The 72,089-nt window shown below is 41.8% G+C and overlaps 1 protein-coding gene and 6 non-coding genes across 7 annotated transcripts in view; 1 reads left to right on the top strand and 6 right to left on the bottom strand.

Moving 5' to 3' along the window:
• Positions 1-577: 577 nt before the first annotated feature.
• On the bottom strand, positions 578-670 carry trnar-ucu (transfer RNA arginine (anticodon UCU)). The gene is made up of 2 exons: positions 634-670; positions 578-613 (listed from the first exon to the last, which is right to left on the bottom strand). It is a non-coding gene; the product is annotated as a tRNA-Arg (tRNA).
• A 14,516-nt stretch (positions 671-15,186) lies between these two features.
• Positions 15,187-15,297, top strand: trnal-caa (transfer RNA leucine (anticodon CAA)). The gene is made up of 2 exons: positions 15,187-15,224; positions 15,252-15,297. It is a non-coding gene; the product is annotated as a tRNA-Leu (tRNA).
• A 9,444-nt stretch (positions 15,298-24,741) lies between these two features.
• trnak-uuu (transfer RNA lysine (anticodon UUU)) lies at positions 24,742-24,814 on the bottom strand. Its single transcript has one exon. It is a non-coding gene; the product is annotated as a tRNA-Lys (tRNA).
• Positions 24,815-29,270: 4,456 nt separating this feature from the next.
• Positions 29,271-29,352, bottom strand: trnal-uag (transfer RNA leucine (anticodon UAG)). Its single transcript has one exon. It is a non-coding gene; the product is annotated as a tRNA-Leu (tRNA).
• Positions 29,353-32,992: 3,640 nt separating this feature from the next.
• trnay-gua (transfer RNA tyrosine (anticodon GUA)) lies at positions 32,993-33,080 on the bottom strand. Its single transcript is given in 2 exon segments — positions 32,993-33,028; positions 33,044-33,080. It is a non-coding gene; the product is annotated as a tRNA-Tyr (tRNA).
• Positions 33,081-34,424: 1,344 nt separating this feature from the next.
• Positions 34,425-34,480, bottom strand: LOC148665795 (U7 small nuclear RNA). Its single transcript, XR_015938952.1, has one exon. It is a non-coding gene; the product is annotated as a U7 small nuclear RNA (small nuclear RNA).
• Positions 34,481-64,852: 30,372 nt separating this feature from the next.
• LOC148665796 (scavenger receptor cysteine-rich type 1 protein M130-like) overlaps positions 64,853-72,089 on the bottom strand; it is a 9,654-nt gene continuing 2,417 nt past the window's right edge. Inside the window, exons 6-17 of the mRNA XM_088632897.1 lie at positions 71,690-72,004; positions 70,455-70,757; positions 70,161-70,229; positions 69,649-69,960; positions 69,296-69,334; positions 68,497-68,640; positions 68,300-68,398; positions 67,941-68,012; positions 67,533-67,619; positions 66,947-67,033; positions 66,698-66,769; positions 64,853-65,028 (exon numbers count right to left, since the gene is read on the bottom strand). Coding sequence (XP_088489023.1) covers positions 64,853-65,028; positions 66,698-66,769; positions 66,947-67,033; positions 67,533-67,619; positions 67,941-68,012; positions 68,300-68,398; positions 68,497-68,640; positions 69,296-69,334; positions 69,649-69,960; positions 70,161-70,229; positions 70,455-70,757; positions 71,690-72,004 — 1,775 coding nt within the window. The remainder of the gene's footprint in view (positions 65,029-66,697; positions 66,770-66,946; positions 67,034-67,532; positions 67,620-67,940; positions 68,013-68,299; positions 68,399-68,496; positions 68,641-69,295; positions 69,335-69,648; positions 69,961-70,160; positions 70,230-70,454; positions 70,758-71,689; positions 72,005-72,089) is intronic.

Here is a 72,089-nt window from a genome sequence, read left to right on the forward strand (position 1 = left end):
ACAGAATGACAACAATAAAGTTAAAAAAATACACAAGATAAGCAGGATGAGAATACACAGTTAGAGGAGACAATAGATGGTGGTATTAAATACAGTAGGAACAGAGGGGTAAAGAATAGTTCATTAAAGGCTCTTCTAAAGAAGAGGGTTTTGAGTCTGGATTTGAAGGAGTTTAGAGAAGGTGACTGATATCCTTGGGGATAAAGATCCAGAGCTTTGGGGCAAAACAGGAGAAGGCCCTGTCACCCATAGAGTGTAGTCCAGATGGACTGGGGGACAGATAGGAAAACACAATTAGAAGAGCGAAGGTTGTGAGATGGGGAGTAGGGCGATAACCCAGACAGGTACTGAGGTAACAAGCCATGGAGAGCCTTATAGCTGAGCTTGAGGATTTTGAAGTTGACAGGAAGCCAGTGCAAGGACTCTGGGACAGGAGTAATGTGATCACAGTCCAGTGCTAATTTCTTTCTTGTGGCTGCTGGTTCATTTTCAACTGTGGACTCTTAAGAAGTCCTGTATTTAACTTGATCAACACCAATCCCTAGAGGATTTCGAAAGGTTCAATAAAAATGATACATGACTCTGGTGGGACTCGAACCCACAACCTTTGAATGACTTCATTCTATCGAGGCCTAGAAGTCCAACGCGCTCTCCATTGCGCCACAGAGCCAGCTGTATGAAAAAGTGTTTGCCCCCTTCCTGATTTCTTATTTTTTTGCATGTTTGTCACACTGAAAGTTTTAGATCATCAAACAAATTGAAATATTAGACAAAGATAACACAAGTAAACACAAAATGCAGTTTTTAAATGAAGGTTTTTATTATTAAGGGAAAAAAAATCCAAACCTACATGGCCCTGTGTGAAAAAGTGATTGAGATTTATCAGTCTAGAAAAGTTTATAAAGCCATTTCTAAAGACCAAAATTACCCCAAGAGCACAGCGAAGACTCATCCAAGAGGTCACAAAAAACCCCACAACAACATCCAAAGAACTGCAGGCTTCACTTGCCTCAGTTAAGGTCAGTGTTCATGACTCCACCATAAGAAAGAGACTGGGCAAAAATGGCCTGCATGGCAGAATTCCAAGACGAAAACCACTGATGAGCCAGAAAACATCTTGATGACCCCCAGGACTTTTGGGAAAATACTCTGTGGACTGATGAGTCAAAAGTTGAACTTTTTGGAAGGTGTGTGTCCCATTACATCTGGCGTAAAAGTAACACAGCATTTCAGAAAAGGAACATCATACCAACAGTAAAATATGGTGGTGGTAGTGTGATGGTCTGGGGCTGTTTTGCTGCTTCAGGACCTGGAAGACTTGCTGTGGTAAATGGAACCATGAATTCTGTTGTCTACCAAAAAATCCTGAAGGAGAATGTCCGGCCATCTGTTCGTGACCTCAAGCTGAAGCGCACTTGGGTTATGCAGCAGGACAATGATCCAAAGCGGGCAAACTTCTATGCCCGCTTTGATGCTCTGAACACGGGCAATGCTGAGAAGACCCCAAGTGTGCAGGGCGTGTTTGTTCTGAAACTCTCAGAGCAGGACGTTCAGAAGACTCTGAGCAGGGTGAAAATCCGTAAGGCTGCAGGGCCTGATGGGATACCACCTCACGTCCTGAGGACATGTGCAGCCCAGCTGACCACAGTGTTTACAGACATCTTTAACTCCTCCCTGTCACAGTCCACAGTCCCTACCTGCTTTAAAAAAACCACTATTGTTCCAACCCCTAAAAAGACAAAAGTGACGTGCCTGAATGATTACTGCCAGTAGCATTAACATCTGTTGTGATGAAATGCCTGGAGAAGCTGGTGTTGTCACACATCAACTCCTCCATCACAGAGTCCCTGGACCCCTTGCAGTTCGCCTACCAGAACAACAGATCAGTGGATGATGCTGTATCCCTGGCTCTGCATACAACCTTGGAACACCTGGACACTAAGAACTCGTATGTGAGAATGCTGTTTGTGGACTACGGTTCAGCATTCAATTCCATCATACCCAGTCAACTGGTGACAAAGCTCAGGGGATTAGGTCTGTGCAACTCTGTCTGCAACTGGCTGCTGGACTTTCTTATCGAGAGACCACAGGTGGTGCGGATAGGCAATAAAACATCAACACCACTCACCCTGAGCACTGGAACCCCACAAGGCTGCTGTCTGAGTCCAAGGTTGTACTCCCTATTTACTCACGACTGCACAGCAAGACACAGCAACAACCGCATCATTAAGTTTGCCGATGACACCACTATAATAGGACTGATCAGTGATGATGACAAGTCCACTTACAGGGATGAAGTTGTACAGCTGCTTAGGTGGTGTCATAGCAATAATCTGGACTTGAACATAAAGAAAACGAAAGAACTAATAGTGGACTTTCGGAGACACAGGCCATACACTCACAGCCCACTCAGTATTGATGGAACGGACGTGGAAACAGTCACCAGCTTTAGGTTTTTGGGAATTCACATCTCTAAAGATCTAACCTGGACTGTGAACACTGACTCTATCATGAAGAAGGCTTAGCAGCGCCTTTATTTCTTGAGGTGCCTCAAGTGATGGGGGATGCCAATACATGTGTTGGTGAACTTCTACTGCTGCACCATCGAGACCATCCTCACCAACGGGATCACTGTGTGGTATGGTAACACCTCTTCGCGAGAAAGAAAGGCACTACAGAGAATGGTCAATATGGCCCAGAAGATCATCGGCTGCGGTCTCAACGAGATTAAACAGCTCTATGAGGACCGCTGCCGTGGTAGAATTCTGGCCATCACAGAGGACAGTCACCACCCCGGGCATGAGCTCTTCACCCCACTGCCCTCAGGCAAGAGATATAAGAGCATACGGACACTTAACACTAGATTCTTCAATAGCTTCTATCCACAAGCAGTGAGACTGGCGAACAAATTTAGCCATCCCCCTCGGACCACATCTACACCATCACCATCTACCTCTTTATGATTTCTTATCTATTGCACATCTCCAGTCATTGTTTACACGTCTGTATTGTTTACATTCAAACTGTCTACATGTTTACTTGCACATTGTCTATTGTTTGTTTGTACATTGTCTTGATGCACTATTTGCACTTTGTCTTGTTTTTTACACTTGTTTTACAATCGAGAGACTTTCTGTAAGTAAGAATTCCATTGTACCAGTACCGGTTACATATGGCAATAAAGTTCAAGTTCAAGTTCAAAACACACCAGCAAGTCCACCTCTGAATGGCTTAAGAAAAACAAAATGAAGACTTTGGAGTGGCCTAGTCAAAGTCCTGACCTGAATCCGATTGAGATGTTGTGGCATGACCTTAAAAAAGCGGTTAAGGCTCGAAAACCCTCCAATGTGGCTGAATTACAACAATTCTGCAAAGATGAGAGGGCCAAAATTCCTCCACAGCATTGTAAAAGACTCATTGCCAGTTATCGCAAACGCTTGATTGCAGCTTTTGCTTCTAAGGGTGGCCCAACCAGTTATTAGGTTTAACTAAATGTTATCCACAACTTCAACCACCTGTGAGAAACGGGCAACTGCAGTGTTTCTCCTGCTGGCTCCACAGATAATCCTTTTTTGAAGTTTAAGGAGAGGATTTCTTTGTCAATTCAATTAAATGTTTCAGAAATGCTGAACTATTGATGTGTTTCACACGCAGCACGGGCTCTCCTTTGCTTACAAATATTTTTTTTTACACCAATTTACTCAACTACGATTTTTGCTGAGCATTTTGTTTGCTTGCTTCCTATTGTATACTGAGCTGATACAATAGGCATGGAGAGAGATACTACTGCAGGTAACACCCCATGAGAAACATCATGAGTTTCTGGAAAAGCTCTCTACCTGCCCATTTTAACATTTTAAGCTTCAAAGTCTTTAACTAATGTGATACTGGAGTCAACAAGCATACTTTTAGAATTTGATTAAAAGGGAATATAATATGGAATCGCGTATCTAAAGAAATTAATAACGATATAATTATATTCATGTACCGCAACACAAGAATAGTACATGCTGTACATTGCCTGTTGATAATGTTTCTGTAGTGCTTTTTCAGCACTCAGCATGTGACCTTGCTGGTGGCACTGTGGGTTAGGCTCCTGACTCCTATCTCACATGCTGTGTGTTTGAATCCTGCTGGAGTCATGACTTTTTTTTCAACAAACATTTCTTTGAAAAAATTAAACATTTCCCTGGGTCAGAGATTAAATAAAACCTCACTCGCACCAAACAAATTTATATTTCTAAATATCACAACATGATCGAATATAAGTCATTTTAATAACAATGAATAGTCACCTATGTGTTACAATATAAACATTTATATTGATTTAAATCGCGTTTTGATTTAAATCGCAAACGCAGGTTTAAATATATGTGTTTTTTGATTCACAATCAGACAAATGCAACATAAATTGATATCTTTGTCTTCTAAGTATCTTAATAAACTTTCAGCATAGCATTCTCCCCGTTTAGATTTATTTTTCTTGGGATCCTGGGATCAAACATGGAAAGATTAGATTGTAATCGTTTTTATTTTTTAAATACATTTTAGAAAAGTGTAATCTATACTAAAAAGTTGTACACCACCTGCTATAAAGATACATATTGTAATACTTTCGGGTTCGGATAGGACAGACACGAGAACTCAGACTTGCGGAGTTAAAGCAAGTTAAAGCCTTGATTTTATATATCACCTTTAAAAGTGGCATCTCAAAGCAAAGTAAATACCCAACACTGATTGTACCAATCTGTCATGCTAATAAAGCACCTTGAATTGAGAGAGAGAGAGAAGGGGAGGGCGAGCAAGCGAGAGAGCACAGCCAGGACAGAGAGGCAAATAAGATACACTCCACAGACATTCACAATAGCGACATATCATAAAACGTTTGCACATATAGTTAAATTATTATTTGTTTTTCAGGAAGTTAAAAAAAAAAACACTTGAATTATATTTCAAGCAATGCAACTAATGTCGGGCAATGTGTTTTTTTTTAATCCAACATTGACAGCCACATCTTAAATCTTGTCAGTCAGCTCTTTTTTCTCTATTTGAATTGTGGCAATTCAAACAACCTGGGATAACAAGTGGTCTCAAAGTCACAGAGCTCACAGAGCTTTCACAACAGATGACAATTCCCTTAGTCCTTCCTTAGTCTTCCTGAAATTGTCAGATTATGAGTGAACAAAAGCATTGTATTAAAAATTTAATAAAAAACATTTTTTTAATTGCGTATCTAAGGAAATAGCAGTATAACCTTGTTCATGCAGTGGCATGTTACATTATTAATTTGGGTGTCTCCTCTTGCCAGAAAGCTGTAAATTGCATTTTGAGTGCGGTTTTTGACTTTTTTTTAATTGCAACCCATAAATAAAGCTGATACTGTTTAGACTTTTAATTATTTTAAACTGTATTACAGCAGCACAATGCAACGTAAATTGCAAAAATGCACTTGGAATCTGTCCAAGCCCTGCTTTGTCAGGCATTTTCTTTTACTGTAACGGACATAAAAACTCCCTTGCTTTTAACAGAGCGTTTCATAATTTCTAACTACGAAAATTATTTAAACTGCTACACTTATCATTCAACCAGAGCTCGAAATATCACAAAGATCCTCAAGAGCACAGCAAAGACTGTTTTAAAAGTATACTAGTGACAAACTAGTATACTTTAGATCTTTTTTTCTGATACGGGGAAAATCTAATCATGTTTCTCTATAACAATAAAAAAAAACATTATTTTACATATCACCTTTATGTGATATCACCTTAAGGACAGCACATACAAGTGTTAATTGCACAATGGACAGCGCAAATAAATTTAAAATAGTCTTCTTTAGGTGTGAGGGCAGGAGTGGATCGCAGAAGGCATAATCAGCAAATTAGGAAAACAAAGAACAGGACAGGTGAGACGTGTATCCAGAGAGCGGGTGATCAGAAAAAGGAACAGCTGTTATGCCCAGGTTTTACGCTCTCTCTGCTGAATGAATAAAAGCATTTTATTAAAAACGCCTTTGCGTTTGTCTGGGTATTTACTTTGTAATCTGTGGTTTCCATCTACTGTATTGCTTTGAGATGCCACTTTTAAAGGTGATATGTAAAATAAAGTTTTTTATTATTGTTATAGAGAAACATGATCAGATTTTCCCTGGTTCAGAAAAAAGACGATTAAAATCTGTAATCTTTCCACTTGTATGTCATCGGAAAATACAAGAAGTTTCTCCTTTGTGTAAGGATGGTATCAAAAAGTAATCTAACTGGTGAGAAAGCTGTGCTGCTCAAAGCGCTTTACAGGATAAAAACAATAACAACAATAGTGTTAGGCTGGGCAAACGATTTTTTTATAGAAATACAAAATGAGATATAATGATGTGTTCCGGCTAAGACATTAACAAGTACAACCCCCCTCTCTGCGGGAGTGCTGGCTGTGACGAATTAAACCGGTTTCACAGGTATTTTCAAAGTAGAAGGGGGCAAGATTTCCAGCAAAAGACACCTCCCCCCTCCAAAAGTACATTACTTACTAGTTAAGAAAGCTAGGCTCCTCAATGAAATCGCTTTAACATGCTAATGCGTTGGTGTAACAGTCCAGGCGTGGCAAGCTTCTAATGTCAACCCGACTACGGCAAAAGGAACCCTTCTTTCATTGGAAGTCAATGAACATATTCTAGCCCTAAATGAATTAATAGCAAACATGGTTTACATAAAAGACATTTTTCCAAGAAAGTTTAGCCTTTGTCACTAATGAAACCACTAAATAAAGACATAAATATAGAAATCTTAAGATTTTAAAAATACATGACTTTGCTAAAATTTATTTAAAAATAAAAACGATTACAAACGCCAGCGGAGAGAGAGAACAGGGGAGGAATGTTGGTTTTGCATAAGGGGCGGGGCTATGGAAATGAGGTCTATTTGGGAATGTGGAGTTACATGTTCTGGTTGTTTGTGAATTATCGTTGTTGAGTATAGAGTGTTGAGGTGTTGATTTTGTGTAATGCTTTATGTTGAAAATTGAGGTGGATTTTGTTTATGATAAAGAGGATAAACTGGGATGGGAGGAGAGTTTAGTTTTGCATAAGGGGTGGGATTATGATAATTGGAGGAATTTGAGTGAGTTTGCGGGCTATTTTTGGTTTGTATTACAAATAATTCATACTAGATATTGAGATTTGTTGTGGTTTTGTTGAGATTTAACTCCGCAAGTCTGAGTTCTTGTGTCCGTCCTATCTGAGCCCGAAAGTATTACAATATGTATCTTTATAGCAGGTGGTGTACAGCTTTTTAGTATAGATTACACTTTTCTAAAATGTATTTAAAAAATAAAAATGATTACAATCGAATCTTTCCACGTTTGATCCCAAGATCCCAAGAAAAATAAATCTAAACGGGGGAAAAGCTATGCTGAAAGTTTATTAAGATACTTAGAAGATAAATGTATCAATTTATGTTGCATTTGTCTGATTGTGAAGCAAAAAACACATTTAAATCAAAATGTGATTTAAATGTTTATATTGTAACGCATAGGTGACTGTTCATTGTTATTAAAATGACTTAAATTCGATCATGTTGTGATATTTAGAAATATAAAAGTCAATTAATTGTCCATAATATTGCTATTCTATTTTTTCAAAGAAATGTCATAGTACACGAATATAATCATATAGTTATTAATTTCTTTAGATACGCGATTCCATATTATATTAGCAGAAAAGCTCAAATCTACCACCTTTTAACATGCTATTTCACATGTTAGTTAAAGACTTCGATGCTTAAAATGTTAAGGGAGAAATGGAATACCGGTGTGTATTTTTTCTTTAAAGTACCGATTCCTGGAATCTGGCTGGCTGACACCCTTCTGAAGTGGTTCCATAATATCTAGTATACGGAAAAGAAAGCGTTGATAAAAAAGCCTGGATTCTCATGTATCTCATACAAGTATCTTTTAACACAGTCTTTGCTGTGCTCTTGAGGATCCTTGTGATATTTTGAGCTCTAGTTGAATGATAAGTGTCGCATTTTAAATAATTTTTGTAGTTAGAAATTATGAAACTCCCTGTTAAAAGCAAGGGAGTTTTTATGTCCGTTGAAGTAAAAGAAAATGCCTGACAAAGTAGGGCTTGGACAGATTCCAAGTGCTTGTACAAATGTGCTAAAGTCCTTTGAGTATACAGCTTGTCCAAAGTCATTCATTATTAGTAATATCTTCGGTAAATGCTTTGATGCATAAATATTTCTGATAAAGGTAGGTTGTGTACTTTTGTCCAACTGAGCAATCTTGCTTTCATAAAATATACCAACATTTTAATGACTGATGATTAACATGCTGTAATACACAGTTCAAAATTAAAGGCTCAAATGCTGTACATGAGAGGTTAAGCTTTATTGGCTCCTCCTGGCGGTTTTACAAGGTGATGCCGGATACTTTCCGGCATGACGTCAAATGACGCGATTAACCCCGTGATACTGCGACACGCCCACCGGGGTATACCGCAAAATACCCCACCCATTTTGAATGGCTGCATCTGTAGGTTCAACTCCTGCCTGAATGACATGTCTCTCTCCTTATTCAGTTCATCCTCCATACGAGTGAAGCAATTCCTCCTGCTTCTGGTACAACCATATCAGAACAGAAGCCCGTGTCACCCAGCTCTGATTCAAGAGCGACTCGCATCTTCAGCCCTTTGTTTTTGTTCGTGATCATTATTTTCTTTAGTTATTATCAATATTGAACTTTTTTAAAAAATAAAACGACAATAATCAAACGCAGGCAGATTTTCTAAAAGTATTAGGAGTTGACAGGGTGCCCCTTTGGAATAGTTGTCAGAAAATGTGAGAAAAGGAAAGTTACATAAGCTCTCACACAGCATTAGAGATTGGAATCTGATTGTTAAAAAAACTAGCCGTCTCCCCAGCATTTAACGGTGCTGTTGTTTTTATTTTACATATTGTTAGCATTTTAATGAATTGTTAAAAGATTGATACACAAATCGCTAAATACGAAACGTAAAAAACCCCAACTGTAAGCAATTGACCATTCATATTCCTGAATTCGTATTTATCTGTGTCCAAGTGCCTGGTGCAGCTATTTTGAAAGCAGAGTCTATGATTTACTGTATTGCAGAAGCGTATTGTTGCCACCAAGGAAAAAAAATCCCGAGTTTACAGGAGTAAAAGAGGAAGCAAATGCAAACACCGTTTAGAAAAAACACACACGTCTCAGGCCTTAACCATGACAAGGATGGGATCTGAACCTAGACGAGCAGAGCACAATGAATTAGCAATCCAAAAAGTGACTCCTGTTTAATTTTCTTTTCGCTTGCTTGATTTGTAGTACGCTCCTAAATTCTTACAACCGATAAACAAAACGGCTTCATGTGCCACAGCATTCTGCTGCAGGTACGGGTTGCACCGTGTATTAGGCGAACCCGAATTAAATATTTCAAATATGTGAAGAATTTCATGAAACCTGAAAAAAGATCACAGCCAATGTCAGCAATTCAGAGCCTGTAGCAGCTTCAACAGAACAAAACGATCTGAAGCCGCAATACTTTCATAGAGTGTATTGTGACACTCTAACCAAGTTGTTGCTATTACTGCTACTTCTGCTGCCGTTGCTTTAAACTCTACTCAGCGGGCAAGTAAAGTTGTACAAGGAATAGACTACTTTGAGCCGTCCAAATTCCATTATGTGAATTCAAGCTTTTTTTAAAATTAATAACAGCATTAGTAATACAATGTGTGCTCAGAAACGTTACTTATTAGCTTATGAAGCAATAGTGTTTCTTCATAACAACAACAGACAATTTGGGGTCTTCAAAATGTAAACACTGAAGTTTTTACACTTCCTTGTGAGCAGATCACCTTTGATTTAGAAAATGAAATCTTACTCCCCTGTTGCTTTCATCGCAATATCTGAATCGAGACCCAAGTGCTAAAAAAGCTGAATAACTCAAAAGTCATAAGCCCGATTTTAATTTAGATACACATTTTCTAATGCAGCCTTCAATACACGACAGTCTATTTCTCGAAAGCGTGTTATGTAAAAAAGAGAAAAACAAAAATATATGGATGACAATATTTAAAAGATGAAGATTTTACTTTTGAGAAATTGTCATTTTATGTATCTAGACGCTTTTCAATCGCTGGTTTTAGAACTTTGCTGGGCTTCCTGCATCATTTTCAGTGTTATAAACTGGGTGTGGAGGTAGCGATCACTTTGGAGAGCAGTTGATAGGCTGGAGCTGTTCAGACTACTTCTCAAATGCTTCCATCATTTTTCTTTCACGCTACGACGCGAGTGTGTACATGTGTTTGGTTTTCATTTCACTGATTCTCGTTGAAGATTTGGGAATTAACGAAGAAAGAATCAGTTGCCTCGGAAAGCAGAAGATTTGGTTCACAACGATCTTAAAGACACGCCCATGTAGAGCAGCGTGTCATATTTGTACTATAAAAGACCAAGTGCTCAAAGTGATGTCTGCGTTTGCCATTGAGACTTTTCATCTCGGGCGCACTTTTAGAAAGCAAAGATAGAGCAGTTGTGTTGAATGACAGCTGTTAGCAGAGTGGCGCAGCGGAAGCATAACCCAGAGGTCGATGGATTGAAACCATCATCTGCTATGAGCATTTTTTGCACAATTGATAAGCACACCATCAGTTTAACGAAGTGCATTAAAAACTGTTTTTTTCTTTCGTCTGTATGCAAGCTTCGCACTTACGGCACTCTTTAATCTTTACCAATTGCAGATGCCCAAATGTATCTTTGGTTGTTCTGCGATCCTTGATAGTTTCCTCAAATCCTTCAAATGAACATCCATATCAAAGCAATTATGTTTATATATATATATTACAATTAAGGTACATATTAAAAATAGCAACGCACATTTCTATAATGCTCATTTAATAATAATTGTCAAGGATTGTCATGTTCTCCAACAAATCTGTGTTCTAATTTTAAAATATTTTTGCTAAGGATACAACGGGTGTATAAATGAATTCTCCTGACAGCCAGTTGAAGATAAAATTCCACACGTGAAGATTGTTTTCTTGGACATTAACTTAGGTACTTAATTCTTTACTTGTTGTAGTTCCACACGAGTAAAACACACATTTCCTGCGAAGTTCAAGAGGGTTTGCAAAGAAATCCCATCAATTTTTAGCGAAGATTATGTTACATCGTAACAATCTGAAGCACATACCTGAGTGTGCTTGAACCACCAGCTCTTTGTTTAATAGCTGCACAGGGACACATTTTCACCATTCACACGTTTGTAGTTAAAGAAAATAAAATACTGGCATTTTCCTGCCATTCGGCAATATTTTTTCTGCACTGACGAAGAATAATCAAGAACTTTATTTCATCTTTCGCAGGCTGTAATTTCCAGAAAAGGAAGTGAATACTTGTATTAAGCTAAATCAAGCCGACGGAGATGCACTGCCGTTGTTTTCTTCCACTTTTAAGTGGAGAAAGTGGATAAGCAAGATTTGTATTTTATCTTTCAGAAGTTGTATGAATTTCTTGAAGTTCAGAAATAGCTTGTTCCAGAAAGGAAATGAACACTTGCTTCAAAGTAAATCAAGACGTATGTCTCTCTCGCTGTGTGTGCTCTTATCTGTCCATCTCTCTCCTCTTCTCTCTGGCAGTCTGTGTAGAGTATCTGAAGGGGATGTAACACCACTTGGAAAAGAATAAATATTCTCATAGGCAGAATAAAAAATCAATATTTTCCTGGTTCAGGGCTCACTGATCTGGCATCTGTGGGCTCTGTTCCAGGTCAGAAGCAAGAAGTTTCTATTAACCCTTTCTAGGACCTCCATCCCTTCAGTATTACTGTCTTTACTGTATGTCAGCCTCCAAACATGTTTTATAAATATTTTATAACACAAGTGAGTGTGGAAGTATCTTAGTATTTATGTAATAAACACCAGTATTGACACTCTGATCAGTATATTGATTATTAGTAGCCAATGGTCCGATGGTTGTGTCTCCAATAGTGACCAGTTGACCAGTCTGTAGCTCTGAGCAGTGGAACTTTGATCACGCAGAAGACCTGTCTGTGTGTGATTCCACACCAGCCCTGGGATTCAGCTGCTCTCAGAAGTGTCTCACAGACAGTCTTATAAATGTACAATTAGATTAAGGCTTGTAACAGTTATACAGTTAATTTAAATCATCAGACCACCTATAGAAGTGAGAGCTGGGTGGAAATAAAACCAGTATACCCATTTTAACCAGGAGTCTGATCTTCCTGGCTCTTATACTCTGAAGATTCGTGTAAAACCCTTAATAGCGCTCATTTCAGGGATTCGTGCTCGATCTCTGCTGCTCTACACGGGAATGCTTTGTAACGCATTAATCTGCGAAGTAAACTATTTTTTTCCCTGTTTAATGAATTTCATTCCTTGTTTTGTCGCTCTCCTCCTTCTCCAACTGTTATGATTCGCTTCTCTCCACAGCCTGGTGTGTTTTCATTTAGAGATGTTATGTCTGTAAGAAAAGCCACCCCCGGCTCCGGACAGGAGTCTCCTCCAGCGGAGACGCGCTCTGCTCTGTCAGAAAGAGCACTGTGACGTCACAGACACCAGCCAGAGCGCCGGGATCAGAGCGCGAGACCGCGGGAGGCGCGCTGAGCGCACAGAGGAGAGTTATTGATCACTTATCTATCGACAACCAATTAATTGAAGAACCGTAGAATAAACGATTAACTTCACCGATTGGTTAGTACTGATTCTTTTCCCGTTCTTGACCCTGTTTTAAATATCTAGAAAACAGTCAATACAGCTTGTATCGATCAATTACCATAGTGCGTTTAATGTTAATAATGTTCAATCTGAAATTAAACAATGATTATTCATATTATTATTTAGGTAACTGTATCCTAGAGCTTAGAAAATGATATTCCAAGTTGATAAATGTATGTAAATAACAGTTTAAATGCATTTTGTCCAGTGTTTATAAATCATAAGTATGGTAACCACGGCGACAGGCGCCACGTCACTGTGCGCGTCTAGGTGTCTCGCCTTCGTCACAAAGAGCGTTGTGACGTCATGGGTAGCAACTAATACTAATTCAAGTGTATTCATGTTAATATTAGAGAGTACAACTGGTAGTTTTCATGCTAGTGTTCATGTGAGTATTAATGATGATAGCGATACTGATAGTTTTAGTTTTCATGTTCATATTCATGTTAATATTAATTATAATTATAGTGTTACTGAGTATTAACAGTAGTAGTAGTGTTTGTTTTAATGATAGCTTAACTGTTATTATAAGTAGTTTGTGTCAATGTTATTGATATTGATAGTGTATGTCTTAGTGATATTGTTATTGTTGTAATATGAGGAGGTATTTGTGTTAATGTTAGTTATCATGTATCTGTAGATACCTGTGTATGTGGTGTCTGTGCATGTGTGTCTGTAAGTGTGTGGTGTTTGTTAGTGTGTAAGCATGTGCGGTCTCTGAGTGTGTGGTGTCTATTAGTGTGTCTGTGAGTATTTGTAGTGTCTCTTTGTTTCTGTGAATGCATGCCTGTGAAAGTGTTTGTATGGTGTTTGTCTGTGAGTGTGTGGTGTCTGTCAGTGTGTAGTTGTATATTTGTAAGTGTATGTGTGGGTATGTAATAATAAGAAATTATTAAGAAAGTAAGAAATTGTTTTATTTCATAAACTGTAAGACGTGAAGAGAGTTTACAGTTTGCATCCTTCGCTTTGTCTTTTAACTTAAGCGTTCAGGATCCAAGCCCGTGTGCGGACGGTTGTGTTTCTTGAATCTCTTGTAGTCATCAAAAGTTGTTGTTTAGTCCTTCAGTTTTTTCTCCAATTTTCCAATGGATATTTTATACAATCCATACTTTTCATGCTCTTTTGAATTTTCCTTCACTTATGAAAAAAGTTCAAGGTGTTCTTGTCGCTGTGCTCCACATCTAGACGAGAGCACTTGTAAGAGTACAGGACACACAGTGAGGAGTTCATGCAGCTTTCAGCTCAGTGCGGAGTCCAGAGGGAGGACTCGCTCGCTGAATGATCTCTCAAGAAATCCCGGGTGAGATTCGACAGGTGGCTTCTTCAACAGCCACGACAAGTCTGAAGACTTTCTCTGAATTTCCTGAATATAACGTTAAATTAGTTCAAATAATTTGGTAGTTAACACAACTAAATGCTTTGGAGGTATATTTAAAACAGCAGAGCAAGACTTCAGGCACTTCGAGTATGCATTAATTAATTGTGTTAACCTGGATCTATATAATCAAGAGTTCTCTTGTTCATAATATCTTTTTATATTTGTTAATTGAATATATCAAATGAGTATATCTGTTATATTTTTGAATGGGATGGGACTGTACACTGGTGGTTCCCAGGGGAAAACAGGGTTATTGAGCCATTGGACATTCAGAGAGTATATGTTGTGTGGGCGAATGTAACCGTGTGCGAAAGTAAAAAAATCCTCTTAGATGATCAAAGAATAAGTTGGGTGGGTGAATGTAACTGTGCTCTAACAATCCTCTTAGATGAAGCGCTACAGATGCAGCCCGTGAAAGTGTATAAGACTTACAATTATAGTACTGCTGACACAAATGGAGCCTCTACATCAGACAGAAAAGGCAATGTGTTCGCTTAATCGTGTGAAGGATCTCCTTTTGAATCTGTCTCATTCATCAATGGAAATAGTATCCATTAGAATATGATACATGTTCACCTTCAACCCCGCAGCTGCCAGACCTGCTTGTTTTGGGACTATTTGCAATGAGTATCACATTAGTAGGTATGTGTCCTTAAAAATTTAAGGGACATTCAGTTATATACAAACGGGACAGAGACAAAGTAATAATCCTATTTTAACGTGTCCTGCATTTTAACTTATTGAACAGATAAATTGAAATGTTCTGATTCAGAGCCCCTGCAGTTCGTGCACCACAACAATGCTCCTGAGCCCCGCACTGAGCACACGATCAGCACGACTCTTTGTTGCGGTTGAGCTCAGAGCTGGAGATGATCTCCATATTCTACCACACTAACTAGTCCTAAACATAGTACATAGTAAACATAGTAAAGCACACTCTGAATCGATCCGAATATTTGATTTCCAGGATCAATTTAGGCAACAACAGGCAACGTGGCGCTTCTCCAGCAAAGCATTTCTTAGTTTTGTGAACTACTGGTGCTTTAAACACACTGACCTATGAAACTAATCAGGATGGCCGAGTGGTCTAAGGTGGCAGACTCAAGGACTCCTGTCTTTCTGTTGCTTGGGTGTTCTGCTCTCTGAATAGAGGCATGGGTTCAAATCCCATTCCTGACAGCTCTGTCATTTTTCCCGTCTTGTTGTGCTCGCTGACAACGACAGGAAGAGGAAAACGGAGAGAACGGTTTGTGGGCACATGGTGGGCAGGGAAATGCTTCATGAGCACTTACACATTATTAGCAGAAAGTCAAATAAGCTTTGATTTCTGCCTTAAGAACTGTTTGGCGTGGCTGTAATCGAGTAAAGATTTACGGCCAAGGTATGCATTCAAAGGTGAAACACCGAAATATAAATCCAGAAGATTTATTAAAACATATGGTTTTCCTTGCGGTTTCTCCTGTATTTAATTAAATGTGGCATGTGAAATCAACCTGTAGCCCTACAGAATGCAGAGTGACAGCTCCCCGTGAGGAACACACGTGTCCTCCCTCTGTTATGACCTTCATACACTCCTCTTTACATTAAGCACTCCTCTTAACTCTTAGCACAACATTAAAGTTTCACAGACAGAAGCAGTACGCCAGCACAACCGATATTAAAACGCAGTACGATTTGCACTGACTGGAAAGTGATCAGCAGACGTTATGCTTGTTCCCTGCATAACGCTAAAGGTGGCAAAGCGCATTTGGGTTGAGAGGATGCAATACAGCTTTTGTTTCCTGCCTTGATGTCAAGCTGAAAGTATCTCTAAAAACTTTGCTTAGGTTCTCAAGAGACTGTCAAAACACAATTCCACTGATTGCTTTCCAATTCAGAAGAAAATGGGTCACAGAAGCATCTGGTAGCAGGAGGATTTAAACCCACGCCCCCAAAGACACTGGAGCTTTAATCCAGGCACCTTAGACTGCGTGGCCACATTACTTCCTAAACCTCTCTCTATGTCTCATTACTTGTTCGTAGAAAGCCAGGTGGCTTTCTGAAAACTCTACTGTCCAGGCAAATGTACATGCTGATCTACGGGGCTCTTTTCTACACTGAGCTGCTCATTTGAAATCCAGAAGGCAACACAGACGCGCTCCTATACCAAGAGTCAAGCCTAGACCGCCTGGGTGAAAAACCAGGAAACCTAAGCACTAAACCATACTAACAGAGTTTGAAAAGGAGCTCTGTAATATTCACAAATACTAAGACAAGGTATAAATACTCCATAGGTTTAAGATTCAGGAATATGAATTGGAGTTTACAATTGGAGTTTTTATGTTTCGTATGATTTAGCGACTTTTTTACAATGTGTAAAAAAAACAACACACCTAAATGACAAAGCCACAGAGAAAAACAAATTGTGTTTTAAGTAATTTTAAAGGCTCGAGATAACATTGCACTATAAACGCAAATGTTTGTCTTCTTTGTGGCGCTTACTTTTTGTTGCTTTAATGAATTTCATATAGTTTATTTCTGACATAAGACATAACAAGCTTGTGTATTTATGACAAAAAAGCAGGGCAACAATTTCCATCGACCTTTAACTTGAAATTGTTAAAAAGTAAGTTAAATGCACATTTAACTTAATAAATATATTTTCTCATATAATTGTGTGTTTTTTGTTTAAAACTCCTTCATGAATGGTTTAACAGACACTTTGCATAATTAAAAAAATATATATTTACGAATTTTAACGTTTTATACAATAAAGTTTTATTGTGAACATGAACCCTGTTTATCGATATCACCAGTACAGTTCTGGATTTTATTCTGCCTTCCTATGCACATATGAATTTTCTTTCACACAACAGCTCGCATGTGTGGTACTGTAGCTGATTAGCACCAGGGAGAAAAAGAATGTTGTTGGGTTTTAAATGATAAACCATTTGCATGTATACAATGCGTTGTCGCAGACACTGGGACATCCTCTGTTTAAACACCTGTCGTTTTCTCTAATATTGGCTCCTGTGTTTCGATCCATTTGTGAGAGGAGAAGACACTGAAAAAGTCACGTGAAAGTGGATTTTGCACCTGTGCCAGTGCTGTAGTGGTATCATACAGACACCCATACAAATCCATCACACGTTGGAAGCTCTGGAAGGCAACGTAAAATATTGCTCTGTCCGTTGGTGGATTAGGTATGCACGTTTTTTTCAATGTAAAATGCAATGTACAAAAATCAAATTTGATTCAAAATTGATTAATGTAAAAACCGATAAAGATAATGTTTTTATCTAGTTTTATCTATATCTAGTTTTTCAAAGGTCTATTTAAAAAAAATGTTTATCGCGATTGTGAAAGTTAGAGAAGGTGTACCAGCGCGTGCCTACATATCACCAGCTTCAGTCTCGCCTGTAGCTGCGAGAAGGTTAAAAGCGCACAAGTGATCTGTCTTTCGTCCAAATAATTGCTGGATTAGTAGGAGGCAGAGCACTATCCAGCAGTTGTAGACGGTGCTCGGGGAAGAGCTAATTCTGTTTTCAGCACAGGGAGCAAGAATAAGCTCAGTCCGGCTCCCAGCAGAATCCATTCTTGTTTGGATACTGACAGACTGGGCGTCTGATGCTCTTTGGATCGCAACGTGAAAAAAAAAAATAAAAAAAAACAATTGCTCACATCGTGTGACTTCCACGAGAGGAAGGGAATATATCACTTAAAAAAATCAGAACTGAATATTTGGCCTCATACTTATAAAATTATTAAAATAATAATTAAAATATCAGATTGTGTTTCTGCAACATTTCGTGCACAGTACGCTGTATTTAACAATAAAACAAGAGTCGCAACGAGGCCTTTCCACGCAATCTGGGGTATTTTCCCCTTTTATATTTTTGCCACTTTATATCGAACCTGTTATACTCCCAAAAGTGCAGAGTAGCTTGTAAATAAAAATGTACAATTCACCGCTGGTATAAACAGATTGTGTGTATATAAACAGAAAGTGTGCCGGGGTTACCTTTGTAAGCATTTGTTTAAAAACACAAAAACTACAAACTTAATAATATAACGATACAAAATCAATACCAAATCATAAAGCCAATTAAGTACTTATCCTTTGAATCAAGCATTCTGTTGGGGTGGCATTCTAATAACTGTTGGGGTGGCCCAACCAGTTATTAGATTTAGGGGGCAAACACTTTTTCACACAGGGCCATATAGGTTTGGATTTTTTTTCCCTTAATAATAAAAACCTTCATTTAAAAATTGCATTTTGTGTTTACTTGTGTTATCTTTGTCTAATATTTCAATTTGTTTGATGATCTGAAACATTTCAGTGTGACAAACATGCAAAAAAATAAGAAATCAGGAACTTTTTCACACCACTGTATCTACAAAAAAAAACAAGACATTTGTATATACTTTTGAATTACAAAGCAGACAGAGTAGTCCCTGAATTCAAAGATCAGATCTTGGCCAAAACAAGACAATCAGACAGTAGCTGAATTCGGAACAAGAGCTTCTGCTTCGTGGTTTATTGAGCTTTGGATCAACGTCTGAGTGAAAATGATTTGCTATTTTAACTCTTTCGTTAAAGTATACAAAAAGCACCTTCCTTCAAGCCGGATACGAACTAGTGACATAAGAATTCGCAACTGTTCCTACTACAATCCTCCACTCCACCACCTGAGCTATTAGGCACTTCTCTCTGGCACATACTGCCGAATATAGTGAAATGTTTTGGGTGATTTAGATTACAGTTCGACATCAAGTTTTTAACTTGTTTCCTTAGTCTTGTTTACCTTGAATTTAAGCCACAAATCAGGTTTCTACAGTATGAACTTCCGGAGATATTACAAAATGTTTGATGGGGCATCAATCATTCCAGGCAGATATTGACACCTTTTTTTCTCGAGGGATCATATTAAACATTTCATTAGGATCGAGAGGAGGATCACCATGAGACACAAAACTGTTTCTTTTTGTCTTTATTAGAAAGTAGCGTTTGTGCTATATTAATAATATTTTCGTTGAAATATAGAAGTTGTAATTTTTAAAACTTATATTTGAATCGAAATGTGGTTTTGAGTTCATGTAATTAGTTTGTGTTTGTCATTACAATATATATATATTGCCATGTTACCAGAATTTGTAGCTTTAATACTTGTGTTTTTTTATGATGATTAGCCATTTGCTTATTACAATATTGTATATAATGTATAATTTGAACTACATATTTTTCAGGTGTGAATAATTGTATATTTTAAGAATAAATTTCTAAAACAAATCATTGGCTTTATTTACTAGTTTCTACACCTATAAAATCTATCTTTGATGTATCTTTGGTGTCTGTGAGCGTGTGTCTATGAGTATGCTTAGTGTCTTTTTGTTTCTGTGAATGCATGACTGAGAATGTGTGTGTGTATGGTTTGTTTCCATGAGTGTGTGGTGTCTGTTAGTGTGTAGTTTTATATTTGTAAGTGTATGTGTGGGCATGTCTGTCAGTGTGTGTAGTGTCTATGTGAGTATTAATGATGATAGCATTACTGATAGTTTTAGTTTTATCATCATGTTAGTTTTCATGAGAGTATTACTGTTATTATAAGTATTATTAGTCTAGTAGTAGTTTTTGTCAGTGTTAGTAACAATGATAGTGTAAGTTTTGGTGATAGTGTTACTGTTGTAATATTAGCAGTATCTGCATTAGTGTTAGTTATAGTGTACCTGTACCCAAGAGTGTATGCGGTGTCTATTTGCATATATAGTATCTATTTGTGTATCTGTGAGTCTGTGAGTGTACATATGTGAGTGTGTGAGTGTCTTATTGTGTGTATAAATGTGTGATGTGTCTGTGAGTGTAAATGTGTGTGAGAGTGTAGGTGTTTATCTATCAGTGTGTGTGTAGGTGGGCTTGGGTTCCACTGGTGTGTCTGACAGAAGTGACCCATCACCAGGTGTTGAGTTCCAGAGCCACTTGCAAATAAAAACACTTTCTAGAGTCCTGCCCAATGTCCAGAGAGCTGTGTCCTCTGTTTTTATCAGTATTAGTAATAATGACAGAAGTAATTACCACGCAAATGATTAACCAAAACAGACATCAGAAAATATCGCCTTTGCAATGATGTCACTCCTATTCTTCATGAATTTTCTTTAATGACAGGACATTTCTGTGTCTGAGTGCCTGCTGCGAATAGTGTGACAAGCAATTTCTTTCCAATATTTTCTAGTTCAGTTATTTATCGCATATGAAATATTATTCTCAAAAAGAATATTTTACCTGCAAAGTCACAGTGAAACTACTACGGCGAATGAACTTTTTATGGGTGGAAAACATTCAAAAGACTTAATGCTCCAGGGAAGGCTTGAACACAAAACCTCATTATAACTCCACTGTGTACAGCTACATGCATACCACACACTAACCATCTGTGCCACTGGACCTCTGTAAGGCAGGCTCCTACACCGATTGTAAAACTGGCACAAATGTAGGGCGAACTATGGGGTTTTGGCTGTGGATACATCTCCACATGGGGGAAAGGGACAGTAAAATAGTAAGGTAAATAAAAGATACTGAAATATACAGTATGTGCTCACTGTAATGTAGGAAGAGGTGGTCAACAAGCAAAACAGCTTTGCGGATAATCTGAAGGGGACATTGTTTTGTGTCAATTAGCCCACGGATTTCGCTTCATGTGCCTTAAGCTGTGCAATTTGTATGATTGTTGAATGAGATTGGTTTCTTCACAAGCCTGGTCAATTGCCAGTGGAGAGCTTCACGATGCACACCTTCATGAAGACTCTTTCTTCATGAAGACTTTAAGATTTCATTGTCAAGTCGCCTCCTTTGCATACAATAGTAGCACTAACACTTAGAGAAAGGATAAGAAGTGGCTTTTATCAAGTGATTGCAGGTTGTTTGACTGAGGATCCTTGTGTGCTGAACTGGCCTCTGGAGAAGTGTAGTGCAGTAAAAGAGATTTGTGTCACTCAAGACTGTAAAGGAACAGAACAATACAATTACAATACTTTTATGAGAGTAAATAATACTGGTGCATCACAGTTCTTATAATGGTGAAAATAGGAGCACCTTCTCTACATTTTTGACTGAAGTATTTAAACGGCAAGAAATAATATCACTATGCAATTAATTAATGCAGTTGAGCTCCTCTAAATGTTCTAGTCTGATGAAACAATGTATAGAATTAGGTGACAATATCGGAATTAATTCAAATGCACAAGATTAATTTTCAGCTGCAAAAATACGCTCGAAAATATTTTACAAGAAAGAAACCTTACATTCACCTAAATCAACATTCACCCTCTACATTAGCAGAGAACAGCAGGACAGTTAGTTTGTGTCACTGGACACTCTGTCACAGAGGCTGATCTCTTCAGACTTCAATGAGTCTTCCAACTTGTCGTAGCTGTTGAAGAAGCACCTGTTGAATCTCAACCAAGATTTCCTGAGAAATTGTTCAGCGAGTGATTCCTCCCTCTGGACTCTGCACTGAGCTGAAAGCTGCGCGAATTCCTCACTGTATGTCCTGTAACTGTTACATGCGCTCTTGTGTAGATTATCTACTTGGAGAAATGTGACAAGAACACATTGAACTTTTTCCATATGTGAAGGAAAATGCTAAAGAGCCTGAAAACTTTGAACATTTAAGTTTGCGTGCTTTATATACTGTATATTCTTTACTATACTTTACTTTACATACGTGGGGTGGAGCAGTGGCTCTGTGGCTCAGGATCTGCGCCTGTGGTTGGAAGGTTGCTCGTTCAAATCCCTCTGCCAGCAGAGGAATCCTACTCCACTGGGCTCCTGAGCAAGGCCGTTAACCCCAACTGCTCCAGGGCACCATACAATGGCAGATCCTGTGCTCTGACCCCAGGCTCTCTCCTTATCTGTGTGTCTCATGGAGAGCAAGCTGGGGTATGCAAAAAGATCATTCCTAATGCAATAAATTGTAAAGGGATAATAAAGTGATGTTATGATTATTATTCCTTACAGCAGAGCAAACAAATTGTTACAAAAAACACCAGCTAATGTCCACCAGCGGAATTAACATTAATATACTGTAAAGTGCTGTTACTTGGGAGTGTTAATCTACAGATAAATTAAACAAATGGCATTTATAGCTCTAAAGAGGTTGACATAGACGTCTGTAACAGATCTTTTCAGTTCATTGCTGTTCCTCTGACTTGGTGAGCCTTTGGAATTTTAAAAGCGTTTTGCTTGCCTCTCATGTGGTCTGTGTACCAGTCCATTAAGAGCCGCACTATCACTGTGTCGTGTGTGGTCCTACAGAACTACACAGCTATCTACTGGAGTCGTCTTCTGTCCACTGCAGTTGAGAACAGATTTAATACGGAGCTGTGCAGAAATTTCTGCAGCAAATATCGCTGCAGAACTAGCCCGTGCACAACAACGAAGAGAAAAAGAAATACCACAGGGTCGCCCATAAGAGGGAAAAATAGATATCAATTGTTCAAACAATTATTCTCATGTCTCATGTTATTTTTCTTGCCATAAGAACAGTGGGATTGCTCAACTGTATTGTTCCCCAAATGGTTGAATAATAATAATAATAATGATAATAATACTGGTGGTAGCTGATGGTTCTTGTCCGTGGCCGAGTGACCTGTGCGAATAAAGTATGTTGATTTATTCTCCTCAAGGCATCGCTTTAGCAATTCAAAGAGCGTCGGTTTTAACCCATTCAGTGCTTATTTCAACTTACGCCATGTTCCTTTTTCTAGGTCTTCAAATAGTTTACAATGTAGAGGTATCTTTAGTAATAAGAAAAAAGCTGCACCTCGGAGATCCATCTCACAAAAGCAGATTTCTTAAAGTGCACTTATGAGCTGTAGAATCTGAAGGAGTTCTCTCTCCTGGATATTAAACATGCAGATAATGAAATCAGTGATTTATGATTTTTGCAACCTTCCAATAAATACATCTAAAACATGTAACAAACCCATTGTGCAGCTCCAGTGGTGCAGTTGGTCAGTGCATCGTACTTATGTCGCAGTACATTGTGAAGTCATGCTGAGGTTGTGAGTTCAAGCCTGCGGCAGTTCTGCCTGTGATTTCAGCTGCAGAAACTTTCTGTTGGATTTAGGTTGGTTCTTCTGTTACTTTTTCCGCTCGATGGAGCTTTATTAATGCAGGCACACCTGCTTCCTCTGCATTTGATTTTATCGCTGCTCACAAACCAACATACTGCAGACACCTCTGATACTGTCACTGCTTGTGGGCCACGTGTTCCTGCTGTCAGCCTGCTATACCATGCTCATGCGTGTCTAGAAACATTACTGCTCTAGTACAAGAGCGAAAGACTAAACGAAATCGCACCCACTTTGAAAAAATCACGTTTGACAAACCATAGGATGACAAGAATGGGATTCTTTGGTTGTTTGAGTACATAAATCAAAGACACTGTGTTCAGCATATTCACATCAGGCACTCGGACAGAGATAAACCCAGAGAAATTCTTCTCACATTTTAATCTGTAACTGCAGGATTCAACAAATTGTTAATTATCTCAACTTCACTTACAATTTTTAAACAATTTACAAAGCCCACAGTGAATGACATTTGGTTCCGGCACACATCAGTTGCTTGGAATATCATTGTAATATTTAATTTGCTTTCCCGTCACACCACTTTTATTAATAATGAAGTTTATCAATACACGTTTGTTTAAAACATGTCATTTATTATTGATACAGTTTCATTCTGTCTTTATTAGGAGCTGTATCACAGCTAATGCATGTAAAGCCTTAAGTATGTGATAGTGAGAATTCAGTTATCCCAGGGTGTGATGAGAACTGAAATTTAGTAAATACATATTTTAATAGAGTGTAAATCTTCAAAGTGTTCTGTCACTTCAAAAGCAGATTACAGGAGCAGGGATTGAACCCACATAGACATTTGCTTATTGAGCTTAAGTCCAACACCTTAGCCACTCAGCCATCCCTAAAAACAATTCCAGCTCTCTGTTACACAGTTCATTGAATATATTTGTTCATTGAATATATTAATTTAATATATTTGTTATATTTGTGAATGGAATGGGACTGTACACTGGTGGTTCCCAGGGGAAAACAGGGTTATTGAGCCATTGGGTATTCTGAGAATAAATTGGGTGGGTGAATGTAACCGTGTGGTAAAGTAAAACAGTCTTCTTAGATGAAGCCCTACAGATGCAGCCCCTGAAAGTGTATAAGACTTAAAATTTATAGTACTGCTGACACACATGGAGCCTCTGCATCAGACCGAAATAGCAATGTGTTCGCTTAATTGTGCTGAGGATCTCCTCATGAATCTGTCTCATTCATCAGTGGAAATAGAAGCCATCACTGTAAACTTGGACGTGATGTTCCACAGTGTGCCTTTCCTCTTGTTGTATTCAAGAGTACTCACTGTGTGAGCTCCTCACTGCGTTTCCTTTTCTTTTCCTGTGATTTTCTACGTGGAGTGTGGTGACAAAATAGTCTTGAACATTTTCGGTTTGTGAAAGGAAACACTAAAGAAAATACAAGTGATTAACTTTTAAAATATCGACAGTACAGCTAGAAGAGTGGAAGATAAAATACGATTTATAATTTAATTCACAATACACTTAAGGAAAACACAAACGCCCAAACAGGGACTTGAACCCTGGACCCTCAGATTAAAAGTCTGATGCTCTACCGACTGAGCTATCCAGGCTCTGGATGGTGAATGATACTGTCGTGATCCTCGCAAGTCACATGTCTCTTCTTGTGCCGAAGCGCAGTCATACAGTACCTGACCCGTCTGGAATATCTACTGACAGACTTTATCCAGAAGCAACGGCACCACTCCCAGTAGAATGAGTGAGAAATACAGCATGACATGGGGAGGTAAGGGGCTCCCACAATTCATCTTTCCTCACATTACTGATTTTTTCAATAGCATTTTGACCTTTTTTCACATTCAGATTTTTTCGCATTTAATAAGATCTTTTAATCAACAACATTAAGAACGAAAACAAATGGAACATTTTTTGGAACAACAATTAAAAAAACTTTCAATGCCTTGGTTCTATAAGTGTGCACACTTTTGTTAAAATTCAATAAATAGTGTAAGAAAACCGGCTCAGGGACGCCAAATATGTAATCATAGTGGCTCTCTGAAGGCACCAGTTCTGTAGGGTTTGGGCATTTACTGAGACAATTATTAATTGTAGCAGTAAATCACAAAGTTGATTCTTTTGATGGCTTTAGAATCCAACCATGCGACATAACTCAAACAACGCACACACACAGGTACTAATACACGAGGATACATTTATTAATACATAGAATATGCATATAAACCTAACAGATCTTATCGAGAGGGTTATCAGAATACAAAAGGTATATTCGGTCAGTTACAAAGAGTTACACATATCAAGAGGACATACGTTCAGTATATCATTCATTAAGACCGTTTCATAAATGAACTTGGTTATAACTTCTACATTAGATACTCAAAACAAGTACATAACTCTTAGGAATTAAATTGATATCAACTGGTTGGGATAACAATTGAATTCTCGAGCAGTAATGCAATGAAGTTGAATACTTATCCAATCTCTGGGGATTCAGATCTCCTGCGGACTCAAAGAAACAGTTGGAGGCTGTTGCTGTCCAATCAGCGCTCTCTGGCTGCGTGCCAGGCTGTGCTGTGCAGCTTGTGACGGTGCGCTGCTGATGCTCATTGTTGGTTTTAACTAGCAAAGTTGTGCACAGGAGAAAAGATGACTGTGGGTCCCAGCAAGTCAGGAAGAGGACCGGTTCGTTCCTGATGAAGAGCTAGTTCTGAATAGTGATTCAGCTGTCCACAGGTCCGACCTGTCCACGACGCCTGCTGCTGGTAACTCTCTGGCAACCTCCACTCTAGACTCTTAGAACAAAGGAAAGTTCTGGCACTCGGACACACTGGCCGTTCCGTGGTTGTCCGGGCTAAGTCTCAGGATGGTCAGGAGGCACGCTGCGAGAATGTCCTGCCCTTGGGAGCCTTCTGCTCCTGGGCCGTCCTGCCCTGGAATTCTCCTTTGAATTCCCTTTAGAACAGTCCACTGAATTCTCCTGAATCCCTTCTGAATCTCACCGAATCTTCCAGGCTCTCTGTGTTGCCTGTTTTTACCTGGAGGAACTTCAGCTCATTGATTGGCTGAAAGTTCCATGGGCATCAGAGTCCCACGTGGGTTACTCGGCCCTACCAGTCCCTGATTGGTTGATCAAGGTGAGATATGAGTCACTTACCCCTGACACTTAGTAATGCAGTCCAGATGTCCATCTGGCACTCCCTAGACAGATAGGCGCCAATGGATGACCATTGATCATGACAGCCAGGCTTAGCTAAATGCATCCCCCTTTGGGAGCTGTCCTTATCAAACCTTAAATCAGCTTGCATGAATAGTTTCTCTGTGGCTGCACCACAGAGATGAACAGAGAAATGGGGCCTCATTTGGGAAGCTCAGAAACACTTAATTCTGCCTTATTATTAAGCCTCGCCGCTACAATAGTCTATCAGCAGCAAGAAATTATTCCGAAAGTAAGATTTTTTTATATTATAAACTGTAAGACACGAAGAGAGTTTACAGGTCGTATCCTTCGCTTTGTCTTTTAAATTAAGCGTTCGGGATTCAAACCTGTGTTCGGACTGTTGTGTTTCTTGAATTTCTTGTAATCATCAAATGTCGTTGTTTGGTCCATCAGTTTTTTTCTCAGTTGTACAATGGAATTCGCGCAGTTTTCAGCTCAGTGTGGAGTCCAGAGGGAGGACTCGCTCACTGAATGATCTCTCAAGAAATCCCGGGTGAGATTCAAAAGGTGTCTTCTTCAACAGCCACGACACGTCTGAAGACCTCTGGATTTCCTGAATATGACATAAAATTAGTTCAAATCATTTGGTAGTTAACAGAACTAAATGCTTTAGAGGTACATTTAAAACAGCAGAGCAACACCGTAGCACTTCGAGTGTGCCTGAGTTTAATTGTGTGAACTTGGCTCTCTATGAACATGAGCAAAGAGTTCACATTCAACAGAAGATTGCAATGTGAGCACAGAAATATAAAGCACCTGGAGATGCCGGGACCTCATACATGCAAAGCATGTCCTCTACCACTGAGGTATATCCCCAACAGACTAATTAACAGAACTGAGATGTGCTGATGCTCTCTGAACACAATCCACCACTAACGAAGGATGCCTGCAGTTTCCCACTTTTGTGTTTCCTCTACTACAGAGTAAATTCATAGGAATGAAGAAATAAGGAAGGAAAAATAACCGCATCGAAGCTTCCAGAGATTGGTTAAAATGAATCTGTTATTTTTATATCCAGTCACACGGGCGACGATGATTGATTTATCGACGGGGAGTGCTTTTTTACCTCCTCACTCGACTACCTTGATTAAACTACGCATAGAACAACAGCAGTACAGATGATTTTCATGGACCGACTTGTTTTGTACAACTCGAGTGATAAAGTCCTGTCTGCAAATATTGTAGAAGAACGAAAAAGGGCGAAACAACGCTCCAACCACAGGATTGGTAACAGGAAGGATCATGTTATTTAATATGTCCTTTGGAGATGCCTTGTCAACGCACACAGGCGTTAGAGCAGGACAAATAATTGATAGTGGTGTTTGTAAACAATCATGAAACATGTTATTTCTAAACCAGGAAGAAAGGAGCAGACTTAAACTTTAAGAGACAGAAACAACACCTTATCACAGCTCACATTAATTAAAATGACATCACAATAAAAGAACGGAGCCTTGAGTGAATCAAATTAGTTTTCATTGGACGTCTGTCTCTTCATAACTTTGTAGGTGAGAGGGAGGATTGCGGAAATGTGCCGGTGTTTCTCAGAAGTGAGTTGGTGGTATAGGTGCCTTCTAAATAATTGAGCCGGGTTTGAATCCCGGTAAGTGCATCCCCAAATCTTTTCAAGAAAATCTGTGATCCGGTAACATATCTTTTGAAACTAGCATTCAAGGTAGGATACGTGTTCTTAAATACCAAAAAACTCTATAAGGAAAAAGCAGATCTCTGTACACAAGACAGCAGTGCGATCTTAGAATTCCTGTGTTGTTGACGGATTCAGACTCCTTCTCAGAGGTCTTTGCTCACCAAATAACTTTGCAGCTGAGGAAGAGCACCCCGGAAAATACCAAACACAACCAGCGAGCGTGTTGGTTGCTCTTGCTCTTAATGCAAGGAGCTGTTTTTTTTAATCATTATTAACCAAAAACAGCAGCACAGGTAGGTCGCATTTGTGATTATGTCACTTCTCTGCTTCAGCAAGGTCAATAAAAGACTCTGAAAGTAGTAAAGCAAAACTGAACTCAAAATCATATTAGGAATTCTGAGCGAAATATCCATACAGGTAATCCAATAAGAATGTTGAAATATTTGAATATCATCTCTCTATATATTTCGCTGCTTTTTACCAGGAGTAAAACTATTGGATTGAAGGAATGCTAACCGCTGGGTTAAAATGTATAGTTGTTATTTGGAGAAATCTGTAAACTCGTGATCTTATATGTTTTAAAAGACAGCACAGGAAAAAACGACAGTGCTGATTATTTTCCGGAGGCGGAGCACTGATGACCTATCCGAGCTGATTGATAAAGCCCACCAAGTGGATACTCTAGCAGAACGTCAAAGAACATTCACCTCTGTATCCAAAGAAACCACAGGAACAACATCAGGAAGCACAATCAATTCCCCTTTTAAATCTTTCCTGTAAGGTATGCTATGTGAATTCATGAAGTTAATCCTCTGATCTCTTTTGATCACGAACAAAGTACTTCTAATGGAGCGCTATGTTCAAAGATTTAATAAGCTTTATCCCTGCCAACGATTCGGCGTGAAGAATTAAAAGTTTCACAGACAAAAGCAGCTCACCACCATAGCCAATATTAAATTTACTTGCCGGTACACTATCATGTGCACTGCCTCAAAAGTGATCTCGGCAGATGTTGTTCCCTACATAAAGCTGAACGTGCCAAAGAGAATTTCTGTTGAGAAAACAAAATATTTTTTCTGCCTTGATGTTAAGCCTGTCTTTTAGAAAGTCTATCTCTAAACACCTCCCGCAGCCTAACAAAAAGCGCTTTTACTGATCGTATTGCAGGTCTTAAAACATTAACATTTGGCAGCGGTGGGATTCGAACCCACGCCCCCAGAGAGACTGGAGCCTAAATCCAGCGCCTTAGACCGCTCGGCCACGCTACCTTCCTCCCTGCCTATCTTCCTCACATTCCTGGCTTGGAAAATGCCGGGGGCTTCAGCTCTTGTCGTCGGATCTAATGATATCATGACATGTGGAAGTGACTGCACCTTCATCTTCCGAGATGCTTTCAATAGCACAAATGCTACTTTCACCGGCACAAACATAGCAATAACGAAAGAGGTGGGTTTCATCCTTTGTGCTGTTTGTAGGGGCGCAACTCTATGTCGATCTACTGACTTGAAGAGAAAAAATCAAAATCCTCTGCTATTACTGTTGCTTTTTTCATAGTTTCTTTAAATCCTTCATTTGAACATAGATTTTGAAGGATATTGATGATAATACCACATAAATTGTGGTTTTCTTGTGATCGCCAATTTTTTTCAAATACCAGCCTTTTTTACAGTTCCTTGCGTGTTTCACAAGGTATAATAGCCCCCCTCGCATCCTCAGCTAACATATTTTAAAATTACAATAGATTATACAGCATGCATGTTTACATTTATATTAAAATTAAAGTAAATATACCAGAATATATACAGTGCTAACCCAATAATTCTTGTCAGGTTCTCTAACAAATCTGCGTTGTTATTTTAACATGTTTCAGCTGAGGGTGCAACAGGAGTATAAATGAATTTTCCCGCCAGCCGTTCAAAGACCAAATTCCATGAGTGAACATTATTTTCTCAGAGGTTGCCGGTATTGGACTTTGCCGGTGGTAATGAATTATGTCCACAACTGTTGTAGTAGTTCCTTCTTGAAATTTGACACGTGCAAAGCACTCGTAATATCATAGGTGTTAAAGTTTGCTGAGTCTATTCGAGTCATGGTGTGTATCCCTGCCTATCATTGGGAGACGGGTAGCTTTTTTACACTCAGATTCCAATCTTCAATGCTTTGTGTGAGAGCTTACATAACTTTCATTTTCTCACATTTTCTGACGACTGTTCCAAAGGGGCACCCTGTCAATTCCGAATACTTTTCAAAAATCTGCCTGCATGTTTGATTATTGTCATTTCATTTCGAAAAAGTTCAATATTGATCATAACTAAAGAAAATAATGATCACGAACAAAAAAGGGATAAAGATGCGAGTCGATCTTGAATCACAGCTGGGTGACACGGTCTTCTGTTCTGATATGGTTGTACAAGAAACAGGAGGCGTCGCCAATCTCCTATAGAACATGAGTTGAATCAGGAGTGAGACATTTTGTATACTCGTGCATATGTCAACGCCTGACCTACATCGTAAAACTAACATTACGTTGTCAGAGACATTCATTTATATACAAACAAGAGACAGACCAAGTAATAATTCTACATTAGTTCAGGTGGGTAAACCTGAACTAACTAACTAATAAACCTATTAATAATTCTACATTAACGTGTCCTACACTGATCAGACTAATTGACATGGTCTGATTCAGAGCCTGTGCAGTTCGTGCTAATTACAACAAGGACAGTTCTGAACCCTCATCACCGAACTGAGCACAAGTTCAGCTGTTCTCCAGTTATGTTACGCATGGTTTTTCATTGCAATTGAGTTCAGAGCTGGAGCTGAACTCCAGACAGTACAGTGTTTTGGGTAAGTTGTCGAAATTCGCATGAGGCTGCAGACAACTTACCTAAAGTGTGTTCTATAGCTTTCAGGTGGAGTTCATTTATATAAAAGAATGTAAGTGGTATAAACGAAACAAGCCAGACGGCAGTCCAACCTACAGTATAATTTTCTGATGGAAGTCCTGACGTGTTATTCATTACGCCACTGACCCTGCTATTGTAGTGCTAAAATAAAACACGTTCTCTACATTTATGTCTGTTTAAAAATCACTATCTAAAATTCCGCTTCATTTCGAATGCAAATAAAAACCATTTTGTTCCAAGAAATCATAAATTTGTCACATTCTTCATACTACTAATAAGTATACGAATAAATACTCGGAAGAAGCCGCTCAGGTATTAGAGAGATTTAAAATCGGATCGGAGGATTTAGAGTCCAGACTGCAAACCAACAGCTGACACAGGTCTTTTATAGAACCGTTTTGATTTCCTCTACTTTGTCCCCGTGACGTCATTGTCCTGCTCACAGCCGAGCCCGACACACATCTGGTTTCTGTCGCTGGGCGCATACCCTGCGGTCCATGCGGGTCCTAATACCCCAGTACAATGACGGGGACACTAAACTGTAAACAGCTGCCGTCCTTCGGCTGAGACGTAAAACCGAGGTCCTGTGATCATTCAGGAGAATGGTGGTGGTGGAGGGGAGTCCCCATTACCTGTAAAGCGCATTGAGTGGAGTATCCAGAACAGCGCTATATAAGTGTAAGCAATAATAATGATGATGATGATTATTATTATTATTATAATGTAAAATGCAATAAAAAAAATCAAACTTTGATTCAAAATAGATTAATGTAAAAACTGATAAAGCTAATGCTTTTTTCAGGGCTATATCTACTTTTTTTTTTTAAAACCGAAGTCTGTCGCGATTGTGAGAGTTAGAGAATGTCTTCCAGCGGGTGCCTTCATATCATGAGCGTCAGTCTCGCCCGTAGCTGCGAGAAGGTTAAAAGCGCACAAGTGATCTGTAGACGATGTTCGGGGAAGAAATAATTCTGTTTTCAGCAAAGGGAGTGAGAATGAGCTCAGCCCGGCTCCCAGCAGAATCCATTCTGGTTTGGTTACTGTTAGACTGTGCGTCTGAGGCTCTTTGGATCGCAACGTAAAAAAAACAATTGTTCACATCGTGTGACTTCCACGACAGGAAGGAAAGATATCACTTTAAAAAATCAGAACTGAAGATTTGGATCCTGGGCCTCAACTTAAAAATAAACAGAGTTTAACGACAGGAAATTGATTCCAGTTGTCAGATCACGTATACGCATACCTTAGCTTTGTGCAACAACCTGAAACTTTCAGGTACCATAAATAATATTATTGCTAAACATATGCCATTCTAATTTGCAAGCGACCAGAATATAGAATACGAATTTTTGTATAAAAATGCATTAAGTCCTGTTCTACACCTGCGTGCTTTGGAAGCGCTGGCCTAGCTGTATCAAAATATCAGATTGTGTTTCTGCAACATTTCGTGCATAGTACGCCATTTTATCTAAAACAGTCACAACGAGGGCTTTACATGGAGTCTGGGGTATTTTCCCCTTTTATATTTTTGCCACTTTATATCGAACCTGTTATACTCCCAGAAGTGCACAGTAGCTTGTACTTAATAAAAATGTACAATTCACCGCTGGTATAAACAGATGTGTGCCGTGTTTGCCTTTGTAAGCATTTGTTTAAAAAATAAGTTCACAATACGATAAAAACACAGAAAGCACAAACTTTATAATACAACGATACAAAATCAATACCAAATCATTATGCCAATTAAGTAACTATCCTTTGAAAACAGAGAACACCTTTATATCTACAAAAAACTTGACATTTGTATGTATTTTTGAATTACAAAGCAGACAGTGTAGTCCCTTAATTCAAAGATCAGATCTTGGCCAAAACAAGACAATCAGACGTGGGCTGAATTCGGAACAGGAACCTTTGCTTAGTCGATTATCGAGCTTTTGATCAATGTCTGAATAAAACTGATTCGCTTTTTTAACTCTTTGATTAAATTACACGAAAAGCACCTTCCTTCGAGCCGGAATCGAACCAGCGACCTAAGGATTCCCTGTTAACTCCACTACAGTCCTCCGCTCTACCAACTGAGCTATCGAAGGGATGCTGTGGCATTGCTTTCTGGCACATACTGCCTAATGAAGTAAAATGTGAAATGGGTGATTTAAATCCCACTTCGACATCAAGTTTCCAACTCGTTTCCTTAGTCTCATTAACTTGAATTTAAGCCACGAACCAGGATTCTACTGTATAAACTTCCAGGGATATTACAAAATGTTTGATGGGGCATCAATCATTCCAGGCGGAAATTGATTCCTTTTTTTTCTCGAGGGATCATATTAAACATTTCATTAGTCTCGAGAGGAGGATCACCATGAGACACAAAACAAACAGTTTCTTTCTGTCTTTATTAGAAAGTAGCGTTTGTGCTACATTAATAATATTTTCAAATAAATAAAGAAGTTGTAAATTTTAAAAATTTATATTTGAATCGAAATGTGGTTTTGAGTTAAATATTAGCGTGTTCATGTAATTAGTTTGTGTTTGTCATTAATATATATATATATTGCCATGTTACTAGAATTTGTAACTGAAGTTTACTAGTTGTGTTTTTTATAATGATTAGACATTTGAATACAATATTGTATATAATGTATAATTTGAACTACATATTGTTAAGGTGTGAATAATTGTATATTTTAATAACACATTTCTAAAACAAATCATTGGCTTTATTTACTAGTTTCCACACCTATAAAAATCTTTCTTTGATGTATAATAGAAATCAAAGAAAGATGTCTATTATACATCAAAGATGAGCAGTGTGTGTCGTGTTCACAGCTGATAACTAGAAGATGCCTGGAAGAGGCAAAGGCGGAAAGGGACTCGGGAAAGGAGGCGCTAAGCGTCACCATAAGGTTCTCCGTGACAACATCCAGGGAATCACCAAACCCGCCATCCGCCGCCTGGCTCGCTGTGGGGGAGTGAAGCGGATCTCCGGGCTGATCTACGAGGAGACCCACGGGGTGCTGAAGGTGTTCCTGGAGAACGTCATCCGCGACGCCGTCACCTACACCGAGCATGCCAAGAGGAAGACCGTCACCGCCATGGACGTGGTGTACGCGCTGAAGCGCCAGGGCCGCACCCTGTACGGCTTCGGAGGCTAAACAGGAGCGGAGCTTCACTACCGGACCCCGACGTATAAACCCAAGTGACCCAGTGACATTTGTCACTGCTGAGGTTGCTTTATGGGTCTATTTTCTATACTGTGCTGATCAATTGGAAATCAAATTGCAAAAAAGACCCGTTCCCACACCTAAGGTCAAATATTAGGAATCAAAACTGCTCAAGATTTCCAAGTGCAAGATCTTTTTATTCATAAAAGACCCTATTTATGTTGTATGAGAAATATTAATATTAATACAGAATCTTTTTTCACCAAATAAATGGGCTTCCTGACTTCAGAAAGCCTTCTAGACAAATACTAAAAGAGCAAAAATTCAATTTGGTAAATGAAATGAAAACAAATACCCTACCAAACAGGCAGTACAGGCCATTCAGGATGATAATACAAAACCATTTATAATTCAACAAATAAAACCTGTCAACTGGTAATCACCACTTATCATAAAAAATAAGTAGCAATACACAGTAGGGGACTCTTGGGTGCAAGTTAAATCCATGCAAGAAGGGGGTTTAGTGTTATATTTCCAAATCAGATATGCAAATGAGAGATCTGGCCCAGCCAATCTCAAAGCTCCCTTGGTCTGGAATGGAGCTGCTCCCCTCTTCTAGTTATTCACACTGGAGTTAGGTTACATATTAGCACATTTCATCTAACAGTTGCTGCAGAAACAAAAACGTAAACAAATGACCTGGAATGTGACCACACCTATTAGAATGTAGTTCAACAGATAACTTGTAAACCTTGTCATAAGATTTTTTTTGTTCTACAAAATATACTTTATTCCGCAAAAAAAAACATCTCAAAAGGAACATCTCACACATATTAACACTCCATGTAATAAAAAACAACGGCGGAACGGAGATTGATTGCATTGGTGAAGGAGGTGTCCCTCGGCACCGCATCCGTCGCACTTTTTGGCTGCCCGGCAGGTTTTTGCCAGGTGCCCCTCTTTGTTACAGCTGTGACATCTGACGATGTCACACGTGTTCTCCTTGTGGCCGGACTGTCTGCACTTTTTGCAGAAATCCGGCATCCTGGGGTAGTAAAGGTACCCCCTGTCGGCTCCGATGTTGAAGCGGGCTGGGGGCTGGGGGGGGCCCTCTAGGTCCTCTTTCAGGAGGACTCGGTACTGGCGTTTGCCGTACCAGACGCCGCAACTGTCCCTGATCTCCATCGGTTTGCCCACCACAGTTACATACCTCCCTAGGAACGCTGTTACCAGTTCCATTGGTACGTAGGGGTTGTATGTGAGGACTGTGATGGTCCTCTGGTTTGTCTTCCTCATAGGCTCCGGCCTGAAATCAGAGAAAACGGGGGTGCTTACCTTTTTCTCTGATCATTTTCGTTGCCTTTTCATATGAGGTGACCGTGGCCATGTAGGCCTCCATGTATCTCTCTGCCTTGTTGTCTTGCAGGCAGTAGAGATCTCCGGCCACCAACTGCAGGATCCCTCTCAGGAAGGTAATGAAAAAGGATTTCGCAGTTGGCATCGTCTCTGTTTTCTTGGTCCAGTGGAACCGGATCAGTGTCTTCTTGTCTGCCATCTGGAAAGGAGAAAAAAGAAAAAAGGAGAGAAAGAGAGAGAGCAAGGTCCTGTGGAGAGGAGGGTTTAGCTGCTAAAGGAGCAGCGAGTGAGCCCTGGACTTTGTCCTTGTGGGCAAAGCCCAGCTAGGTGCAGGCGCAGGAGGAGAGAGAGAGAGGGAGCGGATAGTGCTTCTGAGTCTCGAGGAAGAAAGTAAGCATTGCGGGCAGGCCACGAGTACCTACTCCCAGCCAAGAGGCCAAGGAGGCAGAGAGAGAGAGAGAGGGAGCGGATAGCGCTTCCGAGTCTTGAGGAAGAAAGCAAGCACCGCGGGCAGGCCAAGAGTACCTACTCCCAGCCAAGAGGCCAAGGAGGTGGAGCAAGAGAAAGGGGGAGGGGAGAGGAGAGAGCAGAGAGAGAGAACGTTGCTGCCGGATCCCACCCAGCTCAACTGCTGCTTGGCCTTAACCCCCTAGGCTCAACCTAGGGCGATACCAGCTCAAGCACTCCTCAGGATCTTCGATCGCCTTCTAGAACTTTGGAAAGACAAGAACTGCGGGCATGCCACTTGAACTTGATCTTAGCCAAAAGGCCGATAAAATTTGATTCCAGCTCACTGGCCTTGCAAAACTTAGTTCAAGACTTTAAACTCTCAGACACATATAGATGTATATATCCCACAACATGGTCAGGGAGGAATAGCAGCTCCAGAATTGACTATTGCTTTGTCTCAGAGAGAGTGAAAGTTGTTGGGGTCACACTTCAGCCTGTCTTCTTCTCAGATCATCAGGCTTTAGGGTGTAGAGTGGAACTCCAGGGCAGGACTGTCTTTGGCCCAGGCCTCTGGAAACTCAACACAAAGCTGCTAGAGAACGAGGGGGTAGTATCCCGCTACAAGGAGAAACTATCACAGTGGCTGTCCTTGCAGTGTCTGTACGGGTCAGTAGGAGAGTGGTGGGAGGAGGTGAAGGTGAGGACAAAGGCCTTTTTCATGGCTGAGGGAAGGAAGGCTGCTGCCAGATGGAGAGGAGTGCTAGCCAGGAAACAGAGGCAGCTGCAGCGTCTCTACACGATGCTGCACAGTGGCTTCAATGTGCTTGAGGATATCACCCTTTTAAAAAAGGACATCCGGAGCATAGTCGAAGAAAGCAGTCGAGGAGTGCTGTTAAGAAGCAGAGGTCAGTTCTTGGAAGAAATTGAGAAGTGTACTCGCTTCTTTTTCAGGAAAGTGGTAGGCTCCAAGTCTGTCATGGAAAGTGTAGTTGATGAGGAGTGAAGAGAGAGTACAGAGCTGAGTGCTATCCTCTCCTGCATCGAGGCCTTCTTGTCACGGACGTCCAAAGGGACTAACTGTGGGGAGCAGGAGTGCGGAAAAAGACCCATATGCGTAGCGGCGAGACGGGAAAAAGGCCCGGGCTCATTAGTGCAAAGAGTTCAGGAATGCCGTATAGAAACCTGTGCCCTCAGGGAGCGGACGTGGGGCGCCCTGGTGCTAGGCGGGTCTCAGGACATCCGAACGTCAGTGCTGAGCGAGGACAGAGTGCAAGACCCGGAAATATATAGCCCAAGGGAAAGAGAGGGACAGGAAGGACAGCAGACCAGGAACTAGGGACAGGACAGAGAAGGACCGCCCTCTGGCTGCAGAGGGCGTGACACTTCTACTCAAGACTGTACAGCTCTACAGAGGTAAAGGATGAAGAAATTCATTTTTTTACCTCAAAGCTAGAAAACGTTTTCAGTGAAGAAGATAGGGAAGTACTTGAGAGGGATTTGACAGTAGAAGAGCTGAGACAGGCTATGGAGAGCTTACAGAAGGGGAAAACTCCGGGTGCTGACAGGCTCCCTAAAGGGCGTCTGCTTTTACTACTTGCACGAATGAAGGCAAAAAAAAGCCAATCGATGTGAACGAACGGCGCTTTAAAGAGGAGTACTGCCTGACTGGATCGTTGATGAACGACAGAGGCCACTCCGACCTCTTCTCGGTTTTCTTCAATGACTTACTAAGGATCTTCTTCACATTCGCCCATGCAGGGGAAGACAGTTACGCCAAAGCAAACGCAGGAAAGTGCATTTCAAGCAGAGACCAGGAGAGACTTGTTTACACCGAGAGTGGGCGGAGAATGGAACAATGCGCCCAGCCCTGTTGCTGGAGCCGATTCTTGATGAGATCTTGGGCTCACTAAGAAGCCCCCGCTGGATGCTAATCTTTCTGTTGTTCTTGCAGGTCCTGCACTGCATTTGAGCCAACAGAGCTCGTCCTGGTCTGTCGGCACAGCCCAATTGCGAATGATCTGCTCTGTGTACAGAAGGAACGTGCGTTTGGTACAAGAGTGCATGAAGGCACCGGAAATACATAGGCAACAAATGACCGGTCGCTCAAGACCTCTGTGAAGTACAGGAGCGTGCAAAACGATGCTGTTTCCGCCCAGTCTCGAACCGGGGACTTTTCAGGTGTCAGGCTGACGTGACAGCCTCTACACTACGGAAACCAGCAGGGACTGCTGCTGGTGTCTCGCTTGCATTTCAGGCTGAGAAAGGGAAGCGTCACTTTAGGAAGGGGGTGCTGCAGAGAGGAACAGAGGGCTCCATGAAACAAAACGCTGAAACCCGGGATCGAACCAGGGACCTTTAAATCTTCAGTCTAACACTGTCCACACCCACCTGCTCCAGCCTTCCTGTGTTGCGGCATGAGCGCACCAAGAGGAGCGGGAGAGTGTTGCAGGAACGTCACTCAGAAGGAAAGCCACCCAGGTGCGCCCTCTGAGCTATATCCAGCGCATCTTCCTCGCATGGACTCCTGCCTGCGACGGGCAGGAAACAATTAGCAAGAACAGAACGACACCCCATGGGTGTCTCATGACCGCACCTTAGGTTGTGACACGTGCAGGTGTGAAGGGTTGCCGGGCTACTTTGGAGCAGAGCTTGGGCGGAGGGGGGGCGGGAAAGCAGACAAAGAGGTGACACCTCAAGGTCTGCAGGATCACAGCTCTCCGCCAACCCAGGCTTCCGCTCGATAAGCTACTGGACACACCCGCCCCTCCTCACACAGACCGTGGAAAAGCCCCCGAGTGGGAGGGCTCTCTCTTCCTCCCAGGAGCCCTTGGACACGACGCACAGACAGGGCACGGGGAGCTGCCGCCTGCAAAGACGGCTCCAGGCAGGACTCCACTCCGCAGGAGCCGCAGAGCAGAGCAGAGGAGATGGGGGCAGCTTAGCTCCTGTGCAGAGACCTGAGCTGTTGTTGCTGCGGACGCTGTCTTTTCTGTTCTCAGGGTAGGACATCAGGAAGCACATTGAAGCGACATGCACTGTACAGATCCCGCCACTACTGGGCCCGATTTCCCCAGATCGAAACCGGGCTGAAACAGGCCTGTTTCGTTTGTTGCCACGCACACTGTTTGGGGATTCGCCTAGCGCTGTGATCGAAAAGACCCACTCACCTCTTAGTGTGGCGGAATCTGCACAGTGGATGTCGCAGCGCATCCTGCTTTCACTTCAATGCACGTCCTGATGTACCCCGGTCTCCCGCGTGACAGGTGGGGATACTCGCCACTATACTAACGAGGAAGACATCGCTCTCTGCTTAGTGTGCAAAACACTTACTTGCAGCATTGTGGGTGCTGTGGTTTAAATGCTATTGGTTTATGAACAGAATACCCCTATCCCAGTGCATTGTGCCACATTAAATAAACGCACGAGAAAAAGAGATTCAGAACGCAAAGCTGTGTCAGTGTTCTGTGTAAAAAATCGGTTTGAACATCATGGGAGCTGTTTTTAATAAGCTGCTGAGTAAAGAATATTTTAATCTTCCTGCTGTCAGTAGTATTGTGCATATAGTTGACTCTTACCTGAATGAAAACAGGACTTAAAGAAAGGGTTTCAGAATTCAGACAAAGCTTTATTCGCGTGCTTACAGTCTGAGTAATTGGAGACTGCACTATTCTGTTGCCTATAGTCATATACGGGTTTTTCGCATGAAGCCGTATTGAACAGCATTTCTCGCGTTGTGATCTTGTGTATACAGCGGTCCCCCAGGTTCCAGTTAGTGCGTAATTACGCATCGATGAAAAACTGGAGGTTTAAAAAAAGATAATTAGCTCACTGATACTTTGATGTAAAGGCTGTGGAAATATCCACATGTCGTGGTCTTTAAAATGTATTTGGTTTGAAGGCGTTCTGTGCTTCCGTTGCGAAGATATGGACAAAAGAATATTCGTGATTGGTCAAAAAAATGTCATATAAACGAAAAAGTAAAGGCTGAGAAAGCATTCACAATGTATTTTATACACAAAGCAAGTATTCTCGCGATTCTAAGAGGTTTCGTGTAAACGCTACAGGCGTGCCAAAATCGTTTTCGAACTTCAAGCTAACTTTACTCCGGTCTGGTACCGTAGGTCACGTAGGTTAAAATCCCAGTCATGTTTTTTTTCCTATCTTGTGGTACATAACGTACCATTTCAGACTATCACAAAGGGCTTGATTTCGTTGAATGCATGTATTCATTTCCTTTCTGGAAAACTTGTATTTCAAGAAATTCACACAGCTTGCGAGAAATGAAATTCAATTCTTGATTATCAGTGCAGAAGAAATATTACCAGCTTAACCTGAAAGTTGTGATGCGAGACACGGACCCACCATTCCATCTGTGTGGCGCGTTCGGTTGTTCACTGAAAGGTTGGTGGTTCGAGTCCACCCAGAGACGTGTTTCTTATGTGATGTAAACATTGTCTTCGCAAAGGTCGATTGGATTTCTCAGCGAAACCTTAACCATTTTAATATTTGCAGGAAATGCGAGTGCTTAACAGGTGTCAGAATCACCGGGAAATGTCCAATTACTGTATGCCCAACATCGCAACTCCCCAGAAAACCATATTCACCCAAGAAAAAGTCGAGTCGTCATTTATACCCCCGTTGCATCCTCTGCTGAAATATTTTAAAAATACAATGCAGAATTGTTTAAGAACATGCAAGCATTGTTACATTAGCACCGTGCATTTGGACTTCGATATTTTGACATATTTACCTTAATTTTAAACATAAATACTGTACAATCTATTGTAATTTTGTTGTACTATTAAAATATGTTAGCTGAGGATGCAAAGGGGTGAAAGGGAAAGGTCAGAGGGTGTAGTAACACCAAGGTTAGGATTGGTGGAGGTGATAAGGGTGTTGATGGTTTTTCTCTGTAGAGGATTTTGAGTTTTTTTTCCTTCTCTGAAGTGAGAAACTGGAAGAGTTGGGAGTTGAGGGATCTGATGAGGTTAGTTATGTAAGGAAGTTGATGTGGAGCTGTTAGCTGTAAAAACTCCTTAATGTCTTTGATGTTGTCATCAGCGATAAACTGCACTCAGCAAAGATAAAAAGAAAATTATCTTTGCTTACTGCCCTGTCTTTCTCACACCTAAAGAAGGCTCCACAGCCGAAACATTGTGATTCTTTTCTTCTCTTTTCAGCAGGAATAGTCCTTTACTTGTTCCTTTGCAGCCTACGCATGCTGACGCAGCTACCCACCCGATATCTAACATTCTATAATCACAACTATGAATGTCCACTTTGGGTATTTTTTCCATGCTTATTTATTATTATCATTATTTATTCTGTCATTGAAGCATATTTTATGTCATACTGAAGTGTCATAATCACTGAAAAAATATTTTTTTCATTTAGAAAGTCAGAAAATGATAAATCACTAGGAATTGCATTTAGCCTGTTCTGATCTAGATTTTCTATATACTTTAACATGCCATGTTCACAATGTCACAACTCAGAAATGAAACAGTGAAGTGTTGTAATTACAAATGTACATAGCGTCGGTACATTGAGATGTTTTGGTAATGAGGAAGGAGGGACATGCAATGTTCACAGGGTCAAATTTATAAAACGCTAAAGTAAAATTTCTTGTATTTCGGGATTATGAGAGCCTGTTACATTTTGTCTCACACCTCAGTGTCAGAATTTTGAGACATTTTTATCACCAGGGGTAGGTTCATAGCAATAAGCAGAAAGTGCGATCATCCTTTGCTCATCCTCGGTTAACCATATATTCTCATATGCCATGTTCTGAATGTCTCATTTAAAACTGCTATATTAAAATTAAGACTTTTTTATGATCAGAAGGCAAGGTTGTGGTAAATATGCATAAAGTGCAAGTGAACTTATGTTTTGCCTTTGTCTTGTTATTGTGAGTTTTGAAAATTGGTTTTCGATTTTCTGAAATGTGTTTCACACAAAAATGCAATTTGGATGGTCACTACTTATATATTCCCCTTAATTGAGGATATGTACAGTAATCCATCCCGATTAGTACTTTTAAAAATTACTGTAGAGAGCCATCAGAAAGGGAATGAAAACTTGCATTAAACAAAATCAAGCTGCATGTAATCATCCATAGTGATACATTTTGTAAGACAAGACAGGAAGAAAGACACTGGTGGGATTTGAACGCAGAATCTCCTGTTTAATAGGAAAACACTTTAACCAAATCAGCCAAGATGCTGTCAGAGTATTAACATCATGTCTGCATCAGTGATTACAGCTGACTATCGCTGGAGGACAGTTCACTGTGAACATGTCAGCCTGCATAATGAGGGGGAAGAGACTGACCTCTGTGATGCACTATAGAGTTACACTAACCTTCTATCCAACTGTTCTATGCTGCATTCTACCCTAGTGGTAAATATTGGTTTCCGTGCGTGTAATATTCCTTTTTTTGTCAAATATTATCAAGCACAAATTTTGCTGTTGAAAATAAGCCTAGTGGTTTTCAATGTTGTGATCCTTTTCCCCCAGTGTCACCCAAATTGATACATTGTGCTTTGGCAATTCTTCAGGCTATATTTTTTAGAGGAGCTCAGTTGAATTAGTTTGCGTATATATAGTATTTATTTTCCCCTTAATCCTTTAAAACATATTACATTTTCAAAACATTGTATCTTTCTTCCTACTAATTGTAGCGGCAATGCTTGTTAATAAGACAGAATTAAGTGTTGTTGTGCTTTCCCAAATGAGGCCCCATCTCTCTCTTCAAGCTATTCATGCAGGCTGATTTAAAGATGTTTTCTTTTGATAAGGGACAGCTCCCAAATGGGGATGCATTTAGCTAAGCCTCGCTATCATGATCAATGGGCATCCATTGGCGCCTATCTGTCTAGGGAGTGCCAGATGAACATCTGGACTGCATTCCTAAGTGTCAGGAGTAAGTGACTCATATCTCATCTTGATCAACCAATCAGGGACTGGTAGGGCTGAGTAACCCACGTGGGATTCTGATGCCCATGGAACTTTCAGCCAATGAACAAGCTGAAGTTCCTCCAGGTAAAAACAGGCAACACAGAGCTCCAAGACTATTCCAAAGGGAATTCAAAGGAGAATTCCAGGGGTGTGAGAATTCCAGGGTGGGACGGCCCAGGAGCAGAAAGGCTCCCAAGGGCAGGACATTCTCGCAGCACGCCTCCTGACCATTCTGAGACTCAGCCCGGACAACCACGGAATGGCCAGTGTGTCTGAGTGCCAGAACTTTCCTTTGTTCTAAGAGTCTAGAGCGGAGGTTGCCAGAGAGTAACCAGCAGCAGGCCTCGTGAACAGGTCGGAGCTGTGGACAGCTGAACCACTATTCAGAACTAGCTCTTCATCAGGAACGAAACGGTCTTCTTCCTGACTTGCTGGGACTCACAGTCATCTTTTCTCCTGTGTGCAAACTTTGCTAGTTAAAGCCAACACTAACTAGCCGGTCAGTGAGCATCAGCAGTGCACCGTCGCAAGCAGCACAGCACAGCCTGGCCCCTAGCCAGACAGCACGGATTGGACAGCAACAGCCTGCAACTGTTTCTTTGTGCCCGCAGGAGATCTGAATCCCCAGTGATTGGATGAGTATTCAACTTCAATGCATTACAGCTTGAGAATTCAATTGTTATCCCAACCAGTTGATATTAATTTAATTCCTAAGAGTTATGTTCTTGTTTTGAGTATGTAATGTAGAAGTTGTAACCAAGTTCAATTACAAAATGGTCTAAATGAATGATATATACACTGTATGGGTGACAGGGCCTTCTGCTGTTATGCCCCCAACCTCTGGAACTCACTACCCAAGGATAGCAGAGTCACCTTGCCTAAACTAAAATTCAAATTCAGATTCAACACCTTGTTCTGTAGAAGAGCCTTTACTTAACTGGTTCTATTCTTCACCCCTCTGCTTCTACTTTTCTCCTCAGTCTATTGGAATTGTTTTATCCTGTGTATTTTAATTGTCATTCTATCACGTGCTTTGAGAAGCCACCTTCAGAACCATTATATAAAATAGTTTGTTCTAAATCCTTGAAACTTTAATAGGGCACTGCAGTAGGGCTAAAAATTGACAGCCTTAGTGGGCCATCATGATTTGTGCAAATTATAGGTTGTCACAAAGGAAGACTAGGATTCACTTGAAATCCATGACACGGGACACTGAAACAGGGGAGAGGCTTTGTGAAGTAAGCGGTCAGTCTCAATCTACACAGTCTGTGCTGCTGGTAGAGGTAGTTGTGAACACCCGTCTTCCGGATCAAGTGCTGGGACCTCCAGTCTCAATCCTAGTACTTCTCATGACTGTCCACTACCACTGCTGTGAAACCAACACCCATAAGACAAGACCTCCAAGATTCTAACTGCACCATTATTCACACACCAGTATTGTTCCTCTGCTAAGGAAGGAAGGCCTACTTTACACCAAGCCCCTGTTGACAATTCCTTCCTTGTGTTTCTTTTAGTCAGTTTGCACAGCCCAGAGTAAGACACCAGATCTCGCTCTTACTGGGCACTACAGTAGCAACTCACTCCATAACCACTACCCCTCTAGGAAACGGGAGGATTTCCAGTATATTGAACACCTCTGTCTCTCCCCCAGTAAAAAAGTCACAATGACCTGCCCAAGGAATAGTGCGGCCATCTTCCCCAGTACAATGCTTTATTACTCCAGCCATTTTCAGTCCTCATTGGCAGCAATACAGGAAGCATTCTTGAAAGTGGAACCCCCACAAATACAGTACTTCAATTTATTAATGGGTCTCACTTCCCTTGAATCTCTCCACCCCATCCAAACCATAAAGAAACAAGGGCAGGCAGAAGGGTCTTTCACAGCTTTATTGAAATGTTGCCATTACAAGGCGAGTGGAGGCAGGAGAGTCACAAGGGCCAGGCTGGTGCCTTCATTCAAGCACTTGGGGAGGAAGAAGGAGAACAATCCAGCTGAACTGCAGGACACCCACCCCTACAGGAGCTCCTCCTGCCAGACCCTACCTGTCCACTGGCCAACATCTCCAAAGTCCTCTGCTCCCTCCACATCCTCACTGGTGCTCTGAGGGTCTCCCTCCTCATCCTCAGTCCAGTCAGCTCCCACATCCAGAGGAGCTTCTACTGGTGCCACAGCCACCTGACTGTGAGTCACCAGGCTCCTGGTACCTGTGGACAAGCAGCACCCAGGAGTGAGGGATCTCCTATACCCAGAGACCTACAGTCTACTTATCTAAACAGTCCCTTTGTCCAGCACGGGATCATTCCTCAGTTGTCCAAGCATGGTTGTCTCTTGGGCAGAGATGCATCCACAAGGGATAGAGAACCAGACCCACCTTCATTCCGGCTGCCAGCACACCTGGACTCACAGCAGGCACAGACCTCATGGTCACCATACGGCTCCTCCCACCTGGAGGAGAGGAGGCATGTCCCAGAGCACCCTCAGCAGGCTCCTTGCAGAAGTACCTCTTAGCCTCCCTGTTTTAGGTGCAGGACTTGGTCCCTGGTGTTGCTTTAGCAGGAGCCACAGCCATGACACAGTGCATGTACAGCTCAGTCACTTCATGCTGCAAGAGGGAAGGTCACAGCACTAAGGGATCAAGGCCAATAGAGGGACAGAGAAGGACCTTCTGCCATCAGTGAAGGCAAGCTGGCAGCTCTAAGCACTACAGCTGCCACAGTCTGGTTCACATCTAGATCATGGATGAAAAAGCAGACCATGGATCAGTAGAGCAAGACGGCTGAGCAGCCTTTGAGAGCAGTACCTTCCTGGACAGCTTCTTCTGGAAGAGGAAGGCATCAATTGTGAAGCGGAGCACATCCTCCTGCTTGGAGGGGACAAACCTGGACAGGCAGCCATCTGCCTTGCTGTCCACCATGCACCCGAGGACAAGGATGAACCCCTGCAGGCTCTCAGGGCTCCTGCCCACCTCCCCTCCAAGAAGGGGCCGTACCACAAGTTGTCGATCACAGGGAAACGGGGCTGCGAGTGCTGGTCTGGTTTCTCCGTTACGCAACACGAGTGGATGTACAGCCTCTGCTCCGCTGTGGCAAAGTAAGCAGTGGCCTGGAAGTATATGGGCTGACCCAGGAAGTACTCATCCTTAGGAGAGAGCCGGACCCAGTGGGCTGGAGAGAGAGAGAGAGAGGCAGCATTACACCTGCACACAGCACCCCCTGCAGGCAGGAGGAGCCACTCACTCAAGGAGCTTACAGTTGGTGGTGAGCAGCACAAAGCTGTGCTTGTTCTTCAGGTCCTTGAAGAAGGTCCTTCTCCTGGCCCACGTGGGGACATAGCCAACCTTGTAGGAGTAGTGGAACCTGCAGGACAGAGGGGATGAGGGGCTTCTGGACACTTTCCCAGCAGCAGCAGAGCCCTGCCTACCTGTTGTAGGAGCACTTGACCGGCACAAGAAGGGAATGAAGCGATGCACAGGTGCACTGGAGGAGGGCGGGGCATAGCGGAGAGTGTTGGAGTACACCAGGCGGCCCTGGACAACCTGCAAGGTCACAGAGGAAGGGGTATTCCCAGGAAAGGCAACCCCGACACTGGCCCTACACCTCACATCGATACACTGCCTGTAGATGAAGACCCGCTTACCGATCACTCGGTGCCGCACTCGTGAAGCCCGTAGATGAAGTAGAAGTAACTGCGTGTGGTTCGGCTGACGCTGCAGTTGCCCAAGGTCACCTCCGATGGCCGACAGCTGAAGCCGAACAGGAGCCGACTGACCCTCACATACATCCTGCTGGAGTCACACCACACAGCCACTCCTCGGGTGCCCCCGATGGCCGGGCGAGCCGGCTGCCGCCCTCGCTGGGGAGGAAACAGGACGCTCTTGATGTAGGCGGGTAAGGGGCGGCTGCCGGCTTCGGGCTTCATCTTCTCCTAGTCGAAGTAGGGCGAGTACGCGTCTCTGGACACGGGAAGGCGGCGGAAGTCTGAGCCAAAGACTGCGAGTCGTTCTCGCTTGCAGACAGGTCTTCGGAGGGCGCATCTGCCAGGTTCAAGTCCTCCAACTGGGCTGCGTCTTCAGGAGCGCCAATTCCCGAGAGTCCCAGCCAGCCGGCCCGGCGGAGACCAGTGCGGGGAGCCCGGCCCCTGTGTACAGGCACAGCATAAAGAGAAACGAGCGCATCGCCAAATTAACGTCCCGTTCAAATGCTACAGGAGTAAAATAAGTAAACCACAAAACTGTGTTGAAGCAAGAAAGCATAAAATGTGAACGCGGTGACTAGGTTTTTATACTGGCAGGACCTGCTACCGCACACCTGATCACACTACCGCTCAATCAACACAATCAATTACATACAGAGACCCGGATTGTTCTCAGCGTCTAATTAGAACCTGATTCCAGTCTGAGGCGGGACTCCGTGAAGCCGCCTGAACACTTTCCCGTGTGTATCTGACCCCAGCAGAGTTCCACGCAATTTCGACAGAATTAAATCACCCACACGTGTAAAATTTGCTCAGATTAATTTATTGTTCAATTAGTTTCTAATTTCCGAGGAAAGTGTGTTAAACTCGCTGTCAGACAGAGTACGGAACATGCGACACGTCCGTCCACACTTTCCTTTATCGTGGGGGCTGTTCTATCAACATGTACCGCAATGAAAATAATTTTACTATTTTTCACGTGTAATTGCATGTCATATTAAAATGTGTAATACAAGCATTTCTTTGCTTCCCAGTAAAGAAATACTGATCAGCTTTTGACATGATCTGATAATATTTTGTCTGATTTTCCAGAGATTGCTTTTGCTTCGCAGCACTGAGAACCAATGGAAGCCCGTTTCAGCCAGGGAGTAAAAAAAACGCACTATGGTATCTCAGAATTGTGACTTAGAATCATAGAATTGCGACATAAAAACTCAGAATTTTGACTTTATCTCTCACATTTGCGACTTCGAAAAGCCCATATTTCATTGTCTGTTCTTTTGTTATTGTAACGAATTCGGATTCTAGGGCTTGTGCCCTCGCCGCTCCTACCCTACTTCGTGCCTCACTGTATTGGCTCAAACCCAGGTCTTGCTAGCTAGAACCCGAATCCGTTACAATAACAAAAGGACAGACAATGAAATATGGGCTATTTCGAAGTTGCAAATGTGAGATATAAAGTCGGAGTTCTGAGTTACTAAGTCGCAATTCTGAGTTATTTAGTCGGAATTCTGCGATACCATAGCGCGTTTTTTGTAACTCCCTGGCGGAAACGGGCTTTCATACATTTCAATTAGTCTGATCAGTGCAGGACAAGTTAATGTAGAATCATTGCTATGTCTGTCTCTTGTTTGTATATAAATGAATGTCTTTGACAACTTAATGTTAGTTTTTAATTTAGTTTTACGATGTAGGTCATGTGTTAACATATGCACGAGCATACGAAATGTCTCACTCCTGATTCAGCTCATGCTCCATAGGAGAGAAGAGATTCCTCCTGCTTCTCGTACAATCATATCAGAACAGAAGCCCGTGTTGCCCAGCTCTGATTCAAGAGCGACTCGTATCTTCAGCCCTTTTTTTATTCGTGATCCTAATTTTCTTTAGTTATGATCAATATTGAACTTTTTCTAAATAAAACGACAATAATCAAACATGCAGGCAGACTTTTAAAAAGTATTAGGAGCTGACAGGGTGCCCCTTTGGAATAGTTGTCAGAAAATGTGAGAAAAGGAAAGGTACGTAAGCTCTCACACACAGCATTAGAGATTGGCATCTGATGAAAAAAAAAACTACCTGTCTCCCCGGCATTTAACGGTGCTGTTGTTTTGATTTTACATATTGTTAGCATTTTAATGAATTGTTAAAAGATTGATACACAAATCGCTAAATAAGAAAACGTAAAAACCCTAGCTGTAAGCAATTGGCCATTCATATTCCTGAATTTTAAATCCCTGTGTTTTTCTGTATCCGAATGCCTGGTGCAGCTAATTTGAAAGCAGAGTCTACCATTTACAGAAGCGTTTTGTTGCCACCAAGGAAAAAAAAAATCCTGAGTTTACAGGAGTAAAGAGGAAACAAATGCAAACACCGTTTAGAAAAAACACACACGTCTCAGGCCTTAACCATGACAAGGATAGGATTTGAACCTAGACGAACAGAGCACAATGAATTAGCAATCCAAAAAGTGACTCCTGTTTAATTTTCTTTTCGCTTGCTCGATTTGTTGTACGCTCCTAAATCCTTACAACCGATAAACAAAACGGCTTCATGTGCCACAGCATTGTGCTGCAGGTACGGTTTGCACCGTGTATTAGGCGAACCCGAATTAAATATTTCAAATATGTGAAGAATTACATGAAACCTGAAAAAAGATCACAGCCAATGTCAGCAATTCAGAGCCTGTAGGCAGCTTCAACAGAACAAAACGATCTGAAGCCGCAATAATTTCATAGAGTGTATTGTGACACTCTAACCACGTTGTTGCTATTACTGCTACTTCTGCTGCCGTTGCTTTAAACTCTACTCAGCGGGCAAGTAAAGTTGTACAAAGAATAGACTACTTTGAGCCGTCCAAATTCCATTATGTGAATTTAAGCTTTTTTTTTATTAATAACAGCATTAGTAATACAATGCGTGCTCAGAAACCTTACTTATTAGCTTATGAAGCAATAGTGTTTCGACAATTTGCGGTCTTCAAAAAGTAAACGCTGAAGTTTTTATACTTCCTTGTGAGCAGATCACCTTTGATTTAGAAAAGGAAAACTTACTCCCCTGTTGCTTTCATTGCAATATCTGAATCGAGACCCAAGCGCTAAGAAAGCTGAAAAACGCAGAAGTCATAAACCCGATTTTAATTTAGACACACATTTTCTAATGCAGCCTTCATTACAAGACAGTCTATTTCTCGAAAGCGTGTTATGTAAAAAAGAGAAAAACGAAAATATATGGATGACAATATTTAAAAGCTTAAGATTTTACTTTTGAGAAACTGTCATTTTATGTATCTAGACGCTTTTCAACCACTGCTTTTAGAACTTTGCTGTGCTTCCTGAATCATTTTCAGCGTTATAAACTGGGTGTGGAAGTAGCGATCACTTTGTAGAGCAGTTGATAGACTGGAGCTGTTCAGACTACTCTTGTTATTTCTCAAATGCTTCCATCATTTTTCTTTCAGGCTTGGACGCGAGTGTGTACATGTGTTTGGTTTTCGTTTCACTGATTCCCATTGAAGATTTGTGAATTAACAAGGAAAGAATCAGTTGCCTCGGAAAGCAGAAGGTTTGGTTCTCAACGATCTTGAAGACACGCCCATGTAGAGCAGCGTGTGATGATTCGTACTATAAAAGACCAAGTGCTCAAAGTGACGTCTGTGTTTGCCGTTGAAACTTTTCATCTCGGGCGCACTTTTAGAAAGCAAAGATAGAGCAGTTGTGTTGAATCACACTACGACAGCTGTCAGCAGAGTGGCGCAGCAGAAGCGTGCTGGGCCCATAACCCAGAGGTCGATGTATCGGAACCATCCATTGCTATACACACCGTCAGTCTAATGAAGTGAATTTAAACTGATCTTTTTCTCTCGTGTATGTGCAAGCTTCACACTTACTGTATTCGTTAATCTTTACCAATAGCAGATGCCCAAATGTATCTTTGGTTGTTCTGCGATCCTTCATAGTTTCTTCAATTCCTTCAAATGAACATCCATATCAAAGCAATTATATATATATTACAATTAAGGTACATATTAAAAATATCAACGCACATTTCTATAATGCTCATTTAATAATGACTGTCATGGATTGTCAAGTTCTCCAACAAATCTGTGTTCTAATTTTAAAATATTTTTGCTAAGGATACAACGGGTGTATAAATGAATTCTCCCAACAGCCAGTTAAAGAAAAATTCCACACGTGAGGATGGTTTTCTTGGACATTGACTTAGGTACTGAATTGTTTACTTGTTTTAGTTGCACACGAGTAAAACACGAAGATTTCCTGCAACATTCAAGAGGGTTTGCGAAGAAATCCCTTCAATTTTTAGCGGAGATTATGTTTACATCATCACAATCTGAAGCACGTCCCTGAGTGCGTTTGACCCACCAGCCCTTTGTTTAACAGCTGCAGAGGGACACATTCCCGTTGCTTTTCACAAATCACTGGCATTCTTTTGCAGCATTTCTTCTGTCCTGAGAAGCAAGATTTGTATTTTATCTTTCAGAAGTTGTATGAATTTCTTGAAGTTCAAAAACAACTTGTTCCTGAAAAGAAATGAACACTTGCTTCAAAGTAAATCAAGACGTATGTGTCTCTTGCTGTGTGTGCTCTTATCTGTCCATCTCTCGCTCCTCTTCTCTCTGGCAGTCTGTGTAGAGTATCTGAAGGGGATGTAACACCACTTGGAAAAGAAGAAAAATTATCAGGAAAAATTCTCAGGAAAATTCTCAGGCAGAATAAAAAATCATTATTCTTTTCTCAGTCAGATTCATTGCTCAGACTCACACTCAGACAGGATCTCAACTCCGTACTGCTCTCTATCCTCACAATCCAGAACCAGAAGATATTCAGACAATCAGTGCTGCTACATGAACAATATCAGACAGAACAGCCTGGACTCATGTCACATTTCCCCCTTTTATCCTTCCTCCCAGCCCTCTTAGAGACATAGAAGAGCCCCTGGTTCTCCTCTCTGTGAACTGGGCTCAGGGGTCACTGATCTGGCAGTTGTGGGCTCTGTTCCAGGTCGAAAGCAAGAAGGTTCTATTAACGCTTTCCAGGACTTCCAGCCCTTCAGTATTACTTTCTTTACTGTATGTCAGCCTCCCAAAATGTTTATAAATGTTTTATAACACACTTGAGTGTGGAATTATCTTATTATTTATATATAGTATTTATGTAATAAACACCAGTAGTGACAATATGATCAGTATATTGATTATTTGTAGCCGATTGTCCGATGGTCGTGTCTACAATAGTGACCATTTGACCAGTCTGTAGCTCTGGGCAGTGGGATTCAGATCACACAGAAGACCTGTCTGTGTGTGATTCCACACCAGCCCTGGGATTCAGCTACTCTCACAAATGTCTCACAGACTGTCGTATAAATTTACAATTAGATGAAGTCATGTAACAGTTTTACAGATAATTTAAATAATCAGACAGCAGTTTTGGCAGTGGATACATCTCCACATGGGGGAAAGGGACAGTAAAATAGTAAGGAAAATACAAAAGAAGAAACTGAAATATATGCGCTCACTGTAAAGTACGAAGAGGTGGTCAGACAAGCAAAACAGCTTTGCGGATAATGTGAAGTGACATTGTTTTGTGTCAATCAGCTCACGGATTCAGCTTCATGTGCCTTAAGCTGTGCATGCCTTCATGAAGACTCTCTTTAAGATGATTGCACCTTTCATTGTCAAATCGCCTTCTTTGGATACAAAAGTTGCACCAATACTAAGAGAAAGGATGAGGAATGGCTTTTATCAAGCGATTGCAGTGTTTGTTTGACTGAGGATCCTTGTGTGCTGAACTGGCCTCTGGAGAAGTGTAGTGCAGTAAAACAGAAGGTTTGTGTCACTCAAGATTGTTACAGAACAGAACAATACAATTACAATACTTTTGTGAGAGTAAATATTACTGGTGCATCACAGTTCTTATAATGGTGAAAACAGGAGCACCTTCTCTACATTTTTGACTGAAGTATTTAAACGGAAAGAAATACTATCACTATGCAATTCATAAATGCAATTGAGCTCCTATAAAAGTTCTAGTCTGATGAAACAATGTATAGAATTAGGTGACAATATCGGAATTCATTCAAATGCACAAGATTAATTTTCAGCAACAAAAAAAGTGCTCGGAAATATTTTACAAGAATGAAACCTTACATTCACCTAAATAAGCATTCACCCTCTACATTAGCAGAGAACAGTAGGACAGAAGGTTAGTGTCACTGGGCACTGCATCAGAGAGGCCGATCTCTTCTCCCTCATTATGCAGGCTTACCCACTCATGATGAACTGTCCTCCAGCGATACTCAGCTGCCATCATCGACTCAGACATGACGTTCATGTACATATTATACCTTAATATGGCACTGCGTTACAATAATTTGATCAAAACAACTGGTGAATAAATAATAATCAAATATTTTTTCCTTTCTTTTAGTAGCTAAAGACCAAAAAAGAAGCATTTATTATTTTCCTCTCCTACCAGCCCTTACAAGTCACCCAGTTTTTAGTTTAGAGCTGGATTAAAGCTCCAGTCTCTTTGAGGGTTGAGTTGGAATCCCACAGCTGCCAAATATCTCCAACTATCTCAGTGTTAAGAAGCAAAAAAACTCACATTTGCTGCAGAAGGAACAGGAGAATTCGTGCCATTCAGCCTTATAGCGTGATGTCATTTTCTCATTCTCGTTTTTAGATGCTTGTGATCGAATCTATGATCCTTATGAGTGTGGTCACCCTCCATAAAGGTAGCACAGATACAACGTGCCACGTTTTCAGAGAATCACATTAATTACAGGTCAGAAGAAGGTGACAAAGTGTCCGCTAGGCAGTTCAGCGATTTCAATGGTGTTCTCTGTTGTTTAGGTCCAGAATGACACCCGTTACAACCAGGAAACACACAGTGTCAGGCATCAAAAAGACTTCCCAAAACCCTGATCCTCTCCTTGATCCGGTGATGGCATCCAGACATTTCCTGCAACACAGCCAGGATACGGTCTTCAACAACACGAGTGAAAAGCTAATTCCCAACCTTTGCAATCCTTTGCAAAGAAGGACCGCATGTGCTCAGTGTTAAATGCACTGTTCATTATTAATAATAATAATAATAATCTTTACATTATATAGCGCTTTTAAAGGTGGCTTTTCAAAGCACTTTACAGAATGACAACAATGAAGTTAAAAAAATACACAAGATAAGCAGGATGAGAATACACAGTTAGAGGAGACAATAGATGGTGGTATTAAATACACTAGGAACAGAGGGGTAAAGAATAGTGCATTAAAAGCTCTTCTAAAGAAGAGGGTTTTGAGTCTGGATTTGAAGGAGTTTAGAGAAGGTGACTGATATCCTTGGGGATAAAGATCCAGAGCTTTGGGGCAAAACAGGAGAAGGCCCTGTCACCCATAGAGTGTAGTCCAGATGGACTGGAGGACAGATAGGAAAACACAATTAGAAGAGCGAAGGTTGTGAGGTGGGGAGTAGGGCAATAACCCAGACAGGTACTGAGGTGCCAAGCTATGGAGAGCCTTATAGCTGAGCTTGAGGATTTTGAAGTTGACAGGAAGCCAGTGCAAAGACTCCAGGACAGGAGTGATGTGATCACAGTCCAGTACTAATTTCTTTCTTGTGGCTGCTGGTTCATTTTCAACTGTGGACTCTTAAGAAGTCCTGTATTTGACTTGATCAACACCAATCCCTAGAGGATTTCGAAAGGTTCAATAAAAATGATACATGACTCTGGTGGGACTCGAACCCACAACCTTTGAATGACTTCATTCTATCAAGGCCTAAAAGTCCAACACGCTCTCCATTGCGCCACAGAGCCAGCTGTGTGAAAAAGTGTTTGCCCCCTTCCTGATTTCTTTTTTTTTTGCATGTTTGTCACACTGAAAGTTTTAGATCATCAAACAAATTGAAATATTAGACAAAGATAACACAAGTAAACACAAAATGCAGTTTTTAAATGAAGGTTTTTATTATTAAGGGAAAAATTAAACCTACATGGCCCTGTGTGAAAAAGTGATTGAGATTTATCAGTCTGGAAAAGTTTATAAAGCCATTTCTAAAGACCAAAATTACCCCAAGAGCACAGCGAAGACTCATCCAAGAGGTCACAAAAAACCCCACAACAACATCCAAAGAACTGCAGGCTTCACTTGCCTCAGTTAAGGTCAGTGTTCATGACTCCACCATAAGAAAGAGACTGGGCAAAAATGGCCTGCATGGCAGAATTCCAAGACGAAAACCACTGATGAGCCAGAAAACATCTTGATGACCCCCAAGACTTTTGGGAAAATACTCTGTGGACTGTAGAGACAAAAGTTGAACTTTTGTGTGTCAAAAGTTGGAAGGTGTGTGTCCCATTACATCTGGCGTAAAAGTAACACAGCATTTCTGAAAAGGAACATCATACCAACAGTAAAATATGGTGGTGGTAGTGTGATGGTCTGGGGCTGTTTTGCTGCTTCAGGACCTGGAAGACTTGCTGTGGTAAATGGAACTATGAATTCTGCTGTCTACCAAAAAATCCTGAAGGAGAATGTCCGGCCATCTGTTCGTGACCTCAAGCTGAAGCGCACTTGGGTTCTGCAGCAGGACAATGATCCAAAGCGGGCAAACTTCTATGCCCACTTTGATGCTCTGAACACGGGCAATGCTGAGAAGACCCCAAGTGTGCAGGGCGAGTTTGTTCTGAAACTCTCAGAGCAGGACGTGCAGAAGACTCTGAGCAGGGTGAAAATCCGTAAGGCTGCAGGGCCTGATGGGATACCACCTCACGTCCTGAGGACATGTGCAGCCCAGCTGACCACAGTGTTTACGGACATCTTTAACTCCTCCCTGTCACAGTCCATGGTCCCCACCTGCTTTAAAAAAAACACTATTGTTCCAACCCCCAAAAAGACAAAAGTGACATGCCTGAATGATTACTGCCCAGTAGCATTAACATCTGTGGTGATGAAATGCCTGGAGAAGCTGGTGTTGTCACACATCAACTCCTCCATCACAGAGTCCCTGGACCCCTTGCAGTTCGCCTACCAGAACAACAGATCAGTGGATGATGCTGTCTCCCTGGCTCTGCATACAACCTTGGAACACCTGGACACTAAGAACTCGTATGTGAGAATGCTGTTTGTGGACTACGGTTCAGCATTCAATTCCATCATACCCAGTCAACTGGTGACAAAGCTCAGGGGATTAGGTCTGTGCAACTCTGTCTGCAACTGGCTGCTGGACTTTCTTATTGAGAGACCACAGGTGGTGCGGATAGGCAATAAAACATCAACACCACTCACCCTGAGCACTGGAACCCCACAAGGCTGCTGTCTGAGTCCAAGGTTGTACTCCCTATTTACTCACGACTGCACAGCAAGACACAGCAACAACCGCATCATTAAGTTTGCCGATGACACCACTATAATAGGACTGATCAGTGATGATGACAAGTCCACTTACAGGGATGAAGTTGTACAGCTGCTTAGGTGGTGTCATAGCAATAACCTGGACTTGAACATAAAGAAAACGAAAGAGCTAATAGTGGACTTTCGGAGACACAGGCCACACACTCACAGCCCACTCAGTATTGATGGAACGGAAGTGGAAACAGTCACCAGCTTTAGGTTTTTGGGAATTCACATCTCTAAAGATCTAACCTGGACTGTGAACACTGACTCTATCATGAAGAAGGCTCAGCAGCGCCTTTATTTCTTGAGGTGCCTCAAGCGATGGGGGATGCCAATACATGTGTTGGTGAACTTCTACCGCTGCACTATCGAGAGCGTCCTCACCAATGGGATCACCGTGTGGTATGGCAACACCTCTTCGCGAGAAAAAAAGGCACTGCAGAGAATGGTCAAGATGGCCCAGAAGATCATCGGCTGCGGTCTCACCGAGATTAAAAAGCTCTATGAGGACCGCTGCCGTGGTAGAATTCTGGCCATCACAGAGGACAGTCACCACCCCGGGCATGAGCTCTTCACCCCACTGCCCTCAGGCAAGAGATATAAGAGCATACGGTCACTTACCACTAGATTCTTCAATAGCTTCTATCCACAAGCAGTGAGACTGGCGAACACATTTAGCCATCCCCCTCGGACCACACCTACACCATCACCATCTACCTCATTGTAATTTATTTATTGTACATCTCCAGTCATTGTTTACACGTCTGTATTGTTTACATTCAAACTGTCTGCATGTTTACTTGCACGTTGTCTATTGTTTGTTTGTACATTGTCTTGATGCACTGTTTGCACTTTGTTTTGTTTTTTACACTTGTTTTACAAACGAGAGACTTTCTGTAAGTAAGAATTCCATTGTACCAGTACCGGTTACATATGGCAATAAAGTTCAAGTTCAAGTTCCAGTCCATCACGGAGGATCTGCAGCAGCTGGTGGGTGAGGGGGAAGAGGAGACTGGTGCATCGGCTGCACCCCTTTCCCCTCAGTGCTCCCAGGAGCTGGACTTGAGGAAAAGGAAAAATGACTCTGTTTTCTCCCCGAGCGAGGAGGAAGGAGAGCATGGTGATGGGGACAGCTGGAACCCCTCCAACCCTCCCTCTACCCCCTTCCTTGAAATGGACTCCGTGAATGCTTTTACTGCTGCTACCCTGATGAAGGCTCATTCAGAGGATGGCTGGCAGGAAACTGGTAAGAAGAAAAAGAAGAAGGTAACAGGTGAGACAGAAGAGAAATGTGTTTTGTAAAGACTGGTTCCACTTTCTTATGTAATATGGCTCTAAACATAATTTCTCTTAACACCAGAGGTATCAATGACAGAGTTAAATGCCAGTCTGTCTTTGATTACCTCCAGCAGAGAGAGGGAGATGTGTTGATGTTGCAAGAGTGTGCTTTAGCCTATCATGAGAGGTATAAAAGCTTTGAAGATAGGTGGGATAAATGGCCTTCTGTTTGGTCAGGGGACAATAACAACAGAGCCTCTGGCGTGGCCATTCTTTTCAAAGGATGGGCATTCAAATTGAAAAGTATTCAGAGGGTCATAGATGGGAGGTTGCTGTGTGTGGATGTGGAATGGGGGACCGTTAACCTGCAGCTAATCACTGTGTATTGTCCTACTGACGTGGGAGGAAGGGTGGAGCTACTCAAGGCACTCTCTCCCCTATTGTTATGTAGCACAGACGTGATAGTGGGAGGGGATTTTAATTGTATCTTAGAGCACACAGACAGGCAGTCTAGCTCTCTGATAAAATTGGATTCCAGCTCATTGGCCCTGCAAAACTGAGTTCAAGACTTTAAACTCTCAGACACATATAGATGTAGATATCCCACAACAGCAGGATATACATGGTCAGGGAGGAATAGCAGCTCCAGAATTGACTATTGCTTTGTCTCAGTGAGAGTGAAAGTTGTTGGGGTCACTCTTCAGCCTGTCTTCTTCTCAGATCATCAGGCTTTAGGGTGTAGAGTGGAACTCCAGGGCGGGACTGTCTTTGGTCCAGGCCTCTGGAAACTCAACACAAAGCTGCTAGAGAACGAGGGGGTAGTATCCCGCTACAAGGAGAAACTATCACAGTGGCTGTCCTTGCAGTGTCTGTACGGGTCAGTAGGAGAGTGGTGGGAGGAGGTGAAGGTGAGGACAAAGGCCTTTTTCATGGCTGAAGGAAGGAAGGCTGCTGCCAGACAGAGAGGAGTGCTAGCCAGGAAACAGAGGCAGCTGCAGCGTCCCTACACGATGCTGCACAGTGGCTTCGATGTGCTCGAGGATATCACCCTTTTAAAAATGGACATCCGGAGCATAGCGGAAGAAAGTAGTCGAGGAGTGCTGTTAAGAAGCAGAGTGCAGTTCTTGGAAAGGAAATGAGAAGTGTACTCGCTTCTTTATCAGGAAAGTGGTAGGCTCCAAGTCTGTCATGGAAAGTGTAGTTGATGAGGAGGGATGAGAGAGAACAGAGCCGAGTGCTATCCTCTCCTGCACCGAGGCCTTCTACTCAAGACTGTACAGCTCTACAGAGGTAAAGGATGAAGAAATTCATTGTTTTACCTCAAAGCTAGAAAACGTTTTGAGTGAAGAAGATAGGGAAGTACTTGAGGGGGATTTGACAGTAGAAGAGCTGAGAGGCTATGGAGAGCTTACAGAAGGGGAAAGCTGTGGGTGCTGACAGGCTCCCTAAAGGGGCGTCTGCTTTTACTACTTGCACGAATGAAGGCAAAAAAAAGCCAATCGGCGCTTTACAGAGGAGTACTGCCTGACTGGATTGTTGATGAACGACAGAGGCCACTCCGACCTCTTCTCGGTTTTCTTCAATGACTTACTAAGGATCTTCTTCACATTTGCCCATGCAGGGGAAGCCAGTTACACCAAAGCAAACACAGGACAGTGCATTTCAAGCAGAGACCAGGAGGAACCTGTTTACACCGAGAGTGGTTGGAGTATGGAACAATGCGCCCAGCCCTGTTGCTGGAGTCGATTCTTGATGAGATCTTGGGCTCACTAAGAGGCCCCCGCTGGATGCTAATCTTTCTGTTGTTCTTGCAGGTCCTGCGCTGCTCTTGAGCCGACAGAGCTCATCTTGGTCTGTCGGCACAGCCAAATTGCAAATGATCAGCTCCGCGTACAGAAGGAACGTGCGTTTGGTACAAGAGTGCAGGAAGGCACCGGAAATACATTGGGAACAAATGACCGGTGGCTCAAGACCTCTGTGAAGTACAGGAGCGTGCAAGGAGAGGCTGTTTCTGCCTGGTCTTGAACTGGGGACCTTTCACATCTTAGGCGAACTAGATAACCGCTACACTACAGGAACCTGCGGGGGGTTGCTGCTGGTGTCTCACTTGTGTTTCGGGCTGAGAAAGGGAAGCATCACTTTAGGCAGGGGGTGCTGGAGAGAGGAACAAAGGGCACGATGAAACAAAATGCCAAAACCCGGGATCAAACCAGGGACCTTTAGATCTTCAATCTAACACTCTCCCAACTGAGCTATTTCTACTGTGCGCACCGAACACAGCCACCTGCTCCAGCTTTCCTGTGTTGTGGCATGAGCGCACCAAGAGTAGCGGGAGAGTGTTGCAGGAACGTCACTCAGAAGGAAAGCCACCCAGCTGCCCCCTCTGAGCTCTGTCCAGCGCATCTTCCTCGCGTGGACTCCTGCCTGCGACGGGCAGGAAACAATTAGCAAGAACAGAACAACACCCCACGGGTGTCTAATGACCACACCTTTGCATTGTGGCTACAACAACCCTGGTTTTAATCCAGGTCACAGCAGAATAGGGGCGTCTGCTTTCACTACTTCCACAAATGAAAAAACCTGGGATCTCCTCCCTCCTTTGCAGTGAGCACTATTTTTTTTCATTTTCTTCCCTTGTATTTTCCTTTCTCTTTTACTGTCCTTTTCCCCCCACACGGAGACGGAAAACATGCCGAAACCACGTTTCACCCTGTGTTTGTGCAACTTGTACAATGTACAATGTACAGAAATATAAACCATGCAGCTCCAGTGGTGCAATCGGTCAGCACGTGGTACTTATACAGCAGTGCACAGCGGAGTCATGCCGAGGTTGTGAATTCGAGCCTCACCTAGAGCAGTGTGGCCTGTGTCTTGGCTACTGAAAGCAACTCTTGAGTTTAGGTGCTCTTAGGTATTTGCTGGAGATCAGGTCTAAATTAACATAAATGAAACAAGTAAAGTTTTACTCTGTACCACACCCAAAGAAGGCTCCACTGCCGAAACGTTATTCAGGATGGAATAAACCTTTACTCGTTCCTTTGCAGCACACAGATGCTGACACAGCTACTTACTTAAATTACCATCAGCTGTGGACCCCCAGCTGGCCTGTACAGAGATAAATGAGAGATATCTTCTTATATGAGAGGAGCATGATGGAGTACCGAAAACTTGAAAAAGCTCTCGCAGTTGGATTCTGTGTTTTTGTTTTTCCCCAGATATGTTTTTAATGTTCTTTTTCATTTTGTTTTGCAGTGAGCACTGTTTTTTCATTTTCTTCCCTTGTATTTTCCTTGCTATTTTACTGTCCTTTCCCCCCCAGGCGGAGACGGAAAACATGCCGAAACCCTGTTTGTGCAACGTCAGTCTGGGCAGGTCTTTAGCTACTGAAAGCAACTGTCCAGTTTAGATGCTGCTACGTTTAGGTCATGTACAATTTAAAGGTCAAAGCAAGACAATCAGATGTGAGGAGAATTCAGAACACGAGTCTCTGCTTTATAATTTATAACTATATATTTATAATATAAGTGAAAGACAAATTCACTATTTTCACTTTTTGTTTAAAGAACACTGTTATCAAATGTTCTGCACTCACAACGGTGTTTAACAGTGCTCTTTTCTGCACTCCTGATTTGAGGATCCCCAGCTACATTTTTTTGTGTTGCGCTTCAGTGCCGGCTTTAGTGGACACCTTTTAGATCATGAAAAGCATATTGAGCTCCTTGGTCATGAAATTGCCAGATAAAAGCCATTTCCCATCCTTCCTCAACTTGCTCGGCAAGCAGGCAGAACGCACACCGAACGCAGATGTATCAAAGCAGTGTGTCCAAGTGGCCATAAAAAAACACTGCTCTGCTGGTGCTGTGGCTCACTTTGTTAAAGTGCCTGCTGTGTTCAAATCCCAGTGCTGCCTATCCTGCTGTACAGTTTATCTTTATAAATAGCACCATTCTTCTGCATTAAGTTTAATGGAGGTGTTCATTTCGTTTTTGGCACAACTTGTTATTCAAGAAATCCATAAAAAGATAAAATACAGAATTACTGACAGCTGGCAAGAAAATGATAATTATTTTTTTTTGTCTTTAGCCAAAAACCTGTGAATGTAGAATGTAGAAAAACACAATGTGTGTCACTTTCTCTGGCACAATCAGTCAGGGTGTCCTTCAGTCCTTTAGTGTATTACAGGTAATGCATGTACAGCCTTTAATATGCAATAGTGAATTTGCAGGTATCCTGGGGAGGGAAGAAAACCTAAATGAAGGAAATACATATTTAAAGGGGGTGTAAGTCTTAAATGTGTTCTGTACACATCTGGGTGTTAACTGAATAGATTCTTTGTATTAGTTATTGTGATTTGACACAAAACTTGTATTTCTCAGGAGACAACAGAATAATGGTGGAATTTGCGGGTACAGAAAATAACTTGAACTGAACAGGCAAATGTAAGGTTATGTTAAAGTAAAAAAAAAACTTTAACATAACCTTTTTCAACGTGATTATTAAAGACAGTTTCTTGGAACCGTATCTCTTCTCAATTCTGTGGCTGTGGTCCAACAGTAACGGTGGTGAAACAAGAAGAAAGTGCGGAAAGAATTCGAGAAAGGTTGTGTAGGATCGCACACCCTATAGTGACAGCGCTGAGATGCGTGGTTTAAAAACCTTACAAACCAGATAGGAATAGAACCTATGATCTTCCGAGCTGAAGTCAGACACATTATCCATTGTGCCACTGGCCCTGATGGCATACTTCTTACGACACCACTGTAATAGTGCCGCTATTAGTAATACTATACATCGCTCCGATCCAAATTTTCTCAGTTAGATTCTCGTGTTTCCTACTTGTATTTAGCTACTAGGTCTTTCATTTGGTCTGTTTTTAAAAAAAACATCTCTTTAAAACAGACAAACGGTTTTATGTGTCGCTCTGAAATTCACACACGGGGGAAGTCACACGAAAGATAATCACAGATAAGATATCATGTTTAAAAAGAAATCCAGAGTGGCGATAGAAAACAAAGCCTTATACACGCGATGCAAGTGCTCTGCCACTGAACTGAACTCCTGAGAGGCACTTTTGCCTGCGGCTCTTTAATTGTGTTAGGAAGAGTGACGTCTACACAGTGTACAATTTAAATCAGATGCGAGGAGAATTCAGAACATGAGCCTCTGCTTTATCGTTTACTGAGCTTTCGATGAACGTCTAAGGGTTATCTTCTATATAATCTTTTCTTCTACATTCATAGGTTTAAGGCTAAAGACTAAAAATCATTTTTATTTTCTTGCCAGCTGGTAGTAATTCTGCACTGACAGGGAAGATGAGTATTTTATCTATTGCAATTTGTGTGCTGTTTTTGAAAAGTTCCAGAAATGAAGTTCCAGAAATGAACACTTACATTAAACTTAAGGCAGATGCCTGCTGCTGTCCATAATGATAAACTCTACCATGAAGAGAGAAAGAAAGGCACTGGCAGGATTTGAATTCAGGTTCACCAGTTTACTAGACAGGCACTTTAACCAGCTAAGCTGTGGCACTGGTGGAGGCCTGCCCTTTTACAGCCACTTGGACACACCACTCTGAGACTCCTGCGTTCTGTTTGCGCTGAGCCTGTTCGCTGAGCAAGTGACGAGAAATGGCTTTTATCTGGTAATTTCATGTCCAAGGAACTCAATATGCTTTTTATGTTCAACAGGATGTCCACTACAGCCGGCACTACAGCCGGCACTGAGGTGCAGCAGAGGCTCTGTGGTTTGACATCTTCCAAGGAAAATGTTGAAATCGTAGGTGGAAGATAAAAATTGTCCTTGAGTAGAGCCGAGTGGTTTCTCCCCATGTTTGCATTAGTTTCCTTCAGGTGGTCTAGTTTCTCGCCAGCAGCCATATCACTCTGCAACTCACAACTGACAAACCCAATGAAGCTAAATAAGTGTGTGCTTGGCCAGTACATGGATGGGAGACCTCCTGGGGTGGGAAAAAAAAACTGGTTGCTGCTGGAAGTGGTGTTATTGGGGCCAGCAGGGGGTGCTAATACCCCAGTATAGTGATGGGGACACTATACTGTAAACTGGCTCTGTCCTTCAGGTAAGATGTAAAACTGAGGTCCTGACTTTGTGGCCATTAAAAATGCTGGGACCTCTTTCAAAAAGAGTAGAGGATATTATTGAGGACTAACTGTCCCTCTGTTCTACAAAGATGTGTCAAATTTCCCATTGTCCTTAACCAATCATGGCCTCCTAATAATCCCCATCTATGATTTGGCTTCATTACTCTTCTCTCTTTCTCACTAATAGCTGATGTGTGGTGAGTGTTCTTGTGCACTATGGCTGTGGTCCCATCATCCAGGTGGGGTTCCACATTGGTGGTGGTTGAGGGGAGTCCCCCTCACCTGTATAGTGCTTTGAGTGGAGTGTCCAGAAAAGTGCTATATAAGTACAAGCAATTATTAATTATTTTTTTTTACCACAGTCCAAAAACATTCTGATATTATTTTAGCAAGTTAGTTTAAAAAGGCCTGACCCTTTATGATCATGAGTTTTACAATGTAAGTCATTCCTGTTTATAGTTTAAGCTTTCCTGTGTTCCAGTTATTTAAATCCAGATGCTTTTGTAACTCTCTGTAGGTTTTGGATTAGTGATGCTGTACAGTGTTTTCTTGCAGGACCCATGATTTCTCTTGATTTGTAGGGAAATTTAAATAACATTTAGGTTGTATCATGTTGTGTCTATCTTTGTGTACAGTGTTTTTTGTCCTTTGTGTGGATCTAGTGATACTTATGATTTGAAACAAACAAGTAACTTTCTTCTTTCTTTTGATTTTATCATTGCGAGTGACCAAGGGCTCATTCATTTTTAATGATACCTTTAATGTCATACATTAGAAATTAGCATATCAAAACCAAAGATTGTTGCAAAGCAAAACTTTAATAAAACGTGTTAAAAAATATTCCCATCAAAAGTGGTACATTCAGAACTGTACATCAATCAACAATTTTATTTCCTATATCTGGAACATCAAAAGGTATTAAAAGAAAGGCTGAGCAGAAATGGAATGTTCAAGTCTCAATTTTGCAAAACACAAGCTGCAGGACAGTGTGGAAACAGTGGAGTGAAGTGGACTCAGGTCACAGACAGTGTCAGTGTGGAAACAGTGGAGTGAAGTGGACTCAGGTCACAGTGTCAGTGTGGAAACAGTGGAGTGAAGTGGACTCAGGTCACAAACAGTGTCAGTGTGGAAACAGTGGAGTGAAGTGGACTCAGGTCACAAACAGTGTCAGTGTGGAAACAGTGGAGTGAAGTGGACTCAGGTCACAGACAGTGTTAGTGTGGAAACAGTGGAGTGAAGTGGACTCAGGTCACAGACAGTGTCAGTGTGGAAACAGTGGAGTGAAGTGGACTCAGGTCACAGAGAGTGTCAGTGTGGAAACAGTGGAGTGAAGTGGACTCAGGTCACAAACAGTGTCAGTGTGGAAACAGTGGAGTGAAGTGGACTCAGGTCACAGACAGTCTCAGTGCTCAGAGTTGTTCTAAGACTGCGTGACTCTGTTGGTGAAGCTCTTCTGTGTCTAGACCTGCAGGAGGAGTTTCTCCCAGACAGCCCTGTCAGTCTCACAGCACCCATCCTCTCCCTGAGACTCATCCCCAACATCATCGTAGTCAGTCCTGTTAGGGGCAGGGGCTCCTTCTTCAGAGGGCAGTGTGGGCAGGACCCTGTCCACTCCAGGGCCAGCGTGGGGGACACCTGACAGAGAGACACAGACTCATATTTTTAAAAATGACTCAGTTATTAACATAATATTGATACAAATAAGTATTATGAAAATTGTGAATATCAGAAATGACTGAGTAGATAAATTAATAATTAAATCATAAAGTCATAATCATAAGCCTCCAACTTGTAAAGATTTTGCCAAATATATTCCCAATAGTTAAATATTTGTTATTAATCACACAACACACACGAAATTACACACAACAAACATACAGCACACAATTACAAATTTGCTGACAAGGTGTTTTTAGACACCTACATCCTAACCACCCTGAAAATCCTCAAACTGCTACCAAGTTTTTCAGCTTTTACAGATCACCTACATAAAAGAAAGAGAAACCAAACCTTCTAAACCAAAGACATTACAACCTACAGTTAAATCTCTCTCTTTGTGAACCCAACTGTTACAAGATGAATGGGAGCCTATCTCCCTGTTCTAAAGATGCTCCCACTAGCCAAGAGAGGCGCTCTTTAACTAAGGGATTATCTAAAGAAGAAATAAAAGTTTCTAAAAACAACAGAAAGGCAAGCTTTCTTTATGAGGGTCAGACAAAACTCCAATCTGGTCTTTCCAGTTGATCTGGACAAGTAGAAGCAAGAATTAGCTCTTGCCTTCTATCATTCCTGGAAGGTTGACTGACAATCATTTACCCAGAACTTAACTACATTTCATGGTTGCTTTGATCACTGAATCTCACACCTCAACATCTCAGCAAACATCTCCTTGCTTGACAGCCCCTAACCATGTACTGTAATAGGAATTGGAATTGGAATTGATGACATTAGCCAGGTGTACCTAGATTTTTTAAAACACTTACATAGTCACAATAGTGTAGTGAATGGGGATTTTAATTTTCTGTAACAATCAGAAATTATAGCAGTATATTTTGAGAGTACTTGTAGACTTTTAGGAACTAATCAAACATCATAATCTATAGTCTCACACGTATTCTAACCAAACAATATACAATTTATTAATATAATTATAATTTGCATAACAAAAAAATAAGCATAATAGAACATATCTGAGACGTAATCTGCTTTGATATCAATGGCTATTAGTGGACTAACAGTTATAGTATACAGAATAGATGTTACAATATTGTAGTCAAAAGTGTTAAATAGGATTTTTTAAAAATTAAATTGTATCTTTTTGGAAGAACTGATGATTCAGTGTAGAATTTACTTATACTTATGGAGTATCAATGCTCTAAAACCACAGTGAGGAAGACCTAGTAATTTCTGAGCCTAGTAATTCTCTCTGGAGTCAGAGAACAGAATTCCTGGTCTTGGGGAATCTAAAGCTTTGTTCTGCCCAGACCTCATTCCCTCATCATTAATCAGCTGCTGATCAGTTTAAATCAATTTGGCTATCTGATTGGCTAGGTGTGTCAGTAGGTGGGTTTCAATGACACTCTGATCTTTGTGATCTAACTTTGTACAATTCAGGTCACTCAGCCTTTATTGGCTGTTATTGATCTTTGTAGGACATGACAGAGTGAAGCTACCGCTACTGCAAAATGCCTGATTCCCCCCTGTCTTGGATGACAGTGCAACAGAGATGGATTACTGGAGGTTATCTTTCCCATCCCTGAACTACCTAACCCACACTGAGCCCCCTGGCTGTAGCCCCTTTTACCTGAAGTGGGGTCTCCCTCACCATCGCCCACATCACTGTATCTAGAGGGTGTCTCATCAGAGAGGAGTCTCCCTGTGAACAGAAGAGCAGGTCAGTAATGTCTCTGTCATTCTGACACAAACTGGCCTCTTCATTTCCAGTTAGTGTTTATTTGCAGATATGAAATTAGGTTGAGATTTATTTCTAATTACAAAGGCTACTGTGGGCTGGTACAGGGGGTACTCCTTAGTCTTATTTAATTTAACTCACCTGACACAGTGTCTGGACTCTGGGGCACAGTGATGGCATCATCATAGTACTCAGGGGCCTCTTCTTTCACAGAGGACATCATCTCTCCTAAAGCACACAGAGCACAGCTTCACTGTCACACATCAGCACACTGAGTTATCTAGAGCACAGGACTGCTGGAGCTCATCAGAACACACTGATTAACTCAACATCACACAGGAACTAAAACTCCAGGCTCTAAGTACAGGAGTTCAGGGGGAACCTGATTTCCAGTCCTATTCACAACTGTAATAAATGTAAAACAATTCCTAGATTTTCAAATAAGATGTTGAAGGACAACAGGGCAGAGAATGTTTGGCTGTATTTGGACAGACAGGGTGATGATGTGAACCCTATGAGATACTGAAGAGGAGCTGGACACTGGCAGCAGTGACCCAGACTGAGTGTGCAGGGCTGAGATCACAGAGAGAGAGTCAGATTCATGTAACCGGTGCAGAATAGTACAGACTCCGTATTCAGAGGCTGAGATAGAAGAGAGAGTAGAGAGATTCAGACTCAGTGGGATTGGTGCAGAGATTCCCCATGTGACTGGACTGAAATAACCCACCTGACAAGGCGTGTGGACTCTGAGGTACAGTGACTGCATCATCATAGTACTCTGGGATCTCTTCTTTCACAGAAGCTATTGAGTCTCCTGAACCACACAGAGAGACAGAGAATGTACACTTCAGGACTCAGACTTAGTTTGACCATAGAGCTGCAAAGTAATTGTAAAGTGTGATCTTAAATGTTTTGTGGTGTATAGTTAAGCCAAAACTCTAGGGTCGCTGATTAATCTGATCTGAAAGGCAGTTTTTACAGCATGCTCTTCTGCAGTCTCCTTTTCTATCAAAACCAATTAAAGTAGCACCCTGTTTACCACCCCAGTATTGACCAGATCTAGTTTTGCTCAGCATCTGTGATTTGCTGAGATAAGGCTAGTGTGAGGCAACACTGAAGAGCAGACTCCCCTCACCTGGTATTGGGTCTCCCTCACTGTCCTCCACATCATCGTATCCAGAGGGCAGCTCGTCAGAGAGGAATCTCCCTGTGAATAGGAGGACAGATCAATAATACCTGCAGTCAGACAGCAGACTCATTGTCTTCCACTGGCTGTGGAAGAAGCCAGGGTGTGAACAGTACCTCAGAGTTTGTGTGTATAAAGCAGATCAGGACCGGAGCAGTGCTGATTTTCTTCAGTTACTTTAACACCATTTGAGAAAAAAAATCCCATGGGTTTTAAACCAGTATGGTGAGATTTTCTACAAGTGTTAAGTCCTCAGATTTTCCTTAGAGGGTGGAGACTAATCACACCTGAAGACTCTCTCCACTCACCTCTCCTGGGGGCGCTGTAGGTTCCCTCTCTAGCCAGTTTGTACTCTATTTCCTCGTAGACAGCATCATGATAGTGGGCAAGTGCTCCCTTAGATAGGGCTGTGTGAGGAAAAGGTAATTATATAAATATCAACTCCATGTGAGTGACAGAAATGACCACTAGAGGTCACTATGTGGATGGCGACTTCCCTCCCTACCTTTCCTCAGCTTCCTGTTCTGGATCAGCTGCCCCACTAACAGGGCCAGCACCACGAAGAGTAGAGCCCCCAGCAGCAGGAGGACCAGGGGCGAGGCAGATAGACCTCCCAGTGGCTGTGTCTGGGGTGTTGTCCTGGTTCTGCCTGAGAGAGGGGGAGACAATAGATGAACAGGGATCAGGAGAGGTGCTCTTGGGCTCATATACACTTCAACACATGTCTTGTTCTCCTCCTGTTCCCATATGGGGCTATCATGGCTTCAGGGTTAACCCAAAATCAACGAAGAATATAAGGATTCCCAACCTTACCCATCAGGACTGTCACTAAATCAGTGAGGAAAGAGATGACACTAGCACTAGATCTAGACTGGGAAGATGAAATTACTGATTTTCACCCTGAGAGAGGAGAGGAGACACTACAGCTACAATGGGAATCTGAAGAGACACTGATCTTCACACTCAAGGAGGAGAGGAGACACTACAGCTACACTGGGAATCTGAAAAGACTGATCTTCACACTGAGAGAGGAGAGGAGACACTACAGCTACAGTACACTCAGAATCAGAAGAGACATTGATCTTCACCCTGAGGGGAGGAGAGGAGACACTACAGCTACACTGGGAATCTCAAAAGACACTGATCTTCACACTGAGGGAGGAGAGGAGACACTACAGCTACACTGAGAATCAGAAGAGACTGAGCTTCACACTGAGGGAGGAGAGGTGACACTACAGCTACACTGGGAATCTGAAGAGACAGAAAGACAGGAGTTATCAATGACAAGGAGGATTTCTGTTCACCTGTAGCTATTGTTGGACTGGCTGTTGTCTTTGACAAACCTGTAAAAGAGATAGGAGAACTGTCAATATATTGACTTTGGTTTTACAGCAGGTTGAATCCACAGTGGTCTTAATAAAAAAACTTTACATTTGTTCCTTGAGGTCAAATGTAGGATTGCAGGATGAAAGGTGTCTTGTTCTGAATTAAAGACTAGTGTTGTTCACATACACAGGGCTACACAACATCCCAATCTTTTGACTGATGATTTTAGCTGGTTCAGTTAGATATTAAGCAGTGATAAAATAAGTGTAACAGTGTATCTTCTCCATCAATATGCTACTTTGTTCATCTACAGTTCTAAGACTCTCCTCACCTGTACAGGTAACCCCTGCATCCTCCTTGTGCTGACAGTCGGTCTGATTCAGTCCAGAGTGACAGCAGTCCCACAGGTGAAGTTCACTGCCTGTGCAGTTCACCTTGTCCAGCCAGATGGTGCCGTTTCCTGGTCCGAATGAGGCCTCTATTGCTGCACTCACTGCGTCCCCACAGCCCAGCTGTCTGCAGACCACCTGGGCATCCTGCAGGTCCCAGGAGTCGTCACAGACTGTCCCCCAGGAGCCCTCGTACCGCAGCTCCACCCGGCCAGAGCAGTTAGTGCCTCCAGCCAGGCGCAGAGCCAGTGGGACTGAAAGTCAACAGAAAGGTTATCAAGTGTCATTAGATCTGTGACTGTAGACGAGAGCAGAGAGGTTACTGAGTGTCTTCAGCTCAGTGGCTGTAGTAGAGATTAGTGAGGTATTGAGTGGCTCTAGAAGAGAGCTGTATGGTTACTGTTCCTCAGCTCAGGGCTGCAGTGTCTCTGACTGTTTTACACACTGATCTCACCTGGGCAGTGCTGCTGAGGCTGCTGCTCCTGAGGAGCTGGAGTGCTTCTGTCAGCTTCTTTTCTAAGACCTTCAAGAATTAATAGTCATATAAAAACATTATTATTATAAAATGAATAACAATGACATTGCTTTCATTTTTATACATGTTTGGATATAAATTGATAATAATTCAGTTGAAAGCTCTTATTATGTTCTGAACTTGGCAAAACACTAATCCACAGAGCTGCTCAAGATAAAGACAATCACTGCAGAGCTGTTTAAGAGGAAGGCAGCATCACTCTTCACTCTCTACCTGAGCAGGTGATATTAGCCACTTCTTGGTCTGTGCAGTCATTCTGACCCCAGGGGGAGGAGGGACACTGCCACAGGGTGGAGTCATGTTTGCGACAGGAGACAAAGTCCAGCCATTTGGGGTCCGGGCTCAGCCTGGAGTTTGTCTCTCTGACGGTGCCCTTGTCTCCACAGCCCAGCTGTTTACAGATCACTGCAGCTGTGGAGTCAGTCATGCCGTTCTGACACACACTGCCCCAGGTGCCATTGTAGTAAACCTCTGCTTGTCCTGAACAGCCTGCAGACAGTCTCAGCAGAGTGTAATCTGTCAAGACAGCAGGGAAAGTTAATGGAAACAAACCCTGACAAGACAGCCCAACGTTTCATTCTGAACTGGTAAGAAACAACTAGCAATGAGCAATGAAATGAAATGAATATGTAATGAAACAATGACAGCTGTTCAATAACACAGTTGACATGAAGGTGACAGGCAGGACTGTGTGGTTCTGTTCATTCAGAATCTGGACAGTGCATCACACAGAACTTTAAAATCCAATTACCTGATCAGGTTCTGACCCAAAACGTCATTCTGATCAGCTTGGCTATTCAGCAACAGCACAACTAAGAGACTGAGGCATGAAAGTAGAACTCTTGGCTCAGGATGAGCAGTGCAGCGTTGTGAATGGAGAAAACGTGGCTCAGGTTGACATTTAACACTGTGTGGGTCATCAGGATCTGACCAGAAGCCATTCTTGGAACAAATCAAAATGAAACATTTGAGGCAGAAAATCATGAAAGATAATGGCCAAGACAAATACACCCAAATAGACAACAGGTCTTATTGATGTGAGAAGTTTAAAGTTTGGACCCTAGATTTTACTGGAGTACTGAGATGAATATATCCCCATTCACTAGTGGAGGGGAATTTATCTTGAGTTTCTTTCTCTCTATTTATTTTTGCTGGGATGTGAATATGTGCATTCACAACTGTATCATAAATATAAATATTTATTTTAAAATTAATTCTGCATCCAGCTCAGTCTTTTCCTCAACAAGATGTATTTAAGCACTCCAGATGCAAACCGTATCCACAATGTGGAATTCCAGTATGTGGATTATTTTATTTAGTTAACTTACTGAACACAAGATCCTCACATTCTCACAAGTCAAACATATTTAGGGACTCTAGATGCAAGCCATATCCACAATGTGGGAATAAATAATCTGAATCATTGTAATTTTAATTATCTCCCCTACCGGAACACAGGATTCTCACATCCTCCTTGTGTCCACAATCATGCTGTCCCCACCCTGCTGAGGGACACTCCCACAGAGACGACTCGTTCCCCAGACAACCCAACTCGTCCAGCCAGATGGGTCCAGTTCCCTGGCTGAAGGAGGCCGGCACTGGGGCACTGAGGGCCGTCCCACACTGGAGCTGCCTGCACACCACCTGGGAGTCTGCCAGGTCCCAGGAGTCATCACAGACTGTCCCCCAGGAGCCATTGTGATAAACCTCCAGCCTCCCAGCACAGTCGCCTCCTGCACCAACAAGCCTGAGAGACAGCTGATCTAGGAGCAGAGAATTAGAGGTCTAGGGTCAAAGATCAGGAGTTCTTAGAGATTACCATGACCCGCTGTTACAAGTTGAAGATTA

The sequence above is a fragment of the Lepisosteus platostomus genome, chromosome 5 (assembly GCF_059453375.1).
Source record: "Lepisosteus platostomus isolate fLepPlt1 chromosome 5, fLepPlt1.hap1, whole genome shotgun sequence".
NCBI lineage: Eukaryota > Metazoa > Chordata > Actinopteri > Semionotiformes > Lepisosteidae > Lepisosteus > Lepisosteus platostomus.